The 72089-nt window shown below is 31.0% G+C and overlaps 3 protein-coding genes and 1 pseudogene across 3 annotated transcripts in view; all 4 read right to left on the reverse strand.

Annotated features, from left to right (window-relative positions):
* LOC111642397 (nucleoside diphosphate kinase homolog 5-like) overlaps nt 1-1304 on the reverse strand; it is a 22296-nt gene extending 20992 nt beyond the window's left edge. Inside the window, exon 1 of the mRNA XM_023388746.1 lies at nt 1116-1304. Coding sequence (XP_023244514.1) covers nt 1116-1241 — 126 coding nt within the window. The 5' untranslated portion in view covers nt 1242-1304. The remainder of the gene's footprint in view (nt 1-1115) is intronic.
* Nucleotides 1305-6167: 4863 nt separating this feature from the next.
* LOC111642395 lies at nt 6168-7351 on the reverse strand (annotated as a pseudogene).
* An 8941-nt stretch (nt 7352-16292) lies between these two features.
* LOC111642398 (cullin-5-like) lies at nt 16293-58934 on the reverse strand. The gene is made up of 9 exons (XM_023388747.1): nt 58916-58934; nt 46917-47026; nt 37134-37233; nt 30833-31012; nt 28170-28311; nt 23984-24204; nt 19942-19987; nt 16620-16804; nt 16293-16457 (listed from the first exon to the last, which is right to left on the reverse strand). The coding sequence occupies exons 1-9, from the start codon at nt 58931-58933 to the stop codon at nt 16293-16295; spliced, it is 1167 nt and encodes a 388-aa protein (XP_023244515.1). The 5' UTR covers nt 58934.
* A 12868-nt stretch (nt 58935-71802) lies between these two features.
* Nucleotides 71803-72089, reverse strand: part of LOC111642399 (sodium- and chloride-dependent glycine transporter 1-like) — a gene marked incomplete at its 5' end in the record, with an annotated part of 33424 nt that continues 33137 nt past the window's right edge. Inside the window, one exon of the mRNA XM_023388748.1 lies at nt 71803-72089. This exon is cut by the window's right edge and continues 522 nt beyond it.

The following is a 72089-nucleotide window of genomic DNA, read 5'->3' on the forward strand; positions in this document are numbered from 1 at the left end:
CTTTGTCCACAATTGTAAAATGGGTTTGTTTGAAAAGTTTTTCAACTGCATCCTATGAAAAAATTTTATACATTTAATTGCACACAAAAAAAAAATTACATTAGGAAATACACAAAATTTTGTATCATTGTGTTTATGACTTTGAGTTACTATGAACATGGATTTTACAACTTTCTTATGCAGTTATCTGTAAACAATGCTTACAATAAACAGCAAGTGCTATCAGCACGTGGGTGATATTTTAAGTATTCAACAAATTTTAGATTTGTGATTCTGTTCATGGGAATTATAAAACATTTTTTTTTACATAACAAAATGGATGAAGCATGTCACATTAAAAAAATATCTAAATAAATAGCCTAAGTATACATGTACACCTAATTCATTGCAGTGTAGTGGAACTGTTAAATAAATATGGATTATTGAAAGAAAAGCTATATTATTTTCATTTCTGCTTAAGAAGTTTTTAAAATTTCCCTCGAAAAACTTCTTAATCAAGTTGTACTATACAATATTAATTAATATTAATTTTATTAACATCAAAATTCTGTAACAAACACTAGATCACTGTAGAGTGAGTGACCTAATTAGACTCCATCATTTCTAAATTTTATCAAAAATTGTAAAGATAAATAAATAAACCAATTAAATTTAAATGTAATAAAATAAATTTAATAAATTGTTTAAAAATATCATTACAAAGTTTTATTTATTTCTTTTAATATAAACAATATTTACAATAAAAAAAATTTTTTTTTGTATATAAAATTTATAAAATGAGAAAAATTCATAATTATGTAGAATAATATTACATAACACAGAATTTTTCTAGGAAGAACAGAAAATTCATGTGATATACAATTATAAAATACATTATTCATCAAGATTATATATTCTGACATTTTTAGAATATATTTTGAAATTTTATTCATCAATCCATCATACTTGTCATAAGAGTATTTCAATTTTCCTCCATTGAATTACAACAGATTCAATAAATTTACAAGAAAAAATATCCTGTTTTTTTAAATATACAAAATCATTACCCAAAATCAATTATTTATTTACATTTCTGAATATTATTATTATTATTATTATTAAGTATTGAAGTTTACCTGAATAATTATAAAACCTTCATTTCTAATTATATCTTCAATTTCTTCGGCTCTATCGAATGCATTCGGTTTAATAATAGCTAATGTTTGTTCGATATAAATATTTTCTTTCGATTCCTCTGCCATGTTTGTTTACATTAATCAATTTCCTATTTCGAACGTGGCGACATCTGTAATCATTCAATTTTAAAATTTCATATTTTATCCAATTAATCTGGAAATTTATGATTTAAAATAGTCAAATAGTAAAATAGTGTTACCCTCGAAATATGAGTACTGGTGAATGGACATTCCTTATAAATATTAAATAGAGAACACTTCAACTTATACAAATTCTCGAATGTACGATTTTGCATTGCAAATGACGTTGTTATCAACAATTCACGTAAATTTTCAAAGCGAAATTCGTGCTTAGACCTCATTACTACTTGTAACTGTCATTGTCTGAAATACTTTAGTTTAGCACCACTCTCAATTTAGTGTAGGATTACCATATGGTATGCGAAAGGAAAACATATCCTCTAAAATAAGAACATAATTCTTTTGAATACCGTACGGAGGACTTGTTCTTCAAATATTCCCCTCTGATCAAACTTATCCGTAATATAACCTTTTCAGAACCTAACTTAATGCCAGTTTCAGAGGTGAACAAATGATATCGCTAAATCAAAATCTGATTAAAGACTTCGATTAGTTATGAGCTTTCAAAGAAAACGTAATTAATTAGAATACTATTGTTATCTTTTATTCACATTTTAACTGAAGAATTGATTGTGAAATTAATGCATTAAACGCTGAACAAGTGTAAAGAAATTAAATTTAAAGGCTTTTTGCAGGACTATAAAATAAAAATTGGCAAGCAAAATTGAATCTAAAACGTGATAATATTTAATTTAAATGTAAGCAAATTACATCGTATAAACAATAAACATTTCATGTGTTCCTTGGTTTCAATGTTCAATGTTCATTTTAATGTAAAGTCCATTCGAAATGGAGAGAATTATAAAGTAATTCAAAATTTTCCTATTTATATCTGGATGTAAATTTGCATAATCCAACCAAATAGGAATTATGTAAATTTGTACAGTTAGATGGAAAACAGGATAAAATCTCAAGTTATCGTAAAATTATCGGAATTGAACGATCGCCAACGCTTCAATTTCTACTTGATATTCATAGAATATAAATGTTTTCAACGTTCTGTAGGAGCTTAATACTACATTTTATGATTGAATAAGACAATAATATTGTTTAGGGCTTATAATATGTTTAAAATTTAAAAAAATATAATTGAATAAATAGAAACTTTCATAATCAAATGGTGATATCAAAAGATATCTATACACTTGAAGATCAAAAGTATTTTATATAGAAAAAAGTGAAATATGTTTTAAAAATATAAAATGTTCCGTTTTTATGCAATTTTACGATTGAAATTTTCGAAAATTAATTAAATTCGTGCTGCTTTTTTAGTTGAAGCTGCAAGAATAAGTTAGTAAAATAACGAATTAAAAATTTCTGTTGAATTTTTATAATAAAGAATTTATTACATTTCAAAATTTCATATTTATAACTAATGAAGGTTTCAGGCACAGCTTTCTTAGGCTTTTGCTTAAGATCTAGCACAGAAATTGTTTTTCGATATCTTGTACTTATTATCCAGTACTAGATAAGATTCTAGATCTATATGCTTTACAATGTTCCTTTCATATAAGTNCATATACTTCTCTGAGCAAAAAAAATTTTTGCTGAGCAGATTCCGAGCAAAAAAATTTTCTGAACATATATATATAAAATCTTATTTTTTTCTATAAAAATTAAAATAATTAATTATAAAGTAGAGATTAAAATTCATTTTAAAACATACTTTTATACAAATTATTATCTCTTGTCAATGATTTAATGTGTTTAATCGAAATATACGTAGCAATAATCATGTTGCAGACAGAGTGAGAAATAAGTAAACAACAATTCAAATCGGTGTGCATGTTCGCCTGCGTGGCACATAAATTCTCGTGCGCGGCAACAATTTGAGCAGTGTGCGGCCACGCAGCTTAGAGGGAACATTGGTTGGGACCTTGACAGAGCTGTAGGGAATATACAAACATTCATATAATAGCATATTAACTTCATTCAATCTGGATTACACAAATATGTTATCGTAATACTTTAAGGAATAATTTACAAATTGATCGTTTTTAATACTGCTACATGTTTATTGTATTATTTTGACTGAAGTCCTACTTCTGATTAATCATTTGAATCTCATTAGTTTTTAATATAATTAACTTTTCTTATTGAAAGTTAGATTAGACAATGGTAACTCAACACCTTGTCTGGAACCTGTTACCGTTGTGTTATGTGAATAATAAAGTTTATCACTAACATTTTCGAACTGTTGAATAGTTCTTTAATGGCCATTATCTACGCATGAAATATGCATGTCCTTTGTAACGACTTTCATCAGGCATACGTTTGATTTAATTTGAATATTCACATTCTAATTTTGTGCTCCATTAGTTATTTGGTATATTTTACCTGAAGAAGAGCTATTAAACAGTTCAAAAACGTTGGCGATAAACTTTATTATTCACAGAACGCACCGGTAACAGGTTCCAGGCAAGGTGTTGAGTTACATCCCTGGTGTTGAAGTGTTGTTGAAGTTGATGTTTAGACAATGGTACTTGGATATCTTCAGAAGTGATAAGTCGTGCCAATTTAAAAAAATAAAGCAAGAAGTTAATATCTTTAACTTTGCTTTTGTTAATTATTTTGAATTAAATTTAATAATTAGTAAGTAAAAATTAAGTAGAATTATTAAATTAGTTCAAAGTCAACTAGAGCACAAAAACTGTGTAGAAGTTTGCAAAGAAGTAAGATATACAGTTTGTTAATTAAAGTGAATTTGTCAACAAAATAGCCTGTATTCAGGACTGCTGATAATGTATGTCAACTCCATGAGCAGAAATGTGCTGCATTTTGGTAAGAAGTTGGCAGAAAAGAAGCCTGTGGAATAAATAAAGGCTCCCTATTAAAGTTGTGATATAGCAACCTTAGTTGTAGGTCTATAAGTTCAAAACAAAAAATTGGGACATTGCATTATGAATAAAATTTGATTGATATCCAACATTAGGTAGGCAGTAGTCATTCTGGAAAATAAGTGAATAATTCTAATTAAACTAATTTTATTGAATTATCAATTAAAAATTTTCATTATTAGTTGAACCAATCTTACTTATTTTGCTTACATATTTCAACTAAGTTTTTGTTAAAAAAACCCAGCTACTCCTATTGTGGATGTGACCAAATCCATGGATAAGATAAAAAAATAAGAATTCTCTTAGTCCTAAAGGAGTGAAACAGTAAAACTAAGAATAAAGTTTGATTTTTGTCCAGATGTAACCAAAGATCCATTGTCGATGATTGCATGAAACCTTCAATAATTCTGAAACTATTGTCATCACCACACAGGACCAACTAAACACAACATATGTGCCATAAATTAGTATAGGTGTATGTATATGAGGACAGTTAATGTATGAAAGTATGACATCTGCAGACACTTATAGCCTGCTATTGTTATTTTGCTGTTTTTAATACAAATCAGAATGTTTTCAGGTAGAAATGGATAAATTGGACATTCTAGAGAAAAAATTTTCTGATTGGAATGAAGTGTTCCAAATCAGACACAAATCCCCCCAAAAAAATTGGGAGGATAGCAATCCTACCTAGATCTACCATTACTATGATCTACTAGATCTAACATACTTATGGTAAACCTGATAACCTGATGGAATGATCAAAAATGAGATAGAATAATTAATAGATTTATTCTCTGGCAAGAACTTGGAAGTTAGATGGAAGTTAGATGCAAATTAAAAGTTCTAAAAAGAGTAATAACTCACTCTTGGTGCAATTCCATTTAATAAAGGTATCATCTACATATCTCAAGTAGAGAATAGAAAAGTTAAGTCAATGTAGCCATAAAAATCCTTTGTTCTAAAGCAGGGATGTCCAACCTTTTTGTTTCTCTTCAACACTGGGCAGATGTATGTCAAAACATAAAACAGGTTAGCTAACTATTGTGTAAATATATCCAAAATTGTTGTAATTTACCATAATAACAAATGTAATAATCGAATTTACCAATTTATAGAAATGTAAAACCTGAAGAGGGGTGCAAGTTACAAAAAAACATTGCACCCGAAATGCATAGTAAATAAAGAATATGAAGATAAGCTTTTGTCTCTGTTTTTGCCTGGACCGCATTTAGGTCCAGGCAAAAAAATGATGGTTATTTCTGTGGAATTAACACATGAAGTTTCATCAATTTTTTTGAGGAAATATTCTCTTTGAAAAATTGACATTTTAAAAAAATATTGTTTTTTCCCACGGGAAAAAAAACGAAATTACTTCCGAACAACCCAATATTTCGCTCTGCTTTAATTACATAAAATTATTAAAAGATCATTGAGCAGAAAATATACATATTTTAAAACTGTTGCTTTATAAAAATATTGCCATAATTTTGAATGGATAACCCTTGCATTATGTGTTTGTAAGAGAGTATGGATTATATACTGATTTTAAATTCCAATCACAAGTTAGTTGATTCACACTATATGACTGGTTGGTCACAGACAACTAGTCCACTGGATTGACAATTATCTATTCATACATTCATGAAAAATGACATTATTTGACTATATTTTCCTTGTTTTTTACAATCCTGACTATTTCAGTGGATTAAGATTTAGCTTTTTAATAAATACTTGCAATTAAGATACAGATTAATCTTCAGTCTAATACAAAATACAAGCCAAAAAGATTTGAATTTTTATGCAATAAATATTTATGATTAAAACGATTAAAAAAGAAATCATTTATTTTATTTTATTGCTGAACAAAGGAAATTAGTCATAAAATAAAAATGATAAATTATATTTATATTGGTTTGCAAAACTTAAGCAACTGTTGTGACTATGCATAATAACACAAAAGGGTGAGACTGTGAACAATACATTTATTGTCTGTTCAGGATTGGTTATATGGTTAATGGCAGGACAATGGTCCAACTACTCTTTTGTCACGTGACTGACTCTCCTCACTGTTGAGGGGCGCCCTTGTCGTTGCATCCTCCCCACCTTGGTCCTCTGCTTCTAGTGGGAGAACCAATTAAATGGGGCAGCTGATGCACTTCTGATCAGGGAGCTTCAGACAGCATGTTCAAATGCAACCATTGTGGCCAGCAATCAACTTTTCAATTACGGCTGTCCTCCACATCTGTCTAGGCAGCGAGTCCTCCTTAAGGAGAACAAGAGCTCCTTTGCAAGGTGGAGGCAGTTTCATCCTGACTCTTCAAACATGATGAAAGCTTTGTAAGTCAAGCAGATATGTTTTCTGCCATTGTCTCCAGAAGCTCTCGGTGATCAATTGTTGGTGATGCCACTGTTTCGCAAGGTGGGGAATGGTTGTTAGGCTCTGGAAGGTCAGTAATTCATTTTCCTACCAAGAAGAGAGAGAGTGTGAGAGCCTCTGGCTCTTTCGTGTCATAATTGTGTATCAGAGGCCTGCTATTGAGGGAGGCTTCTACTCCGATGAGTATGGTAGACATCTGTTCTGCATTTAATAGGCTTTTCCCCAGTTTCTTGCGGAGGCATCTCTTCACACTCCTCACCATCCTCCCTACTAAGCCACCTTCTCCACATTGAAAACTGAAATGCCATGGTGAGCAGGGTACTGGGCAATCTTGAGAAGGAGTTTATTCTTTAGTTCCAAATACATGCTTACATTTTGAGCACTAGATGATTTTATTTCTGCTGTCTCCTTCCTATTAATGAGACGAGTTACTTCCAGTTCTTTCTTTATGTTCTCTAAACTATTTTGATATTCCAACGTCTCTTTCAGAGCTTCTTTTAATTTAACACATACAGTGGAACCTCTGTATATGACCTTAATTCGTTCCTGGTGTTTGGACTTATACCAAATAGGACATATACCAAACCAATCTTTCTGATAAGAAGTAATGTAAAAATGATTAATCCATTCTCATGTAAAAAAAAAATGGCTGGCTTTAAACACCTCGCTTTCCTGGCTAGTTTCCTGGCGTTGGGTTTGTCTCTCATATCGAGATGTGATGATTGTGGCTACATTGTCGACGTGCTAGTTTTCCGTAAATAATTGCTTCTGATACACTGTCTCCAGCACATTGTTTTTCAGTTATCCAAAGTAAAAGCAATTTCTCAACATGATCTAATGTCTCTTTGATCTCTGTTTAGAAACTGATTTAACCCCTTTTGCAATGTTAGCAGATTTAATATGTCTTTATTTTTCACGATTGTCGATATCGTCGTTCTCGGAATACGGTATGCAACAGTTAAATCTCGAACATGTATGCCACCTTTATATTTTTCAACAATTTCTTTTTCCAGTTCCATTTTCATTCTAGTCAATTTTTTAGTTTTCTGTTGCTTTTCATTTGCCTTTTTGCAATTCATGATTAATAAAAATAATAAAATTTTACTTACAAATTAAAATCAAAAGAAATTTAACAAAGTTATAAACCATGGCATCGCAAACATCTAGTACACCAATAGTGCTACTTGTTCATAGATGGCGCGTAAATTGAATTAAGTCATATACCGAACAAAAGTCATATACCAAGTAAAATTTGTTTTGTCCAAACAGGACATATCCTAAAGCAGATGTATACCGAGGTACCACTGTACTTCATTTATTCTAACATCTGCATTCAATAACCTTTTAAGTTTGGCAATACATTTCGGTTCTCGAAGATGTTTCAATTCTTTCAGCTTTTGATTTTCAGTCTCCTTTTCATTGATGCTATTCTTAGCAGATTCTAACCGTGTTTGAGTCTTTTTCAAGTTTTCTGATAATGACACAATTTCGGGCTTCTGCAGATCATTTTGCTCATTAATAGATTTAATTATTGAATCCAATTTTATGATTTCACTTTCTTTTTCAGAAAATACTTCTCCAGCCTTCAATACGACAGTTGCTTGTTCTGCTATTTCTTTATGCTTTTCAGCAAGTTGAATTTCTAAATTTTTCACATTTTCTTTTAGCTTTAATATTGCATTGTCTTGATTGTATCTTGTGGCCTGAAGTGTACTAATGGTTGAGGAAGCAAAAACTAGAGCAGATGTTGTGAGTTGGGTTGTATGTTGTATTGGTCTGTTAGCTGCAACCATCATATGGGTCTGCGTTGGGTTTGTCTCTCATATCGAGATATGATGATTGTGGCTACATTGTCGACATGTTAGTTTTCCTCATTGGGACAGTTGCGGGCAGTGTGATTTTGGCCTAGACACAGAAAACAATCTTGTGCAGTTTCCCTGCATGGTCTCTTGGATTTGTTCTAAGTGATCAGTCATAACTGAAGTGGTGGGAGCTATTGCAGAAGGCACACGAAGGATGGGAGGAACTTCTCCTTTTGGTGTTTTTTCTTGTAGACTTATTTCTTGTCCCCACTGCTAAAGTGGCTGCCATAGCTCAGGGTTCTTCTCTTGTGAGAAACTGATCCTGTGGTCCACAGATAGTAGTTGTGGTAATAATACCATCTATTTCATTTCCCACAAACTTCAGCAATTGTTCCATGTTGGACTCACTAGTACTCTTATGATGAGCATGGACAAGCCATCGTTCACACAAGGAATCTGGGAAGGCCTGAAGGATTTTTGGTGTTAGGATGCATAGTGCCTGAGGGCTCTCCCAGGGCTTTCAGTGCATGTACCCTATTATTGCAGTCAACAAAGAGGTCGTTCAATTCAGCAGCTATAGGATGGATAAGAGGTTGCAGACTCTATGCAGTCGATGCGTACCTGAATTATACAGTTCTTATCTCCATATTTCTTCAATAGTCATGCCTTAGTCTCAGCATATGTCCCTGCATGGTGATGCTATCTACTAGGTGCTTAGCCTCTTTTTGGAGACATTCCCAAAGAAAGACATGCTTCTCAATGTCTGGTATGTTAGAATCCTCATCAATAGCTGCTGTAAACTCTTCCCAGAAGCGTTGCCATTTAGCAATTTCACTTTTTCAAACGATTTGAACCAAAGCGGGCAATCTAGTGCAAGTGGTCGTCTGTAGTTTGTAAAGAAAGGGAAATCTAGACTTATTGGGCTTGTTGTAGTCAGCTCGGATGTGGCGTTCCTATGGTTGAGAACTCGTTGAACTCTAATCACAACAAGTCTGGCAGAGTCTTTCCTCTCTTCACAGGCAGTGGTGTTGGTTTCATATTCTGTGTCTTTGAGTTTATTGTGAATGGCCTCTCTAATATCTTTAATTCCTTAAGCCATTCATTCAACATGTCGTGGGACAGTTTGATTTTGTCGGATGACATTGAGTTAGAAATGGCGTAGACCTTGCAATCGTCTTTGTCATGGATGTTCTTACAATAATGTGGCGGCAGCGGAGCTTGCTCAATTTCTTGTTGGAATTTGAATTCGTTCTGGTCGAAGATGTCTCAGTCGTATTTCAGTCAATGGTGATGGTCGAGTAACAAAATCAGTTCTGCCAACGGAGAAGACAGGGCAATATGGCGGATGAACGCACATGGCGATATAACGGTGAAGGCACATAGCGATGAGCAGAACAACAACAGAGTGGATAACGATAGTACCAAGTAAATTTTGTACCTGTCGATGTCAGTTATGTCCAAATTTTGTGTTTGAAGGTATCAATTGTCTCACTTGTGAAAGTGATGGTATGAGTGGTAATGTCCAAATTAAGGCAGGAAAGTTCTTGATCCTTGTTGAGTCTCACTAATCCTGGTTATGGCACCAATATGTTGTGACTATGCGCAATAACACAGACAAAGGGGTGAGACTGTGAACGATAAATTTATTGTCTGTTTAGGATCAGTTACATGGTTAATGGCAGGACAACGGTCCAACTACTCTCTTGTCGTGTGACTGACTCTCCTCGCTGTTGAGGGGCACCCTTGTCATTGCATCCCTCACAGCAACCATGTAACTTTTAAGCAGACTGCCATGAAATTGTAGAAAAGGGCTTGTTGCGATCAGTACAATGAACACCCAATTTAATGGAAAGGTGATTTTTGTATGCAGGAAGAAGACATCACAGATGATGTGAGGGCACACAAAATGCATGCAATCAGCACATGCAGTGCAAGACTACAATAAAAAGATTGCTTTGATTCCATACTGTGTGCATTTTATTCATTTTTGCACTAGTATGCTTTCTTCCTCTTTTAAGTACAAAATAATGTCTGTATTCTGAATTTCATGTCTCCTAGGTGATTTCTTAGAGTTACGGCAAAAAAATTGGTGCTTAAGTTTTGCACATCAGTGTATTTACTTTCACAATTTATTTGCATAATTGGGACACTTTATTCATAAACACAGTTGAATTAAAGATGATGGCTAGTTAGTAGCCACTTCCCTGTTAAGGCTAAGTACCATACCATACATACAAAGCATCTTCAAACATGCTTTTACAAAGATAATATGCCCCACTGTATTAAGTTAGACTTTGCTAGCAAAAAGTTAATATGCTTAGCTTTGCTTTTGTTAATTATTTTGTATTAAATTTAATAATTAGTAAATAAAAATTAAGTAGAATTATTAAATTAGTTAACTAATAATTATAATAATTTTTTAATGTTAATATAAGATAGAAGTCTAAAACTGCTTATCTTTTAGAAAAAAATTATTTTATATTAATTAGTCATACTAGCCAAACTATAGTTTGAATAATCTGGAAGTTAATACAGTAGAGCAGTGGTTCCCAATTAGTGGTACGCGTACCCCGGGGGTACGCGAAATTGCGTAAAGGGGTACGCGCGGCAATCTAAAACCGGTCGATTTAAAATTGAAATGCATGAGATGAAGCAATAAAAAAAATAATGGATGGACCATGAAAAATTCAGCAATTTACAAAATGATGTTGAATGCACAAATTCGTTTATTTATAACTAAAAATAATCTCAAAATTTCATTAAAAAAATGCATTTGTGACAATACCTAAATGAAATTCTTACGCAAGAAACAAAAATTGTACAATTAACACAAATTGTGTTAATTGTACAATTATCATTATTATCATGTCAGTGAAGTGGCAATAAAATATTTACCGCTATTTTGCACAACGTACCTCTGCGAGAGCGGATTTTCGGCCATGACAAACATGAAAACTAAACATCGTAACCGACTTCAACTCGAAGATGACTCGAGACTAAAGCTGATCAAAAAGCAACCAGATTTTGCAAAGTTGTGCAAAGAAAATCGTGCACATTTGTAACATCAAAATTAAATAACCTTATGTTATTTTCGTTATTATTAAAATTGTATTTTAAAGGTAATAAATGTAAAAAAAAAACTTATTCTATTTATCACTAGCTGTCTACCTACAGCTTCGCACCGCATTATATGGAATTTTCTTGTGGGAGTAAGATATTTTCTCGCAGTAAAATGTAGCCCATGTTCATCTCCAACATGTAAGCTATCTCTGTGCCAAATTTTATTAAAACCTGTTCAGTGGTTCAGACGTGAAAAATTAACAGACAGACAGAATTACCTTCGAATTTATAATATTAGTGTGGATTAATATGAATTTCTGCTATAAGGGGTACGCGAGTTTGAGCTCTTTCTTGAAGTGGTACGCAGGAAAAACTAATTGGGAACCACTGCAGTAGAGCATCAATTATCCAAATACTGATCAACCGAAACATCGGTTAACTGAAAGCGTTCCAGTTGGCAAATTCAAATTTCCGCTAGTACTGTGGCACTGCAGCACTTTCCTCCTCCAGCCAACTGACCTACATGACCAAACTTGTCACTTGTGATAGATCGTGCTGTATGTACTGTAGTTGTTGTACTGTTTGCAATGGTGATTAAGCATAAACGTGTTCTTCTCAATGTTTCTGGTAAACTTAAAATAATAGACCAGTTGAAGAGTGGTGCTAGTGGATCAAGCTTAGTTCAGGAATATGGAGTTGGAAATTATTTAAATTTCTGTTAAAAAATCATTGTAAATTTGTGAACAGAAATGAAACAGGCTAAGCAATATTTTAGTGCTTAAGATAACAGCTTCTAAACTGAATACCGGTAATTGTCTTGCTTTCAATAGCCACTCTAGTGGTGCAGGATATATGATACAATAGAGAGGTTTCAAGTCAACATTACAAATGATGTCATGAGCATGCACAATTGTCCAGTGCTATCTTTGTGATTTGTTTGTTTTGTGTTTATGCATGCTTTTATTGGAGCTTGTGTTGTTTATTCATTATGAATATCACTATGGCAAATTTTTGTGTAATGCTAGTTCACTCATGAACAAAGGAATATCATACATCATTATATAATATTATATAAAAGACAGAAAAAAACTAAGACCTCCTGCCCTGTCTAATATCCAAGAACTGAAAACTGGTGATTGGACAGGATGAAAAGGAAGACATCTTAGTTTCTTCTGTATTTCATATAATGTGAATATACCATCTGCCTTTTTTTAATTAAAAGTTTTATATCACCAAACAAGTGCTTCTTAAAATTTGTTCACAACAAAAGTAACGTGAATTTGATCTATCCATTTGATTTCTATTAAATGAAAAATACTAAACAAAATTGTTCAAAATTGCATATTCCGTAATGATGATTAATAATTTCATTCCAGCTACTTTAATTTAAATTAAACATTACACAGAATGCAGATTATGTAGAAATTTTTTTTATCATATATTCATCTATAAATACAATTTATACAAGATTCAAATACTCATGAATTGATAAATTATTTTAAGCATTATTAAAATCAATTCATTGGCTGGTGTTAAATTACGGCATGGAATCATCTGTCATTCATCTTTAAACAACATTAAACAACAGACATTGGAAATGATTTCTGTATTATATTTGGATATCAATTTACGAATCATCCTTCTGTTACCTCCGAGATTTAAAGTCACATCTGGGTATTAATGTCCAGTTGAGAGTTGTCACAAATCGGTAAAGTGATCCTCTTCGAAAATCTTAGTGTTAATCAAAGATTATAGTTTAGCAGATGAAGAATAAAAATGCATTTTGAACCAATTGTCCTTCCACTCTGATTTACATAAATAAAAGTGTGTATTTTTTAAGATATAAATCAATAATTTTCATTGTTGGTTTACAAATAGATAAGTTAGGATTTTGGTGAGCAACATTAGCATTTCTTTAAGATGCTACTTTTTACAGTGATTTTTTTTACATTAGTAACAAATAATCATTACATAGTAACCTTCAAGTTGTTTCTATCAAATTCTTATATATTACTTGTATATAAGTACCATAATGATAAGCTTTTTAAATATTAAATTGTCATAATAATATATAGCAGGTGATAGCAGAGTGGTTACTTCAGTACTGTCATAATAATATATTATTGAAAAATTTTTTACCCCAAAGGAAAACCTTCCTCATTGTATGATGTGTCGTCACCAATCTGGATGCCAACATCATACATGAGAAATGAGAATAGCTACAACCCAACTGCATATCAGGAGCATTATGAAAGAACACATAGTCAGGAGAAATCAAGCCACTTGTAAGAATATACAATATAGAATATAACTATCTTACATAGTTATGGGCCTCTAAGTATTTATAAGCTTTCATTTGTGAAAATGTGTAGAATTTGTCGTCAAAACCAAATACAATAGAGCATCGATTATCTGACCCCCGATTAACCGTCACCTTGGTTAACCGACCGCGTTCTAGTCTGCAAATTCAAATGTCCGCTAGTGATGTGGCGCTACAATATTTGGCTATGTCTTGGCTACTTTAATATTATTTTTACATGTTTTAGCTGGCAACACTGGATTGACCATGAAAGGGAGCCAGTATTTAAATGAGGCTTAATTTTCTAATTTTTAACGATACAATAGCAATGATTATTATTTTTTTTTTAAATTTGATAGGCTTAACATGGAGGAAAATTCAACGCGAAGTAGGTCAATAGCAATATACTAATTACATGGGATATAATAATATACTACACTAATAATGGATTTTTTCATACTTTTCGGTTATCCAACTTTTCAATTATCCGATCAACCCTAGTCCCCAATTGAGTCGGATAATCGATGCTCTACTGTAGTTAATGATGTTACCAAATTCTACTTTAGGCCATAACTCTTGATCTACAATGAAAATGCTGGCTTCTTATGGATCAGCTTTGGAAAAACGTTGGATTCATATGGATCGACACACTGACATAATGAAACTTTCTCTTCATATAAAACAGCATCTTGTCCTGTCACTGTGGGAATAGCTTGCCAGAAAAGCATCTTTTTTAACTTTGTTTGTGATATAAAAATACTGCAGTTCTATTAAGTTTAAATAGAAAAAAAGCACTGCCAACCTGTCAAATAACAAGCACGTGCAAACTAAGTGAGAGGAAGCTAGATCGTAAACATGGAAAATGGGTGAGCCAACGTGCATTTTATCGCATGACATATGATCTTGAAACATCTCTATAGGTTATAAAGTTTTGTTTTTGCAATTTTCTGCAGGCTATACACTCAAAATTATGGTAATTTTTATTTATAAGAGGAACAGAATGTATCACTGCATGACTCCACAAACGTAATCCAGTCTTTTTTCATTAAAGATATATGCCTTCATCACAATTAGCTGGTATTTGAATAACAGTGGTGAATGTTTGATATTAGAGACATCCTTTGCTTCATGTCACTGTATGCCAATTTGGATGTAAAACTTTGTTATATGAACAATGTCTTCTTACTTTATTTTCAACAAAGTAGACAAAATATTATTTAAGACAAAAATCAACGTTTGAAATATAGAGAAATAATAATCATAATTTTTTTTCTCTAAAAGATTTCAATATACCATTTTGTGATTATCTAGGAAACTGATGATCTGGTGTTTTTTTAAAAATTGAATTATTCTCATACTAAGAAAACACTATCTATGGAATCAGTTTATGAATAATGATTATTCTTAATTGTATTTTTTTATGTTAAGATTTCTCTTGATTTATTATTGCAGATAAGAATTTTCATAATTTTTTTTATCATTGATTTGGGAATCTGTTAGAATTTAAGAACTGGACCAAAAAATAACTTTTTTCCCTTCCTTTTTTGATTTTAGTTCAAGTATTCCTATATTTTATAATACTTTTTGGCTTATTTTGAGTAGAATTTTATTTTAATTTTGGATGTTTATAGAATACTGTTAAACCTACCGAACTCTCTGGAAAAGTATTGGCTTTAAATTTAAAAACTAATCAGTCAACACAACCTTTTAAAATACATTGTGATGATTCAAGTGAAAGTGATGAAACACAAATAAAGACTGAAAATGCTGAAATTGCTACACAGAATCATGAAGATCAAGCAAAGCATACAGCTACATCAGTTGCTTTAGCTGCATTATCTCCAGATGAAGCAAAAGAAATATATGCAGGTCTGAATTTTAAATATAAAATTTGTTATTTTTAAATAAATATAATTACTTTTCATGAATTTTTTAAAAAAAGTTTGTTCATTTTCAAGAATTTTTTCATTTGGTNATCTTAATTCATAAAATACTTTAAAAAGAATAATAAAATGCTTTTCATAGATTTAAAAAAAATAGCAAGTGAAAAACATTACAAATCAATAATGAAATTAAGAAAGATAATCCAAAATATTTTTTGTATTTTATGTCAAGTTCTAAATTTTTATTCAAATTTTAAATTTTTTCCATCATCATCTTTATACATTCATTTTAATAATGAATGTATAAAACTGTCCAATATTTGTTTTATCAGTGTCCTCAATTACTAATGTAACGAATTTTGGTATACAGTAAAAACTGCTTAATCAACCACCCATATTCAACAGGCACCTGTCAAAATGTTAACTGAGTTATCCGATAAGAATAAAATACCAATATACTATAGCTCTATCATTGAAAAAATTCACTTATTTTTGCTCACCTTGAGTTTTACTTAGTAGAAATGTCTAAAAAGTGTGCAAAATATGTATGGAAATACAGTATTACAGCACCACCTGTTTTGGACAACCACCTGTCTAAAAGACCACTTTTTGAAAGGAACTGCATGTGGTCACCATAGACAGGTTTTACTGTATATGAAAAATTAGATATTCTTTAAAGCCAAAGTTATCAATTGTTTAAGTGCTTATGAAAGTCTTATAGTTCTGCATCAGACAACACTGATGACCTATTCATTTTTTTAGACAAAAACTTAATGTTTGTGAGATTGATAATGTCAAATTCTTCCAAGAAAAATCTTGGAACTTTTAGAGAATTTGATTTCTCAGTTTGAAAAGTCAATTGCCTTATCAAGTAATTGACCTTTAAAAAATGAATACCCTCTCAATTTTTAAATTTTCAAAATAGAGTAAAATATTTTGAAAACTTAATTATATTAATTTCTCAATTTTATTCTTCTTTACACTCTTAGTATATCATTAATAAATAAAAATATTTTAAAAGGAACTGAATTTATTAACTTACCTGAGTAATAATATCAGCAGAAGCAATCATATCTGCTAAGCCTTGGTCAACAATATGTAGTTCTAAATCACGAAGCATAGGAGTTATTCCATCAGGAACACGATCCATCAGTTTGAACATCAGTTGTAACCCTAAATATTTGTTACTGTTATTAATAGTTACATTAATAACAATAAGTGTATAAACTAAATTTAAATTTTTTTTATTTAATAACGAAATTCAATTTTGTCTCAGATATACTGAAATGTTTACATAAGTTTTATTAATCTGATTTTTTTTATTTAATAATGAAATTCAATTTTGTCTCAGATATACTGAAATGTTTACATAAGTTTTATTAATCTGGAAGTTGTTTTCTAATAATCAGATTAAATTAATTAGTTACATGTTTAATGTATTTACTTGCTTTCAGATTTTTCTTTGAGCTTTATCTAAAGAAATAAGGTGCATCCCATAAATATATAGAAATCTGTCAGTGCCTTTATAAAATCATTCACACTGAAACCGTTGCAAAAATAATTTTTTAGCTTGCTTGAACTTTCACAAATACACACAAAAAATGATAACCATTTATAGAGACAGAAGAAAAATAAACAACAATTTTAAAGAATCACAATCAGTTTGACTGTCCCAAAAGTACTGTACATAACAAAATTAACTGAAAAAATTAATTACATTGTTAATAAATTATATTCAATGATAACCTAACATCCAATGAAGTCTCCCTTTGCCAAAATAATTTTATAAATATGGTCTGACATTGATTGTATGAGATTTTCAAGGACAGATGTGCCTATTTCTTTCCAGTGGTAAATTATGACTTTTTTTTTTTAGTTTCTTTATGCCCAGCTTCATGCTTCATGTCCTATTATTAATATATTGTTGCCCATTTGTGTATTCATCTCTAACCAGATTCTCCAAAGATTTTCCATCAGATTAAAATCAGGATAGAGCTGGCCAATCAATAATAGGCACCCTATTATCTAAAAAACATATATACATAGAGTTTATTGTGTAAATGGGAACATTGTCCTGTTGAAAGAACAATCAATTCCCAGCAATACATTCTGCAAAAAAAAAAAAGGCAAGAAATTGCTTGCCAACATGTCTTGATAATCATTTGCTTTTCTAGGCCTTTGTAAAAAAGCAAGTGGAGTCTTCCTTGCCAACTAAATCTACTCTACACCATAACTGAGCCACTATTTTGTTGTCATTTGGAATATAGTCTTTCTTTCCTTCTTAAATCATGTCATTAATGGCTCCAACCTTGGACCATCAAAGTTGAATATTGTCACTCCAGATGATTTGTTTACATGTGTCCATACTGTGCATTTTTTCCTCACCAATAGTAAATGTTTCTCCTTGGGTACATTCATTAAGTTGAATGAGTTAAACGCATTAGTAACAAAAGTTGAAAAGTAGTAGTCTCGCTCAGGTCGCATGCTCTGCAGTGATGATGTTTCGAACGAAACTCTAACGAAGTTCACAAAGGAAAGATTTGGTTTACTTCGTTAAGAAAATGGCGTTCAACAATATTGATGTTTCTGATGTACTACATATGTGCACTAATTGTGGGTTGAAAGGCAATATGTTACAAATAATGACCCATATGCAGAAATGAGAATGGTAAGCAGAGTTCTTATTTTTTTTATCTTAAATAAAAAAATTATCATACAAAACTTCATAAAATCTTATATTGTATTTTATCCTAATTACTTTTTTACAAAAACTACACATTTACATAAGATATAAGTATATAATAAAAGAATATACCATTATAAATAATTATGTCAAGAATAAGAATATTAATGATTATATCTGATGCTAAATTAATATTTCTAAACAGTTGATACACTTGATACATTTTGTGCAGTTTTTCCTTAATTATTGAAGTTAATATATAACAATTAATAAGCTTTTTGTCTTCTTAGAAATAAGTAAAGTAGCACAATTATTCACTTTTTGTTGGGACTTATCACACACGGAGTTGGAATATAAATCCCAACAAAAAGTGAATAATTGTGCTACTTAAAGTTAATATGTTAAATAATAAATGAATAGTAGCTGAAGAAATTCAATACGTTTATATTTAAAAAAGAAACATATGCTACAGAACAGTAGATAATAACATACAAGGCTAGGGCATCTAAGCATGAAAAATAAGTTATATCTTTAATTATTTATGACTTTTAGGACCTAGATGTCCTAGCTTTAATAATAAACTAATTCATATTAATATCAGTTTTAATTAGAATATTTTATTACTTAGCTTGTTCAAATTAATCTTCATATAAGTGTTCTTTTATTGTACAAATCTAAGCATTTTGCTTTTAAAATAGACCTTTTTAATTTAAAAACTATAGTAATCTTAACGTTTAGCTTNGTTATGAAACAATAAAAAGTATTAATGATGTTCATTCTATAAAGAATTTTTTATTTATTTGATCCTGAAATAATTCATAATTAAAAATAAAATTATACTAACTTTTTAGATTAATATTTTTGTATAGTGCTGAATGTTTAAGTACCAGACTTAACTGAGCAGCTATTAATTAGATACTCAAGTATCTCATGAATACCAATTTAAAAAATTACATATGTATTCAAAAAAAATCATGAGTAAAATGATTTTTAAAAATAATTAAATTATAGTAAACATTTAATATTTAGCTGTTGTCCCTGGTGATAGCTGACTGTGTCATCCATTTTCTTTTTTCCAAAAATGGTAATACTACTAAATTATCTAATTGATTCAGCAGGACCAACTGACCAAAACTCCAACCTTGATTGATTAGTCCTTAGAAAAGAATCACAAAGTTGGAGAATAATAAAAAAGAGGAGATAGTCTCATCCAGAAAGAGTTGATGTTAGAGTTGCATTCAGAAAGTCAATGAAAAAAGTCAAAAACTGTGAAAAAAGACCTTTGAAAAACCTTTAAAAAAGTTGCCAAATTACAAAAAATAACTCCAGTCTCTTCCAACATGCCATAACTGCAGAGATGAATGGTGTAACAAATGAGGCCAAGGCTATATAGTTTAGAAACAAATTCTAGGATAAATTTAATGTTTGAGGTAAATTCGAGGTGATGCTATTTCTCATAAACATTAAAAAGAATTCTTTTGTAAATTGTCCTTTTTTTTCTTAACTTAATATTTGTTTTCATATATATATTACCGTGAAAGACAGAGAAATTAGAGAATGTTGACACATACAAAATACGTCGGTGAAAGACTGAATATTTGGTTATATTATTATACATTCAAACAATCGCTGGTGTATGTCAAGAAGCATAGATAAGCTTTGATGGAGGTCGAAACAACACCCAAGAAGCCAATGTCAACAGAAAGGCAACAGTCGGTCACCAAATCCTTTGTTCTGCCACGATTCAAATCAAATGGTATCTATTTGTTATACTCTGGAACACTGCTGTTTGTCAGTCTTATGCAAGGTTTGCTGGTGCATGCAATGTTTTCTTAAATTTTATTTTTTTATCCGATACCCTAATTTATATTGAATGAATACTGCAGTGAACCAAGAACCTTTTTTTTTGAAAACTTATATGCATTAATTGCAAGTAAATGAGAAGACAATTGTTTTTATTTTTTCTCAAGAAAAGTACTCTAAAATACTGTCTGAAGTAATTTCTGCTAAAACTAAGTGCAGCACACCTTTGGATTACAGATGATTACAGATGATTAAAATGTTTTGATGTTTTAAAAATTAATGAAGAAGAGAAATTAATTGTACCATTAAAACAAGGAGAAACAAATATACAGTATTATGTTACCAATGATAAATTGTTCAGTATACTATCTGAAACTCACAGCAGAACAGGCCATGGAGGAAGAACACACATGCTTAAAGAATTGCAATTTAAATACATAAATATTACATATGAAGTTGTAATGTTGTATTTAAATTTATGTAAACAATATCAAATGAAACATAGTGCACCTAAAAAAGGTATTGTTGTGAAACCAATGATCAGTACGGAGTTAAACTCAAGATGTCAAGTCACACAAGGATGGCGAATATAAGTTCATAATGGTGTATCAAGATCATTTAACGAAATTTGTCCAGCTACTACCTTTGAATATTAAAACAGCTGAAGAAGTAGCATATCACCTTCTTCGAATATTTTTAACATTTGGTGCCCCAACTATATTGCATTCAGATAATGGTAGGGAATTCTGTAATTAAGTCATATCCAAACTATGTGCTAAGTGGAAAGATGTTAAGATAGTTCATGGAAAGCCTTGTCATAATCAAACACAAGGCTCAGTTGAAAGGGCCAATCAGGATATACAGAATATGTTAACTGCATGGATGAATGATAACAATACAAATAAATGGTCAGATGGTTTGCCTTTTGTACAATTTGCCAAGAACACTACATATCATGAAGGAATACGCCAAAGTTCTTATGAAGCCATGTTTGGCATTAAACCAAAAAGAGGCATAGCATTGTCATCTTTGCCTAGCAAACAAATTACAAATATTGAAACCGAAGAACATCTCAAAGAAATTGTTAATACTTTTAAAAGAAATTTGAGTAATGGCCATAACGAATACCATATTCCAAAGGAAAATATTGAAGAGGAGCTGCAACCCACCACATCTTCATGTCAAGCCCTGACTGAACAACACAAATTTATTTCTATAAAAAGAGTGGCCGCCAAAGAGAATCTTCTACTGCAAGCAATGAAAATGTTACAAACCTCAAAAAGAAAATTTCCTCCTGCTCAAATTTGTGATACCATACAAATACAAGTCCCTGATGTCGACCATGGCCGTTATAGATTCCCAAAATGTGTTGGTTGTTGTTGTTAGAATAGAAGACTCTGACTTTTATAAATTAGCAAACAAAAAAGCTACCCTCAAGCAGCTTTATACCTGCAATCAGTTCGTAATATGTAAAGAAAAGTTACTTTCCATAGATGAGATTTCTTCTCAAGAAATATCGCTGAGAGACGCAGCTGCAGATAATTCAAAAAGTGGAGGGCAAAGTTATACATTCTGTCATTGCGAAAAAGAAGTGTTCCACAAATAAATGCAGTTGTAAAAGCAAGGGACTCTTGTGAAATTCAAAGTGTCATAACAGTTTAAAATGTAATAAATAAGATTGTATAAAGTTAATCACATAATATTATGTGTAAGTTTACTATTGCATATTATTTTTCTTTTCTGATTAAGAACGTACTGTTCATTTTAGGTTCAACAGTTTATTTACATGTGCTGTTACTTAAGCTTTCTCCTATTTTGACATATTAAAAAGTTGCATTTTTGTCTTAATGTAATAAAAATATTTTTATTCAACATTCACCATCAGTGCATGCTGAATGTCGACATTCACCGGTGTAAGTGAGAAATAATGATATTTAGCAAATATTTCATACATACACGAAACGACTGTGTGAATGCTGACATTCACCGAAGAATCTCAACATTTTCCAGATATTGGTCTTTCACAGTAACATATATGTAAGTATTTGTTATTCTCCATCACTAACCCATGCAACACTCATCTTTCACAAAATAGTATTGATAAAATCTGTATGTTGAGGTTTTCCCAGACCACTGCTCAGGCCTGATGTAATATATTATATAAAAGGGCAATTCAACTTCAGTCTAGAATTTCAGCAATGGCAATGGATATGTTACATAGTGCCAATTTAGGTTTCTTTCTCTAGGTACTCCCTTTCATATGCTAACACTTCTCCCATCATTTTGGCAATGATGCTATGCTTGCAGAATAGAAGTCTTTTTCTAGTGTTAGACCCACTGCATGACAAACTGAAAGGTTCACTCAGAATTCTGAGTGAAATATTTGTCTCTAAAGCTTCCTTCAAAGACCCAAATAGGTGATAATCACACAGTGGCAGATCCAAAAAATTTCAATCCTACTTGCAGCTACACCTAGACCAAAACTACCACCACATAAAATCACAAATCACATTTACATAATAGTAAACAATTAAAAATTGTAAACTTGGCAGTCATCATAATTTATGTAAAAAATGTGTAGTAAATTATGGCATATGCCAAATTTATAATTTTTAATTGTTTACTATATATATTATATAAAATTTTAAATAATACAATCTTAATGTAAAAAAACAATAAACACATAAAAATTNGACGCCCGTTACTAAACTATTTTTAGGGTCAGACAGGACCGCTATCGTTCCGTCATTACGGACTTTTTAGTCGCCATTTTATTTATTTCGTCACAGTAGAAGTTTTATTTATTTTATTTGCAAAAAATAAATATAAAAATAACTGAATGTGTGGCACTTGTTTGTTATGTGCCTATCACTATACAAATAACTTTCAGTTGACTGATATTTTATTTAACATGTAAAAATTAAAATGTATGTAGTACATTCACTGTGTAAAAGCTTCATGTGAGGTTTAAAAAAGTACATACAAAGTTAATCTAACTATAGCAAAAAATAAATATAAAAATCAGTGAATGTGTGGCACTTGTTTGTTATGTGCCTATCACTATACAAATAACTTTCAGTTGACTGATATTTTATTTAACTTACCTTGTTCAATAATTCAGTTTTCTACTTATATAAATCAAAAAGTTGTTTGAAATGATAATTATTTAGGCATTTAAAGAATGAATCTCTTCATCTAAATTTGAATGTATTTTTATGTTTCATGAATTCTTATTTATGTACACACTCCCAAAATTAAATCCCATGTAAATCATATCCACTCATTAAATCCACATTTCACTAATTTTATATGGTATAATGATTAATACTCCAATACTATAATTTATATACAGTAATACCCTGAACTTACGCAATAGGTGGGACCGAGCGATAACCACGTAAGTCAAATTCGCGTAAGTTGGGATATAATTTCGCAATTTGTGTAAAATCCAAGTCAGGTGTATGTAAGCTAATAAATGTTTTTGTTAATCTTATCTCGTCTCTTGATTCGGTCACGGTTACAAGAAATCACCATATAGAGTCTCTCAAGTCTCTGTAGATATAACAAACACAGAAATAAATAACACAAAATAAATTGCAGCTATGTGTCGATTCCGCATGATATGTCCGAACATGTAAGCTGAACTATGTGGGGGATGTGGAGGGAGTGAGTAATCAAGAGTTGCATGGCACTCAAACAAAAGACGAATCGACAAGATTTGAAAATCGTGTAACTCCAGGTTCGCATAAGTCGGGGTAGTGTAAGTCAAGGTATTACTGTATTAAACTCTACAATCTTAAAAAGTTTAAAAAATATTAAGAATTCAATTTCAAGAAATAGCTTTAATGTAATTTTCTTTTTAAATAAATAAATAAATAAAAAGATAAATGCTATTTACAAAAGTTATCTATATTACATACTGCTTGAACAGATCCAAAATAGGATTCTAAATATTTTGATGCTCGTTGTTCCTCTTCTTTTAATTTTTGATCTGCATATCTCATATAATTTTGTACACCATTAGCCTCTAAAATTTGTGGTGCTTTTGCTCGATAAAATGATTCTGTAGCCTCAATATAAGCTTTCTCAAAATTCTCTCGATAAATCTGAAGTTTATCTTCAGTATTTGAACAGAGATTTACTGTAATATTCAAAAACAAATTTACTTTGAATTATTTCAATCTTTTTAATCAACATTATTCTACAGTTATATATTTATTACTATTTTAGAATTTAAAAATAAAATAATATTAAATTCAGTACCTATGAAAGATTTTTTAAGACTCAGTTTTACTAATTTTGGAATTTAAAAAAAACTGAAAAATAATTTTTGTTAATATGCTAAAAACATCTTATCTAACAATGAAATAAAATAGATGACAATATGTATATTAAAAATAAAATAAATTTTTAAAAATATAATAATATATTTCAATTAATTTTATTACATAAAAATATATACTGTAATCTAGTATATAATAATAATAATAATTTATGTTAATTTATGTTAATAATAATAATTTATGTATTTTAGTTTCTCTTTTAATGTACTAACTGAAAAAAGCATTTTGTTTTATCTTTCTGTAACTACAAAAATATAAAGCATAACTGACATCTTAAATATATAATCCATAGAATAATAATTTGGAGAAGAGTTAATTCTTTTGTGTGCAATAATGTATACAGTAGAGCATCATTTATCCAAAAGAATTCCAGTTGGCAAATTTAAATTTTCCCTAGTGCTGTGGCGCTGCAATTTTTGGCTATATCTTGGGCTACTCCAATATTTTTTTTGTTGATGTGTGTGTTTTAGCTGGCAGCACTGGTACTTTTGTGTGGTGTTTTTCTGAGGACTGTGAAACGAATGTTTTTGATACTAGATTAACTTCTAAAGTATCATTTTTTTGTTTTTATATTTTTCAATATATTTACTTTGTTTGTAAAACATAAAGAAATAATTTTTAACGATACAATAGCCACGATTATTATTTTAAAAAGTTTACATTAGGCTTAACATCGATAAAAATTCAACGTGAAGCGACACGAAACGGAGAAAAATTTCAACAAGGGATAGATTAATATATTTTTTTGTACATAATCGGTTATCCGAACAACCCCAGTCCCCAACTGATTCGACGCTCTACTGTATTTATAATCAAGTATCACTCAAAAACTAACTGAAGTAATATGAAAATATTGTAAGCTGCCTCAACTTGCATTTAATATTATTTTGATATATATATATATATATCAAAATAATATATATATATCTTTAGTAGCTGTTACCTGCAGCTTTGCACATGCAGATTTTGCAATTTGATAGAAATAACCCTCCCTTGGTACTTCACTAAGATTCTCAATCATTAGTTGTTACTAATTTGGTAAAATTACTGATTTTTGTTTGTTTCAAACTATGGACTGCTAATGCACCTAAATTCAAGTTTCAAATATTATGAGATTCTGAGATACAATAAATCTGAGTTCAATTTTTTTCGAAACATAAATGACATTATCTGAAAATTCCTAAAGTATAAATATTTACTGAAAAATAGAGTTTCAGTTACCCCAGTACCTCTTTGTAAACCATGTTTGTGGTACTGCCTTTTGGGGCTAAGACTTTTTAAGCCTTAATCCTCTCCCTCTTCCCCTGCAGGAAAATTTCCAAAAATTCCTTCTTAGTGTGCACTCTCATTGCATACCCTACTAAAATGTAGTTAAAAACAAAAAATTGCATCTAAAATAGTACAGTAGAAGCCATTCTTCAGGTTAAGCCTTAATCCTCTCCCTCTCCCCTGCAGAAAAATTTCAAAAATTCCCTTCTTAAAGTGTGCATTTTCATAATGTACACTAAGAAGGGTAACCGGGTAAAGGTAAACCGCTGAACCTAAAGAGTACATAATGTACTCTTTAGGTTCAGCGGTTTGCTCTGGATGATGATGAATCAATCAGTCACTCAGTCAGTCAGGACATGTAATTTTATATATTTACTGTAGATATCTATATTAAATGCAAGTTGCACTGTTTTAATCAAATACAGGAAAAACTTCCTAAAGTAACTTCAACATGCATGATTATCAATTAGTACAACTGAATGAAATGATACTATTTCTCACTTTAATTAAGCAGGTAACTAAGCAATTCTTTTCAATGTAGCTGAAATTGTTTTCCTTGTAGTCTGAGGAAAGAAAAACTTAAACCATGGAAGCTGCAACAGTAACACTGTGAGAGACTCATGATTACAGGAGTGTAGACAAAAGAGAATGTCACAACTAAGGGATTAACTTCAGTCCATGATGGGATCAAGAGCCAGTTTAAGAAAACTTGAACTGACTTTGATCACATGATGGATGGCAAAAACATTTTGTTTGACAGAGCCTAATAAGAAAAGAAGTGTAGAATTAGAAAAATTTTGATAAGCTAATCAGCACCTATTGCAAATTGTATGAGAAAATGAAATTAACAATACTGATCAAATAACTTTAATTAATTTGCAAAATAGTATATTTATATTTATGCAATTATTTTTTTATTAATTTTAATGTAAAAACAACTCCAAGTTCTTTAAAAATAACAAAAAATAAATTGCTTTGCACGTCCATCTTTATTTACAAATTACTCTCTAGCACTTTCAGCAACCAAGTTCATCATCCTTGACTTTTAATGACTAACTATAATTAGGTCTCAACAGAAAGAAAATTAAATACAGTACTGTACGTAGTTTTTAAAATCACTGATATAGTTTCAATATGGCCCTGGGGGTCGCCAAAAGTTTTAAACTTGTAAAGGGGTCGCATATTCAAGAAGGTTGAAAAACACTGCTCTAATTAGTATCCTGTCAGTTCTCATACTGCATGTTTTTGTTGATGTGATTATATGCCTTTTCAGTTGGATGTTGCTTGCGCCAAATGTCACAAATGATGATATTGTGGTATTCATCAGCTTTCTGAGGGGTCTGCTGATCTTTCAGAAGTACAGTACTGACTAACTATAATGATAAACTATAATTAAATAAATATATATATACACACACAATCCTGGCAAAAAGTATTTGAACATTGTTTGAAATTTACAGATTTGAGCATTCTAATTTGAATGGAAAAAACCATTAGTTTTAAGAAAAGTGTTTTCATCATTTTCTAAGTGAACAGTGATATTTTACCTGTTTTTGCTTAACCAATGGTCCTAATCAAACAATTTAAAAATGATGTGAGAAAACAAATTATAAAGCTGCTATAAGTTGAAAGACACGGGAGACGTAAAAAAATCCTGTCAGTAGTGGTCACTTTAAAAACACCAGCAAAACTCAAGATTGCCTATTGAAAAAAATATGTTTACAAAATCAAAAAATGTCTTCCAAACAATTAAATGCAAAATGGAAGAAAAATGAAACAAGTGTTTGTGACAGAACAGTAAGAAATAGGAATGATATGGAATTTTCATTTTGTAAAGATAAGGTCAAAATACCAACCAAGAAACAAAAAACAATTATTTAAACTGGGCAAGACAGCACAAAAATTGGACCATAAAAGACTGGAAAAAATATTTAACAGTATTAATAAGACTTTAGTTTGAAATAACATTAACTTAAGTTCAATAAAATGTAACATTATATGTAATAAATTTAATTTTGTTTTATTCGTGATTCCTTCTCTGTACTACCCCATTTCACTTATTTTTAATTATATGTACAATGAACTGCTAATATAAATAAATGAAAGAAACAAAAGTGAAATATTTGAGATCATTTCTAAATTGTATATTTTCAAGTACTCAGAGGGTGTGAAGTGTATGATGGTGTGAGTTATGCAGATGTTTTATTTCCACTCTAGCAACTTTTATAGAATACGTGCCAATGCAAATTATACATCACTGAAAATTATCTGCCCAAAGTTATGGTAATATACTTTAAGCTACATTAATAAAGATATAACTTTCTGAATTAACCACAAGTTATATGTTTAATTAATTAAAATTAATGTAGCTTTCTGAATTATCTAACAAAATGAATAAATAAAAATTTATTAAAATTCTCTATATGTTGGATTTTAAAGTTTAAAAATAATCTTAACAATCATAACAATAAATATTTTTATTAAAAAATTTTACCATATGATTCTCTTACTCCAATTACCAATTGAGAGTCAAATGCTTCACCATTACGTTCCGCATGGACGAGTTTCATGGCACTATTTTGAAGTCGATGTTTAATATTACAAAATATACTCTGATTCCAACTATCCAACATAAGCTGAAACATTTAAATTAATTATATATTACATTTAATTAATATAATATTAATGAAAGAATTATATAGTAATGTTAAATCAATGGAAATGTATTAAGTGGTTTAATTGTCATTGACAACATTAGTTGGCAAAAAAAGTTTTTTATTTCCTGTAAAACTTAGAATTCTTATGATCTTGATATTGATGACTCCAAATATAACAACCAAATTGCTTTATCACTTACCAATGATAAGAGAGAAAGATTTAACTCAATATAGTAGACCCCCCTATAAAAACGGGTTCATATAGTTCAGATTCCTATATGATAGCGAAAAAAATTGCGACCATATTTGTATAAACACGCTAAAAGAGACTTGTATAATTCAGTAAAACGTCATCGCTGACTCGCGTCACAACAGGATTGGTCGAATCTAGACCAATAACAGATATTGCACAAACCGTTGAGTTTAAAAGAGCAGTGGACTTACTAAAAACCATTTATTATTTAATGTCCATAAAAATCATATTTATATTAATGATGTCTCCAAAGATCAGCAAAGTTTTCGCAGAAAACTAATTTATCAGGAAGCACGCGAGCACTATTAGATGCACCGCTCCATGACGAAAACAAGCTTAAGCAATGTCGTTGTCGAATGGTGCACACTCAGTAAGTAATCCTACAATTTTTTGTTTATAGCATAGTTTATATGGATTATTTCCAAAAAATTATACTTATTTTGGAAATGTTGAGTCAAATTAGTCTAGAATAGATTAATTTTACGGAAGAAAACCTTTCAAACAGCTGTAGTCCGTAAACTGCATCCGTGCTGAGCTGTGATTGGCTCATGTATTTAAGGACATGTAGAAAATGAATTTCATAAAAACCAGAATGTATCTACCATGTTATAGGGGGGGTCGACTGTAATTACATTTGTAATAAAAAAGATAGTGGATTCTGGTTAACTATGGCACATCAAGGCTAGAACATTTTGTCCTAATTAAGCAGTTGCTTAATTATGAAAAGTTTACAAAGTTAAAAAAAAATAGCAAAATACAATTTATTGGGAAAAAAAAACTTAAATTCTGGAACAAAAGTGGTACAGATTAGAGAAATTTATGCTAAAAGCAGCTTCAATTGAATATATTGAAGAAACATTAACTGCTTCATTCACTTCAATAATGTAGTTTATACCAGTTTTCCACAATAGTGTCGTTATGTGATTCATTATTTTTTTAAATACACAAGACAGACTTCTTTGAAGAGCTGATTAAGTGCTAGAATATTTACTAATACGGAAAAGAATATCATCATCTACATAACGTTGAGTATACAACCAAGAACTACTGAAATCTCAAATGATCATCCACAAGATACCACAGATGTTGTGAGAGAGCATCATTCTGCAGGTGACCACGTACAACAGATATTCTCAAGAAAATTCCAAAGAGAAAAATTACCATACTTTATCAGTGAAGCACAGTGTCAATCCAACAAACAAACAAAACTGAATCATGGTCATAATTTCAGCCTATTTAATATTCTGAAAAGAGGTCTTAAAAAACTATCTTCAATGTTCAGAAAAGCAGAAAGTGCAATTTCCTTAACATTCAAGACTTTTTCAATATGAAAAACAAAACTGTATAAAGCAAATCATTACTTACTTACTTTATGCAATTTTGTTTTTCAAATTGCCAGTTTGCTTATCAACCTAGCAAATGTAAATTGCCAGGTTGATAAGCAAACTGGAAGAAATGGAAAAGGAAATGCTTCAAACAAGCATTCCTCAGATACCTATCAAGTATGATTACAATTACTGAAAACAAATTAAAACAAATGCTTAAAACTGTTTAAATTCCAGCAAAGAAAACAAAGAAAATGATCTAATTTTTTCTTTCAATGAAGATAGCATAATGTGTCACATGGCTCTATTAACATTATAAATCTAAGTCTACACTCAGCAGAAGGCTTTTCTTTTTTTTTATTATAGTAATAGATGACACATTATACATTGCACAGCTTTTGCTGAAATACCTGACAAGGTAAGAGATAATTTCACGTAGTGCCACCGAACTTAATCAAGTCACTAAATTTAAATAATTACAGATAAAGAGATAATAATAAATAATTCAGGAAAATTTGTAATAAAGTTTAATTTTTAATTTTCTTGTGTACTCTACTTTGTTAATAAATCTTAATGCTTAGTTTTTTTGTTATTCAGTATCAAAATTATCTATAATCTAAAATTTGAGATTAAAAATAGGATTAACTTAAGATAATTTTTTTAATTACAGAATTAATTGCAATTAAATTTTTAATCATTTAACAGTTAAAAATATTTCATGACTTTTTTCCCTCTTTTATGCACTTTATTTCTGTTGTGCAAAAAATGTTTAATTTATAATAGAAAGTTTAAATCAGGTATAACGATATAACAAGGCACAATATAATGAAGGCTACTGTATAAACGTTTATTTATCAGTTTAAAAAGTAAAATTTTTACTCTTCTTTTAATAATAATAATAATAATAATAATAATTTCAAACCTTTCTAACTATACTTTCTTCATTTTGTCCTTTCTTTTGGACAGAAGCAGATTTACCAGCTAATGTAGCTTCTAATTGACCAAATGGCATAGGTAAGTAATTACACTGAGTAAAAAATTTTCTCCATTCAGCAATATAAGCTTTAAGAAGAGCTTGATCTTCTTGATGAGCCAAAACCCTCTAAATATCATATTAAAATAAACTTTATTTTAAATTAAAATTTTTCATTACTACAAAACTGATTAAAACAAATTATCTTTATAATGATTTAATATTATAAATAATTTAAATAAAATTTATTTGCTATATAACACTTCAATAACAAACTATAAAAATTTATGCTAGTTTGAATTACTTCAAATATACATTTTCACAGTAAATTTAAATAAAATTAACTAAATATAATGGTACCTTATACTTCAAACAAATCTAACTTCAAATATTCCAGAGTTTAAACATTAAATTCAAGAAAAAGTCAACCCATAGTTCAAATGATGCTACTGTGTTTGAATTGCATGTGCAGTGAAAGCATCTTTTGCTTTATGCTCATGTGCTTTCAGTGCTTTATTTTTGGTGTGTTTGGTTATATATGTAACCCTACCTATTCATAGCATTCGAGAAGAGTGTGAAAGGAACAAAGCCTAAGTTGAAGGTTGCAATATCAACAATTGAGATGAAAAAGAAACTTATTGCAAAGCATGAAAGCAATAAGTTCCTTTTTCACTTGTAGATAAGATGCAAAGTTGACAATATGCACTATTCTTAGGAATAGCAAAACAATAAAAGCAGCAAATATGGCTAAAGGTATGACAATGTTGACCTCTGAAAGAGCATATATTAGTGAGGAGAAGGAAAAATTCTTCCTAGTGTTGCTAAATGAGTAAGCTGGTAATATCATCTCTGGGAGGATTATTTGTGAGAAATCAAAGCAACCTGCATAGTGACCTTAAGAACTGGAACATCACCACTTCTTAGTAAATTAAAGTAAATGCAATTTTTATTTTATACAGTACTTATGTATTTATTTATTCTTTTCATGTTTTAATTTGTTACTTAAGGTAAAAATAATACAATTAAATACCCTAAGTTAATCGAAATGGATATTCTTTGGGATCTGGAAAAGGATAAATTTACCTTTCCATTATTTCTAATGGAAAAATTGATTCATACTTCAAACAGCCTACTGGAAGAATTAAATTTGTTTGAAATACAAAACACCACTTGTGATCACTTTATTTGTAATCTTGTTACTTCCTATTTACTTTGCCAAACATTTTAACTTTATAAAGTTTAGATGTTATCTTAATCATAACAAGAAACATTTAAATGATTTCTCCATGATTTAAATGCAAAAATCAATGTGCTTTACTACCAAAAATAGCAAGTGATGAAACAAAAGTATAACTTGAAAATAATAATATAAGAAATTTGGCAATGCTGTAAGTCATACTTCTACATCATGAGTTGACCATATTTGCTGCACTGTCAGCTAGATTATTATTTTTCAGGTCCACGTATGCAGACTCAGATTCAGTGAGTCTAATTTTTACTTGACTCTATATTCAATCTAAAACTTGATGAATTTGAATCCAAATTTTAAATATGTTAATTAATAACCATAAAAGAATTGAATTTTGTCAATTTTTTCTATTTGTACTTGTTCATCATTAGTAATAATGCTCAGTTTATTGTCATACAGTATCTACATTTCTACCATTACATACAATATTGAGTTTGGTTCAGTTAATTACTAACTTTATGTTAAAATATAAAAAAGTGTTATATTCCCAATTTAAAACATTTATTATCCAAGATTAAAATTCAATGAATAAAAATTATTATTCACTTTCTTGTATATATATATATATAAATGGACGTGTGTGTCCCTATATTTCACTTTTCAGCCAAAACTACACATCGCACACGAATGGTGTTTGTATGTGGAGGTAGCCCCAAGTCTCCATTCGTGCACTATGGTGGTTGCGTCTCGATAGCTATAAGGCTGCGGGAAATATGGGCTTGAAAGTGATTGAAAGTGGAAGATTTTCTATTTCAATTTTAAAAATTTTCAAATTTGAATTCGTATTCAAATTTAAATTCGAATTGGTTCGATTATAGAACGATTGTAAACATTCCAGAAAATTGATCAAATTGAAAACAGTTCATTTGACTGGATGTAAAAATTCTCTAATTAGTCTGGAAACGGGGGACCTAATTCTTGCATTCTGTGAAAACGGGTAAGATTGGCTATAATGTAATTATCTTAATCTTCACTATCGTTATGTTTTGCCCATAAATAAAAACTCAGCGAAGCAGGTCCTTGCAGCTAGTTTAAAATAAAAATTAACAAATAAGCTTATACTAATTATCTATGCTGAAACAGAAGTAAAACAGAAACTAAATGAATAATTTGTTATCTCTACTAGGTGCTTATACAGACACGTGGCAATTTTGTCATCAACTTTTATTCGGGATTTTTTATCCGCTGAGGCGTATTTCGAGCTCAAGCCCCTCTTCCGTCAGCATTACCTCCTGGGATATATTGTAGCATGACAATTGAAAATACATCATATTTTTTAATTTTTTAATTTGATTTAAACTTTTTGTGAATAAAGGATATTCTCCATACACTAAACATCTCAAAGATACACTTTCTTTCAAATTAGAATAGGTAATTTAGAGGCTTCTCAAATCCCTGTTCTCACTCCTAACATTTCCCAAAGCACAATTTACATATTGGTCTATTGCACAATAAACATTTTCTATACTTCAGAAATTAATTCATTATAACAATATAATGTACCATTTACTTCCTGGCTATCTTTTACAGGTTGTAAAAGATAGCCAGGAAGTAAATGGTACATTATATTGTTATAATGAATTAATTTCTGAAGTATAGAAAATGTTTATTGTGCAATAGACCAATATGTAAATTGTGCTTTGGGAAATGTTAGGAGTGAGAACAGGGATTTGAGAAGCCTCTAAATCGAATAGGTAATTTGAAAGTTAATGAGAGAATTGCCAAGTGTCTGTATAAGCACCTAGTAGTGATAACAAATTATTCAAATAAACGAAGATACAGTTTCAGAATATATTACAGAAACTAAATGATTTAGCTTATTTAAGAAGCAGGCTTCTTAAATAAGCTAAATCATTCATATTTTTCAATAAATTGTTTGTGGAAAAATATTTATGGTATTTAGTTTCTGTAAGCTAATATGTGTGAGAGTGATTGTGTTGTGAACATCACATGTGGGATAGTAGTTTGCCCAGACTTATTCTTCTAGCCCTCATATCATATACTATCAATTATATATCTTTCTTTTTTAATTTTTGAATTATCAAATGCTATAAAAAAAAGGGGTCAATAATAATCTTTACTACATTAAAGCCAAATGACTGCTGTATTAAATACGGCTATATTACTACTACTATTAATAATTAAATACAGAATAATTTGGCCTAGAGTTAGGTATTAGGCATCATTTCTTATTAAATTAATCTGGCAGTCATTTGGCTTTAATATGACTATTGAGCCAAAGTTTATTTATAAATATTTACTACAATAAATAACACAAATGAATGGCTTATTTGTTTCTGTTATGTTACTGTAATAATTATTATTAATAACATAACTTTTCCATATGTTTATAGTGATCAATAAAATATTTAAAGAAATAAAAAGCATTCCAGAAATGAAAAATAAGAGCAATCAAAAAAGTAATGTTATTTTTTTCTGAATATTGTTTGTAGAAAACAGGAAATTTAAATTTTGCCTATTATTGCTGTCACCATGATGCTGTCAAAATGAATATATCATTAAAAAAAAAAAATACTGTTGTAATTGATAGAAAATTTTTATATAACATCTGAGTTTTTACTTTCTAGTTGTTATATACAGGGTGTCCATAAAGTCCATGTGCAATTTTAAAAATTTGTAACTTTATTAGTACAGTGTGTGATTGGTTAACAAACAGTTTGGTTAACGAACAAATCGGATAATGAACACTTTCACGAAAGATTTTTATGTTTGGACAATGAACACATGATTGGATAACGAACATCTCACACAACAAACACAAGAAGCAACATAAAATAATGAATACTGATTGGTCTTCCTTGTCTTCAGACAACAATTCGAATCTTTTTGGAGTGCGGGAGACATCAACATCAACGCACAACCCTATATATACTGATTGGATAGTATTCCTCCAAACTTTGAAACTCTCCCTTGTAATTCCAGCCTTTTATTTTTCCAACAGAAACAATTTTTTATAGTATTCATGAGATTGTTGGGCAGGCACTCATTAAGTTTTGCATCGTTTTTTTATTTTCAAAAGGTGAGAGTATAATAGCAAAGGTAGAGAGTGGGCAGATGTCTGATATCTGTTGTTGCTGGGCAGTATGGCTTGAACAGGTCTACAGTAGGCTGCAGTTCAATCTTATTTAAGAAAGATACTGTATTATCAACAAGGCTCAAGCAGCTTAAGGAGTAACAAAAATTACATCTGAGAAATAAAGAATATCGAAGAGTTCATAATGAAACCTGAAACGGACCTGACAACAGAAGAATGCCAAGAACTCTTAAACTTAAACCAAGAAACTCGGCAAGATATGTTTTCTTCTGAAAAAGAGAATTAATGTCGATATTTGCCATTAAACATTTTTTTGAAGAAGTGGGATGATGTCAGAACAACGGTCTTAGAATGGCATCCAAACCAGGTTGAGGTTAATAGGCTTAGGGATCTCTACAATTACAATGCTATTAATTACTTCTGAAAAATCTTGAAGAAGAGAGAAAAGTAATCGACATTAGCCATATTCTTTAACACCCATAAACAGAAAAAACGGAAAAAACATGACTAATAAAAATGAAAGACAGTGTATATATGTATTTTTACTATTACATATAAATAAACGTAGTAATAAAATATTTATTTTTTTATTTTTTCGGGTCTCCAGAACAAATTAATCAAATTCACATAAAAACCTATGGTAAATCGATAATCAGTTAATGAACAATTCAGATAGCAAACAAGATCTTGGAACAGATTATGTTCATTAACTGATCACCCACTGTATTTATGATAGAAAAAACATCTGTAAAAAATATTAGAAAGCTTAATGTACCTAGTTTAAAGTGAAAATTATTTAGTAACAAATGTTGTTAGAGATTGGAAGAGGTAGACCATTTTCTTGGCATACAATCCAGCAAATGTAATACTTAAAAGAATACAAATGGAATGACTGTTCAAATTTACTCATACATGACATCATTGTACAGAATAATTCAAATTAGTACAGCTAAGTAGAAAACCTGCTTCTGTATATTGTGACTGAAACTTTCTTAACTCTATTAGAACATTCTTTCCAGATATAACCTGATGAAGATCTGTTGAATCACACTAAAAATGTTTGCTTTAATTAAATATTTTCTGTTTGTGCTGAAATTAAAACGTATGAAGTTATTTTCAGTCTAGAATAGCTGTCACATATCCCAACAGAAAAGGGTGGATGGCCAAGTGGTTAGAGGTGGCAGCCTACCACTCTGAGGGATCCAGGATCAAATCAGGACAGGTTGAAAAATCCCAAGAATTTTTCAGGAAAAGGGCCACCCATATATGTTAAACCCAGTCTCTCACCACCCAGCTGTCCCATTGTGGGCAAATTGTCCAAACCCATAATGGACTTAAAAGAAAAAGTGTTTGCAGGGCAGAAAAATACAACACTTTGTGTACTGTAGATTTTAGTATTTTTAACTGTTATGAAGCTTGTCTTATTAATTTACTAGGTAATTGCATAAAAGCATCAAACTGTATCCATTGATATCAAAAACAAATAAACATTTTGTCAGTCCTTTTCCCTTTCTTACCAAATCCAATTTCAAAAAACTTTTCCATCCATTATTTACTAAGCTGTATGACTGAAGGATTCCAACTATATTTGGCTCTAAACATTTTATGCAAAGACATAAGATATTTTGTTTCTGTCATCAAACAACACTCTTGTACAGATGACCTCTGGAATGAATAAATGTAGTAGTGCTACTAGCAGCAACAATGGCAAACTTAACTCACTGAGTTTAAAACTATAATTGTATAAAATTATTATAAGAAAACTGATGAAAGATTCAACTTTATAAAATTAAGTATATTATAATAAGGGTAATCATTTATAAACAATCTGTATTATATATAATTTTTATACTAAAAATAAAAACATTATTAAAAACATGTATTACTAATTATAATTATTTTAATTGATACCATTTAAAATGTTATAAAAGAAATAATAGACTTACAGTTTGTGCTTGTCTAATAAATTCTAAAATATCTTCTTGTAAATTAGTATAAACTTTTGGTGGACCTTTATCATCCCAAAGACAAACAGAATGCACTAACCTGCAAATTAATAAAAAGCTTGTTACTATTATAAGAAAGGTATTCACATTCTGCACAAATTAACAATGAAAATTGTTTTACAAATCAAAATCAAATACTTGCTTTTTATAAAGACAATATTTTGTTTTAATAGAGATTAATCATAATATCAAAGTTTAAGAATTTTCTTTGCATTAATTTTATAATAATTTAAAAGTGTTCTACAGCTAAATAAAAAAGCAAAATTTTCATCTCTCAATCAACTTTCAATTTCCATTGATTTTATATGAAGTATTTTTCATATCTAACTTATTTACGGGATATCTAATGATGTGATGCTTCACATCATTAAATGTCATGACATGAATCATTAATAATGTTGCTATTTAAATTAGATTCAATGAGCATGTGCAAAAGATACTATTTCTGGTTTTTGGTATGCTCCATAGATGAATCTAAATAAAATTAATTAATAAAAACTGAGTTAATTGATATTCTTGCAATATAAATGACATCCAAGAATTTGTGTTTAAATATGCTTAAGTTAAATTAAATAACAAAAATAATATATTTAATATTTATTAATACTAGGTAGCAAGTCAATTAAAACTAAAAATAATATAATAATAATTACAACTCTGGCTTTTAGCCCAAAACTGAAACTAAAAGTAAAATTAAAAATAAAAATCAATTAATTAAAATTAAAATCAAATCATTTGAAACAGTATTTCAGAAAGTGTGGATAAAGTACTTGTCATCTGTCTTAATTGATTGGTTATATTTCATCCAGGCAGAATTGTCTCTATTTACAGCACTACTTTGTAAAGTGTTAATTTCAGTTTCAGTTGGCAGTGACAGAACATTTTGCTTTTAATATATATGTATAGAATAGATACATATAATATTATATTGCATTTGAAGGCATTTTTTATGCATGAAATACAGCTAAAGAGACTAAGAAAAAAAAAAAAAGGCTTCGTTTTGGGAGTCAGAAATGGAATTTACCAATACCCAAAACAAAGCCCCATTTTATAATGTTTCTTATGGAAAAATTTGTTTCTGTTTTAGAACAAATCAGTTTTCAAACAACTTTTAGGAACAAATTAAGTTTGAAAATCAAGGTTTGACTGTATATACTTAAAATGAATAATCATTTTTACTGATATAAAATGCAAAACAACTATTAATCTTAACACTGCATTGAGTAACAACAATCCACAAAACCTTTTTATGACAGTGTTGTGTCCTATAACAATCTTCACAAATGTGTTCAACCTCCACCGAGGTCTGCTTCAGGTGGTGACTAAACAGTTTCTCCTCTTGATCATTGGAACGATGACACCCGAGATGTAAATAATGTGCGTATCGTGTTTCACCCCTCCGCTTGTCCCAGTTCAAATTCTTCAAATAAGTACCTCCACGCCTGCGCGATCGTTTCTCCGTCTCCGTAAAATGAAATATTTATTACAAAAAAGATTTGTTTTTCAAAAAATGATTAAACATTTAGCAAATTTTGTAAAGTTTTGGGTTAGAGTTTTCACACTGAAGTAAATTATTAAAATAATGTGGGCTAAAAAAAAAAAATTGCATAATTTTGATTTGCATTTAGAATATAATTCAGTGATTTAATTTATATTAAAAATATCTGTATATTAAACAAATAATAACATTGTGTAAATAGTTTTTGATATTCATTTTTAAATATATTATTGTAAATTATTGTTTTGAGGACATTAATTACATAAATAATTACAGAATAATTAGATTTCAATATTTATCAAATTATTTAGGAAATTTGTTTTCAAATTAAAATTAGATATTTTATTATAAAATTATGATCTATATTTTAAAATTTTTGTTATAATAAATCCTATTTTACAATATTTAAAAAAAATTTTATTACTACTTTAATATGTGGTTTGTGAATTAAAGCATTTCAAAACTATAAAACAAATCAAATCAAATAATTGTTCCTAATGTTCCATAGATAATGCAAAACTTAAAACATTGAATTTAGTTTTAATTTTTTTTTTATACATAATATAAAATAGTATAGTGTATTTCAAATTTGCACATAAAATTCTGAAGGATTATATATAAAAATCAATCAAAAACATGATGATGAAATAATCAAAAATACAAAAACACTCAAAATGATATTGCCAGATTCTCAGTGAACTTCAATATGGCTAATTAATTAAAAAGGTATCAAGCAATCTAGATTAGAGGAAGACAGTTAAGCTGCCATCTCAGTTTATTTCTAATTATTAAATTTAACATAATTTAATTCTAGAATATTCTGGAAGAAAATATTGGCCTGGAGAATGAAATCCACAACTTTTGCTTACCATACAGATGCATACCAGTAATGCTATATGGACTTATATCCAATCTTTGCTTCCAAAGTAATTAATTTAGATATATATCACAGAGGGTCCTGTGTGCATAGTTGTCCCTAGTTGGTATGGTGAGTGACCAGTATGGATAGATATATTTATATCACAGAGGCTGAGTCAGAAGAGTGCCATGGAGAACTATTGGCACAGTGGATTATATACATTTAAAACAATATCTCAGCTTGACTGTGTAAAGTTTTGCCTTGTTTATGCAACAATAGCATTACTTTTTGGAATTATGTTAATGAAATCAAAAATAAAAATGATATTTTTATCATTTTGCTTTATTTGTTTCATTTTTTAAAAAAACTGCAATTTAGAAATATGTTTTATATTAATTAAAGTAAAATTCACATAAAAATTTATATTATTTAATAACTTTTGGGTTACAAGACAATAATAAAATTAATCTCTGCATTATGATTTCTAAACAATAATTGAATGAAAGAATTTCAATGCCTTATTAGATGGCTTAATTATTATAATCCATCAATTTTTAGTTTAATTAGGAAGCATGTCTTTTGTCAAATGAGGCAGAATTCTCCACAGTAACTAATAATCAACTCAGGAATCCATGTCATTGGATATTATCCACATAATTATTTTCTATTTAATTTTTTCCAAGTTTACTTTAATATTTATCATTACTTTATTAATATAATTTGATAAATAAAACAAAAATGAGGAAATAGAATAAAATCGTTGTTCAGTAGTCATTTTGTCTCAATATTCCATTTTTCTGTTTCATTTCTTTTATAATTATGTCTACAATAAATTAATAAAAGAAGTAAGAGAGAATGAATGTTTAAATGCTAGCAATGGTGGCTTTTAGACATTTTCTTGTATAAATGTGATAAATGAGAAATGAAATTTGTCACAGTATACAGAAATTACAAATCAATTTGACTAAAAACAAGGCTGTTTATTCTGACATTTATATTTTTTTACAAATTGTTACAGTGATTATATATCTTTTTTCATATTAACAGCAATACTTCCAAAAACAAATAAATTTTTGTTTTATGCCATATTATTATTTTATTTTTAATAGTGATAAAAAAGGGCATTAATAAAAACTATTAACATTAATTACTTTAGTTTCAAAAGAAACATTCATCCTTTGTTCTTAACATTTCTAACAAAATTTGGCCGACAACAGAACTTACTGCACATTTAGTATATTTCTCAATTTATATCAACAATTTGAGATCTATAATTTGACTTGATCACGTCCACTGTTTAAAATGTCAATACACAAAACCATGTTGAGCCAAATGTAGATAATACTTTTGAAACCCCTAATTTTATTGTTCTTATCAGCTAAAATTTATTTCCACATTTAGATAGCTGTAGTATTCTGTTAAACTTATTTGGAAAAGTATAAAATTCTGTATTTTTCCAAAGAAACATCATCAATTTTCTCATCTAAATTTCTCCAATGATAGAATAATTTTAATAATCTTCATGGATGAATCTGAAATGCCAAAGCTGAATGAATCATAAAAAATTTAAAAGTCCTCTTTAAATCTATCAAAATCAAGAAAATGAATACCAAATTTTTCTGATAAATTTTTGTCTCTTCATGCAAGTTTTTTGGTTCTTGTTAAAAATATTAATCTCCATTATTTATTCAGAAAATCTTGATTTGTCAAAATGAATAAAATTTTATTTTTAATTTGTGAAAAAAGATTATTTTGGATTTGAATAGGTTAATGTATTTCTCGTAATCATATATGATTTTATATTCTTTTCCTCAATTTTTAATTATTTTCAGCTAATTAAAATCGCTAGATCTGCCAAAAAAAAAAATTTAACACTTTGCCGTAATGGATTCTTAATGCAAAATAACAATGGCATACATCATTATTATTTGGTTTGTAATCTCTAAAAATTTCATTTTGATTTAAAATTTTCTACAGGAAAATTTTATAATTTTAATTTGTCATACTTTTATATCTAATTTGCTACATGTGACAATCATGATGGAAACAGCCACCCATATTCTAGAAAGCATATTGGTAGATGTTATACTTTCAATAGCTGCTTCTAAAATGTGAGGTAGTTAGTGTGCAAATTATATGAAGGTTTTATTTCTAGTCTAGCAATTTTCTATATGCAAGTGTGGATTATTCTCCATAGTGGACCATCTGCATGAAATTTACTTAACAATACCTAATTTAACATTTAAATAATAAAAAACATATAAACAAATATGCTAAGTAAAACTGAAAAAATAAAAAACAATTATCATGCTCATAAATGTGCTGAAGTAAATATAAGTGGTGTAAAGTGTTGATAAATAACTGATTGAAAGCAAAATAAATATAAAATTATCTTAAAACATTTTCAGAGAATCTTTTAATGCATTTCCTTTTGGAAATTATCGCCACCATATATATTTCCACAGAATGTTTTATTTTTAACAACAATGGTGTATATGTAATGAAATAACCAATGATTGCCTGAAAGATTGGGCTAGAGTTTGGCTAATTAAATGATTAATACCAGTATAAAGTAATTTGTCATGTTAGATGCTATCTCTTAAACTAAATCTCTTAACTAAATTATGACTGTATTTATTAATAATTATAATTTTAATAATTATTAATAAATACAATCATAATCAGAGAGATTTAGTTTAATAAATTTAGTTTAAGAGATGGCACCTAACATGACAAATTACTTTATACTGGTATTAATCATTTAATTAGCCAAACTCTAGCCCGATCTTTCAGGCAATCGTTGGTTATTTCATTACATACTTATAGGGCTTTAAGATGTTTATTATTTAATGGTGTATATGAATGCTTTTTCTTAAAAATATCTCTTATAAAATGATTCATCTCAATTTTTTTTACTAAAGTTGAAGAATGTATTTTTAAGTTGTTTATAAATGTTTTGTCAATTAAACAATTTTATTTCCTGTTCTTGTTTAAAAAGCAAAAATGAAAACAAATAGTCCTATGATTGTATTTATGCATTTTTTGTTTTATAAAGAGTTCTGATTCTGACTAAATTTCACTTATTAAACTAAATTAGAACGAGCAATTATTTATTGTGACAGTCACAATGTCAGGCTGCAATTTTTAATCACATTTTTAATTTAATTTAAAATATATGCTCTCCACCTCAAATTAGTAGTGGAGTTGTGCCCATGTACAGTACATAATACTTTTCCTTAACAATAGAGTCGTGCATCATCTATTAAATGCTTTCAGGGGAAAAGTTTTGAATTGAAATAGCATGACTTTAGGTTTGCATCAAAAGTTTGTACATAGTTACTCCTGCCACTAAGGTTTCCATACCTGGTCTCTAATTTCATCTATTTATCTCCATTTTTGAGATTAAGGATAGACAGAAGACGAATGACAGTGGAAATTCATAGATCTACAATTTTTCAAATTGAGGTCCAACAAATCATCATAAAAGCCAAAATTACTTAATTCATAGAGAGAAAACTTCAATACAACAATAATGAATAAAAACATTTCATTCATTTTTTCAGTATTTCTTGCCTTGACTGAATTTATTTTCCTTTAAGGACAAGGAAAAAAATTCGCACAATTAAGCTAACGTTAAAAATATTTTTACTTTAATTTTTATATACTGTATAAATGTCTTTTGGACTCAAATTACTCTTTATAAAAAAATCATCATCTAATTGGATTTAATGATAATGGTTCAATTAATATAAACTAATTAGAAGTAAAACTATGCTTAAAATATAATTCTGTAAAACTTAAAATTGATTCCAGTATTTAAATGATTTCTTTTCACATAATTTTTTTCTGAAATCCTTAAAACAAAACTCAAGATAAATTAAAAAAGTCATTTTATCTTGTGCTAGATTCATTTGTTGTTCAAAAGAAGGACATCTTGAAAACATTTTCTACGAATGGGCAGAATTGTAATTTTTTGTATTAACTCATTCTGCTACGTTGCTAGTTCTAGTGATGTTGTCAATAGATCCTCCTCTATTCTTTACTTATTCTATAATTCAATCTTATAATTATATTTTTAAACTATAGCTTCATACTTCTCTAATATCAAACCATTTCTCTTTTGTTATACTATATCAATGTTTAGAAGTTACAGTAGAGCGTCGTTTATCCGAATCAATTGGGGACTGGGGTTGTTCGGATAACTTATTTTTCGGATAACCGATTATGTACAAAAAAATATATTAACCTATCACGTGTTGAAATTTTTCTCTGTTGCGTGTCGCTTCGTGTCGAATTTTCGTCTATGTTAAGCCTAACATAAACTTTTTAAAATAATAATCGTGGCTATTGTATCGTTAAAAATTATTTCTTTATGTTTTACAAACAAAATAAATACATTGAAAAATATAAAAACAAATAAAAATTATACTTTAGGCCAACTGGAATTCTTTCAGATAACCGACGTTTCGGATAAACGACGCTCTACTGTATATATACTATTTTTAGAAGTTTATATTTGTACATATATACAAATATAAATATCTATAAACCCAATTTTTTGATCATAGTGGGAGTTACAGGCTGTGGGTGCTCAGTCATCCGCAATCAGCATCCTGAGTAACTAGTATGGTTATATCTAAATTAATAGTTTTGGAAGTGAAGATTGGACAGAAGTCCAGGTAGTGTAACTGGCAATGTGATTGTAAGGTAAATGGGAGTTGCAGGTCTGAGTCCCACTTCAGGACACTTCTTTTCTTCCAGAACCTTCTAAATTAATTATTAAATATTAATTTAATTATAATTATTAAATTTATCAAGAGATGGTGCCAAATGCCTACCTCTAGGCCAAATTACTTAAAATTTAATTAGTAGTTAATAGCATCAATATAGCCCAATATAACAAAAATTTTATGTAAAACTTATATGATTGTTTTTTGTTTTTATTTCTCAACATCTGATATATTATGTTCTTTCTATTTCACCTTTTATTATCAAAAAGTAGCTAATATTCTGTTATTTTCTTCGAATTATACAATATAAGAACAGAATAACAGAAACTAATAGCTGTTAGATTTTATCTTTCTATGATGGTGATTTCTTTTTCAATCTCTGATGGTCCATAAAACAAAGACAAATGTAAATAACAAAATGAATTTATTGCCAAAAGTTAGGTACAAACATGGTTACTTTTTGACATAATCACTGAAAATTGAAGCATTTGTCTTATCTGTGGACGAGCTTTGAAATTCCCTCTTCATAGAATGTTGCCGCCAGAGATTGAGATGTGCCTTAACGTTGTTTTGAAGATCATCATTAGTCTCAAACCTCTGCCCTGCTAGCCAAGTTTTCAGTTCAGGGAAAAGGTGGAAGTCTTCACACATTAAAGGTTTGAAGACTGCTACCTTTCAGATTTCCACCAAGCATGGGACTTTTTAAACACCTTGCATATGTCCCAATTTAGCGCCAAGCGACTTCCACCTCTTTCCTGAACAGGAAAAGTGGCTAGGAGAGCAGAGGTTCGAGACTAATGACAATCTTCAAAAAACATTAGGGCCCATCTCAAGTCATTGGTGGCAACATTCTATGAAGAGGGGATTTCAAAGCTCGTCCACAGATAGACAAATGCCTCAATCTTCATGGTGATTATGTCGAAAAGTAACCATGTTTGTACCTAACTTTTGGTAATAAATTCATTTTGTTACTTACATTTGTCTTTGTTTTATGGATCATTGGAGGTTGAAAAAAAAACAGTCTTCATAGTTTCATTACACCAAGCACTGAATGATACTTGCAAGAACAAATATTCTAATAATGAATGCAATAAGATTGAAATTCCCACATGTTCTGATTAGATGGCTTGTAGGTTCCAGTTTCCATTTTCTTTGTTTCTTTCATATTATGTATTCATTCATTAGAAATAATGCCATTCATTATAACAAGATTGTGGATTGTGCAGTTTAGCAAACTGCACAATCTTGTTATAATGAATGGCACTATTCTTAATGAATCTTCACCTCTACATTAGAAACCCTTCTAGTCTATTTGATTACAATTTTATTTTATTCTGACTTGCTTTCTGCTTACTTATTGTCTTCAGTAACATTTGTTTTTTTATCATTAAATAAAAAAAGCCTGATAACTTACATATACAAACTTATTTGCTTGTTATATTTGCTTTTCTCACTTTGTATTAGTTCATTTTATAATCAGTGAATAGCATAATCAACAATTTCATTTTATTTTTGTTCATAATCATTACTTAATTGATAGGAATAGGTATTTTGTATCATTCAAATGTTATTTCGAGAACATGCGTAAGATGACTGAGTTATGCAGAAACAAGATATAAATTTTGACTAAGAAATAATAGAAAAGATCATCCCTATTTGAGATTTCAATTTATGAGAATAAGATATACAGTTATACTGTATAAGTAACAAATCTATGGATATGCAGATGACACAGTCATCCTGCTTTCGCATCCAAATCAAGAAGTCCTCCAAGGTCATACGAACAACTTCCTGAAGTTAGTGCACAACTGGAGTAAGGATAACTACCTAAAAATTAATTATAACAAATGTTCGTCCATGGTTTTCCCAAAGAAGAACCCACTCACAAAAAAGCCAACTATTCACATTAATGGGAATAGGATCCAGCATACAACCAACATCAAATACTTAGGGGTCATCCTGGACCCCAAACTGTCCTGGAAAGACCATATAAAATACATCTATGATAAAGCTAACAGCGTCAGCCAAAAGCTGCGTTCAATTGCCAGGAACTGCTGGGGTATTGACTCGCACAATAGCAAAATTATTTACAAGGGTGCAATTGAACCTATTCTCACTTATGGCTGTGAGATCTGGGGTTATGTCGCTAACAAGGTCCACATCCGCAGAAAACTCCTCTCGGCCCAAAGGANATATATAATTAATATATAATTATATGTACAGTACCTAATTTATATATAATTATATGAACAGACGATACTAAACTCAATTTATCCGCCTAAACGTCCGTAGCGTGGCGCTACGGACGGCGGGAAAGTAGTTCGGCTGCCCGATGACGTTTTACGTATTATAGGAGTTATTTTTACCATTGTTTACGGATACTGCCACAATTTTTATAAGAATCATAACTATAGAAAACGGTTTTATAGGGGGATCTACTGTATTATTAATTCTAAATAAAATCACAGAAAAAGCTATGAATTACTTTGAATGATTTTTATGAAGTTCTTGGTACAGTGAAAGAAACTGTGCATTAATTTTACAAACTTAAATGTTTAAACATTTTTATTTTAAAAAACATTTATAGTTATCATCGTCACAATTATTATTAAAGTAACTAAAAGCTACTTATTTACCAGAATAAATCTTGCCATTCACTTCTGCTGACAGGTTCCTGACGTAAAAGTTTCAAAATAGTTGGCCTCATTTGAGGCCAGTTATCCTCAAACTGTAATTGATTTTTATCCTAAAACAATAATATAATTAATTAAATATTTCAATTTAAAAGTGTTAAGTAAATATCAATATATAATATATATTAAATTTGTAATTTAAAATGCAGCCATATCCTGGTACCTGAATTTTCTATATATGAATTAATTTCTGTTACAATCAATGATGTTCTTTATTACACATTGCAATATCCAAATCAATAATCCCAGAATTACAAATTTATTCAAAGTGCATTTATGAAAAATTTAAAAGTCAAGCTAGTAAAAATGTAGGAAGTGACTATTCTCAGCATGGCATCTGTTTTCTATTAGTTTCAATGATGATGTGTGAGTATTCTATGACCAGGGCTGTGGAGTTGGAGTCGAGGAGTTTTGGTATTTTACCCGGAGTCGGAGTTGGATGGTAAGGAAAAGTCGGAGTCGGAGTTGGTAGATTTTTACGCTACTCCACAGCCCTGGCAGGACTGTGGACTCGGAGTCGGAGTCGTGGAGTTTTGGTGTTTTAGCCGGAGTTGCAGTCAGATTGGTAAGGAAAAGTCGGAGTCGGTAGATTTTTACGCAACTCCACAGCCCTGTCTATGACAGTTGTGAAGCTTAGTGAATATTATAAAAAATTTCATTTCAATCTTATAAGTTTATTCTTAACAATTTATTATGACAGTAGGTTCAATGTCTCATTAATAATAATTATTTATTATTATATTATTATGTTGAAAATGTCTTGCTCAGCTGATATCAGTGCCAAGTGCTATGCCAGAGTAAAGTCAAGACATAGCTTACCTGAACAATTAACATTAAGCTTCTGTGTTATTGATATGTATCTACATCTAGAAACTTCCTAACAATGAGACATGTGTTCAATATCATAGTTTTCTGTAGTGTTGTGTATACTGTATATTATTATTAAGATTTAATATTTCTAGACTTTTGTGTAGTGTATGTGATATGACACCAGTAGAAGAAAGGATAATAGGCACAATAAGCACCCTCCCTCACTCACCCCTTTCTCCCTATCCTATTCCTTCCTTGGCTATACCCTCGAGTTTGGCCAATTACTTTAAATCTTATGTCTTATGTATAAGTAACAAAAATTTTTTTAAAAAATTGAGTTATTTTGTAAGTTTACAGAATATAAAATTTTAATTTCATTCCTTAACCATTAAGTTATATCATAATTGAATTAAATCTTTCAATTATGATATAACTTTTCTGAAGATAACAGTGTTTTAATTCTAAAAATATTAAAACTGTTTTATGCCCAGGTAATTTAGAATTGTCACTATATTAGCTTACAATTTTTATAGCGGAATTTTCTTCTTAAGAAAATGGTCCCTAATTAAGTGAGTTTTATCTAATCAAACAGCAGTTCTCATTTTTTTTAGTTAATTGAAGACACAGACTGTCCAAAAAAATTTTTTGTAGACACCATTTACTCACTTCACGTGTTCCAGAATAAACTCTAACTCTAACATGAACTCTAAGTTGAAATTTTATAATTTTAATTACATATTTTTCTGTGTTTTTTAAAGAAATGTTTGTAAACTTAATGGCCAAGTAGCCTAAAAATAGAAGGTCAAATCATCAAAAAGTTTGTTCTGGAACACGTGAAGTGAATAAATGGCGTCTACAAAAAATTTTTTTGGACAGTTTGTGTCTTCAATTAACTAAAAATATAAAATCATCCAACGAAATTTGAAGATAAAAAGCAGTTCTCATGTTGTCTATTCCTCTATTATTCAATACTTTATATAATCTATCCAATTGTAATTAAATTTCTTCCTCTTATCTTTATATGTTTAACAATTCATTTTGTTAATTTTTTATTACTGATTCTATACATGTCTACAGTCATTACATGCCCAAACCATCTTAGATTAGGTTATATTTCATATAAAAATCTTAAAACACAGCAATTCAAATAAGAACTGATTCATTAAGCCATTAAGTAATGTATAAATATATCAATATATTATAATTGTTTCATACTAAGGTCAATAAATATCATATTTTACAATAAATGCAAATACTTTGATATACAGTAGATCCCGCTATAAGATGGTAGATACGTTCCGTTCTTTATGAATCAATTTTGTAGGAATCATAGTTTACGGACTATGGCTGTTTGAAAGGTTTTCTTTCATAAAATTAATCGATTCTAGACTAATTCGACTCAACATTTCCAAAATACGTATANGTCGGTTATTTTAATTATTTAAGAAATTTTAAAACGTTTACTGATTTAATTTTAATATTATTATTAATAATAATATATTATAAATTAAGGTATATTTATTCGCGTAATTTGATGACGTAAATATATATAGGTCTATATTTTTTCGATTTTCAATTAATGCGGTAATTTAAAGTTATCTTAAATAAATAGATTTCTAATTCTCATTGAATTATTTTATTCAATTTGTCATTGTAATTATCAAATTATTTAATCGGTCATGTGACCGGGCGTAATTAATCGGCTGCCTTTTAATTACGATTTTGTCAACTTGGAGGCGCTTCCAAAAGCGTAATTAATCATAAGATTTTCGTATTTGTAATCGAAGTAAAATTAATTTCATTTGCGTGATTAAGAATTAAAATAAGACGAAAATCATTTCAATTTTTCTGTCGACGTTTGTAATTATTATTAAATTATCTCTGATAGAAATAAATTTTTATTCCAATAGAACCTAATTCTGAGTTCCGTGTTTATTAGTCCGGAACCGCGGGATATATGAGTATTTTCATCAAAGCAGATTAGCTGTTTAATTCTTTATTATTTAAGTATATGCAAAAACAGTGATGTTAATTTTATTAACCCCAATGTAGACTGGCCTTCGGCCAAATTTACTAATAAAGTTTGAATTTGTAATTGAATAAATCCGGATCCACGCTGTCTAATTTTTAGAGATTCGCAACGGAACCGAAAAGAAAGAGAAAGAAGTATGGTCATAAGCAGAATCGAATTAAATTTGGCGTTTTGTGTTTATTTGTAGATTTCTCCACATCTGTTATGGCTATTGTAGTTGTAAAGAATGATAATTCCTGTGGGAACTACGTAGTGGATTTCCTCCGCTCATTCATAAAGAAAATTTTCAATCGCTACGTGACGTCATCGCATTTCATTCATTGCGGAATTTATGAATGAATGGTGACGTATTCCCGTCGGAACTCTTTTACAACCGAGACGGTTATTCACGTGATCGACCGTTATAAGGACGGGCGAGGCATCGGCATCCGGATCACGGTTCGAATTCTTTATTAAAACGTCACGCATCACCCGGTGGGATGAAGGTGGGAGCGACGAGCCCAACGGCATCTTATTCAGTAACGTTCTAGTCACGTGGTATCACTGAATTTGTGCATATATTACGTGACTGACAAAGAGGAAATGGAGCATCGTTGAACCTACTCATTCTGAGACAATATCTGACTACAAAGTAAAAGTTTCGTGCGAAGAATCGGATGTCCGAGAGCAGGAACTAGCAAAAATACCGAATTCGCCCACAAAAGTGCAGGAAGTTGACCCAACGCCCAATCTTCGTCCTGCTTTCGGGTTAATTCCTGCTCGTGTGGGCCGTACAGGCGCTTCCAGCAGAAACCTTTTTTGGTTTCTGACCTCATAACCTCTCCATCATGCCAACACGCGTTATGCCCCATATTGCAATAGATGACAGGTGCTACTCTACCTTTCAAATAACATTAATAACATTAACGTAAACCCTATACTTCGTGCACTTTATAAATGGCAAAATATTATAATATATATCCGTTTAGAAGGGCCGATGCTTGTGTAATGAGTCTTCCTAGACGACTTATTTTGAGTCACAGTGACAAATTTAGGCCAGGGACATTTTAAAAATGTCATCGTTATCAAGCCCTTAGATGTGATTGACCTTTGCAAGGTTAGGGAAAAAGGTGTGGTCCTTCCGCGCCCGACCACATGTTCGACAAATCTTTATTTGATCCAGCTACGGATACTTATCTTTGATCCACCGCCTTCTAAGGGTCTTTGGTACAGATACAGTAGCATTTAACAGAACTCGAAGCCCTTTGCCCCTCTTCGGGTTGCTCCATCCGAGTAGAAGCAGACATGTGTAATGCATATACCAGCCGAATTGGGCGGCCACCCCGTCTCGTGTTTCCTAATCTGTCGAGACTGATCGGTGTCAACTTTTAGGGCCTTATATTGGTGACAATGTATAATTAAACACTGCCCACAGATGTACTTTTACAATCTGCAAGGCAAAAATTATGGATTGTCACGGGTGGGTTTGGTCTAGAGTCTAGACGAAGGTACACAATGCTATTCCTAAAATCGGCCTCAAATTTTTGAATCTTAAATTGTAAACCAATTCTTCGACAAGAATCCCATTCCTCGGCACCCCTTAAATTAGCCAGATCACAGAATCTCGTGAATAAGTAGGCCTACATATTTTGCAGAGGAGTACTTTACAGACCGCGTGTCGAGTTTACAGCTTCCACGTTTTTAAAGAAGACGAATTGGCGCTTAACACCGAAAGCAGCAGCCATAATTTACTGCTTGTAGACTTATCATTTAGTCAACGATACGAAGTCACGTGCCTCAAATCTAGAATTTACAGGGTAACATTACCCTTTTAACAGCTCCTTAACACGTGACATTATTACGTGAGTGCCCCTATTATCGTGATACAAATGTCTATTATGACGTCTCACATCTTTTACGACTTAATTATATTTCTCTACCACGTGACTCGTATTTCCGGAAAGGTTCTTTCTCTCTCCCCCCGTATACATCGCTATCATCTGGTGTTAAATTCTTGTCGAGGGACGTGTCTTGGTCCGTGGATACCGATTCAATTCAAAAAAATGCACGTGACTTGTCAATAAACACGTTCCAGCTGTCCGGAGATGTCATTCACTGTCTCTCACGTGATTGTTATGGAATTATTTCGTTTCTTATATGGTCACGAAGTTATTTTTCTCGGCCGACTGCCATGTAATCTGAGTTTTACGTCACGCCATTCTCGCGAAATTTATCGATAAGCCGTATCATACAATCGAGCCTCTGTAAATTTTTGAGGAAATCTCGAGCAGAAGCACGTGACCGGCGAGGAAAATAATCACCCGACAAAAACTAAACTGTGTAGAAATATCTTATTTTCTTCCATTATGTCCTGCATTATGTACTGTACACGTGAGATCTGTAGATGACAGGGGTCAATTTCACTAATGCATTTATTTCTGTTTAATGTTGATCAGCTGGATGAAACAAATCGTATTACCATGACCTATGACCCCTGGCACGTCAGACATATACCACACCAAGACATGTGGAACTGCGCGCTACGCGGATTGAAGAGTAAAAGGCGCACATTTTTAAGCCTGCCACGTGACTCGCAGCGAGGTTAAGGTGCTAATCACGTGATTCGTGGTGTCACCTCCCGATTTTTGTCACCTTAAAATACGTTCGCTTTTTAATTTGTTTGTGTAGACGCTATCAACAGGATGCTACTCATGAAATATTCATGAATAGAGCGAAGCTTTCGATGAATGTATTAGAGATAGCATCGTGTTAAAATAATTTATATTGAATATTTATCGTTCCGAGAGATTAAATTTGTAATTTAAAATGCAGCCATATCCTGGTACCTGAATTTTCTATATATGAATTAATTTCTGTTACAATCAATGATGTTCTTTATTACACATTGCAATATCCAAATCAATAATCCCAGAATTACAAATTTATTCAAAGTGCATTTATGAAAAATTTAAAAGTCAAGCTAGTAAAAATGTAGGAAGTGACTATTCTCAGCATGGCATCTGTTTTCTATTAGTTTCAATGATGATGTGTGAGTATTCTATGACCAGGGCTGTGGAGTTGGAGTCGAGGAGTTTTGGTATTTTACCCGGAGTCGGAGTTGGATGGTAAGGAAAAGTCGGAGTCGGAGTTGGTAGATTTTTACGCTACTCCACAGCCCTGGCAGGACTGTGGACTCGGAGTCGGAGTCGTGGAGTTTTGGTGTTTTAGCCGGAGTTGCAGTCAGATTGGTAAGGAAAAGTCGGAGTCGGTAGATTTTTACGCAACTCCACAGCCCTGTCTATGACAGTTGTGAAGCTTAGTGAATATTATAAAAAATTTCATTTCAATCTTATAAGTTTATTCTTAACAATTTATTATGACAGTAGGTTCAATGTCTCATTAATAATAATTATTTATTATTATATTATTATGTTGAAAATGTCTTGCTCAGCTGATATCAGTGCCAAGTGCTATGCCAGAGTAAAGTCAAGACATAGCTTACCTGAACAATTAACATTAAGCTTCTGTGTTATTGATATGTATCTACATCTAGAAACTTCCTAACAATGAGACATGTGTTCAATATCATAGTTTTCTGTAGTGTTGTGTATACTGTATATTATTATTAAGATTTAATATTTCTAGACTTTTGTGTAGTGTATGTGATATGACACCAGTAGAAGAAAGGATAATAGGCACAATAAGCACCCTATCCATCCTCCACAGTTGTCTTATTTCTTGGGCAAGTGGAGTGTACTTGATTTTTTGTCTGTGCATTTTTCATGTTATGAGTATTTGGAATTACAGTAGAGCATCAATTATCCGAATACCAATCAACCGAAACATCAGTTAACTGAAAGTGTTCCAATTGGCAAATTCAAATTTCTGGTAGTTCTGTGGCACTGCAGCACTGTCCCCTTCCTTGCAAACTTAAACTGTAGACCTACTTTAATGTACTACTTTATGTAAGGTATGGTAAGGTATGTATTTGTAAAACATGTAATACAATATATATACAGTACAGTTTTGTGTTTAATATATTTTTTTGTAAATGATCAGTTATCAGAAAAATCAGTTATCTGAACAACCACATTCCTAAATTGTTTCAGATAATTGATGCTCAACTGTATTATTATTATTACCACCATTTTGATCATTGTATGTTGTATATTGAAAACTACAATTCATATACGGTTCATAACAAAGATACTACTCAAGCTTATTTGTTGAATTATTACTTACAAAACATATCCTTTAATTGCATCATTAAGCAATGTTTAATACCATGCTAAAATCACAATATTAAAAGTTAATATTGCAAAAAATCTATTTATGTACTGATGGGTAAATAGATTTTTTTGTAGTGGTTTGTTTAGTGTCATTTCAGGAAATTGAATGGTATTATTTAGATGGAACAAAAATTAACATACATTTTTTCCATAAGAAATAGCAGAAAATACTTTCCAATATCCAAACTCCTAATATTCAAATTGAGGAAATCATTAGATGTGAATAATAATGTAAGGTTTGACAACGTTAAAGGGAATAAAGTCTATCTCGTGTCAGAATGAGCCTAAGGGAAACCGTGTATGTGGGCGGTGGCAAAGGAGGAAAATGAAGAACAAGTGTTTTACAAGAGAAAACCTGTTTATTTGTTCAAATTCATGCTTACATCGATATTGGACAATTCCAAAATCTCGGTGTTCCTATGAAACGGTGAGAGTTCGGGTGATCGGTCATAGCCCGGATGGACGAGAAGGATCGCTGGACGATGCAGATATTCAGTGTTAAGCTGTGGCATCCTAGGTGATTGGCAGTGGCACAACACAACAGACAAAGCACAACTGTAGGCTTGATCCAGAGGAGACTTTTCTTCGACCTTGAAGTTCCAATTTTTATAGTTTTCCCCCCACTATTCACATTTCGGATTGGTCCCTCGTCCCATTCTCGCTTCCCGATTGGTCTCTCCTTTGTCTCCAGGTGCAAGACGAAACCTTTTTGGGTTGCAGGAAAAGTCCAATTTGAGGTGTCCATCTGAAACCTCTTTGTCGACTCTGCTCGGTGACTGTTTATAAAACAATAACACCTGCACTCATAACTCAGGCCATTGTTTACCATTTTTTGACATCTAAGAATTTAATGATCATTTTCATCTTTCATCTATCAAAAATTTCCCTTTTTTTTGCTCGAAAAGGTTTATCTCGGCCAACATTTTATAGACTCGCGAGTCGATGATCTACCTATTTATGAGCACTAGTATTAGAGTTTGTCTTCCGCTAAGACCTTGACAGATAGTTTGACACATACTCGAACCGTTCGAAGTCTTGTTGTTTACATCTTGTGTCACGCAAGAATTTCATGGTTTACTCGAGTTTGAACCTCGTCTGGGAACCCACAATAAGATATAGCTGTATGTATATATATTTTAAAATTCATGTAAATTCACATACTGTATCTATATATATAACCCATTGAACGCGTGTCCGTCCATCCGTCCACATAACATATGCCAAAAACAGGCACTAGAGGTGCTCCTATCGTGTGTCATATTTCAAACATTTAAATTAACAATATAAATTATTATTATTCATTTGGCCAATAAATTACTATTTGGTCAATATAACAATATAAATACTTCAGTATATTTGTAATAGGAATTTATTATTTCAGGGGCTTGTATATCGCGAAGGGTCGCGGAGCGAATAAAAAAAAAAACGGATAGGTTTGAACCCAAGGTCTAAGACGTTGGGTTTGAATGACTATGATAAGAGAATAAGGTTTGAAATATATAATAAAGTTAAAGGATGATAAAATATTTTTATGTAAGCACGAAATAAACTCCCGTTTACCTTTAACATCGCCGCCATTTTACCGGTGATAACCTCTCGTTCTCAATGTTTTTATTCATTCGTTGCAGTGGGAAAAATAATCATTTCTCATAATTTCTTGATAAAACCTTTCAAAAATATAATATAATGTAAAAAGATATAGCATTAAAACTTCTTTTGTATTTAATCTATATCTATGAAGTAAAAACATTTTAAATTAAAGCTTAGGTTTAAATTTACTGATGAAATTATGATCTATTTATAAATTACAAAAATGCAAGCAAAAAATAATTCAAACTAAAATCCAAATAATTTCATCATTTCCAAGTACAATATTATGAAAAGTAAACTTTTATCTTATAATTTACACTATAGAAATTTACATTTAAGAATCAATATATTCATAATATAAAATTTTAATATTAAATTTTTAAGTGGATATTTATTTTATAAATAATGTTTATAATATATACTATATACACACAGAGTGCAGACAAAAAACATCAGAATCAAAGTGTAGCCTGGTACAATGTATTACCTAAATACAAGTGTACAAGCATATAGGTAATCAGTATTGTGCTATTTAATGATGTAATCACCATGTATCCCAAACTCCCTACTCTTGTGGCCAAATCTAGCTTAGCTCCTATAAAAGATAGCAGTACAGTTTAAATTACAAAATTGTAGAACATCTCAAAATTACTACAAAATGTTTTTGTCCAGTTAAAATACTAAAAGAGAAAACAGCTGAACATTGTCATAAAATGGATGAGGCTTCTTTGAATGGTTTCACATAATCAAAGCAACCAACTGTCAAAAAATGCCTTAGGGAATACAACATCAACAGCGCGTAGCTGTATGTCTCAACACAAAACAGAAATGTAACACCTGATGAGGGGTGCAAGATACACAAAATATTGCACCCGAAATGCATAGTGAATATAAAGAATAAAGAAGATAACACTCAGAAGTTTTGTCTCTGATAAAATGCGGTCCAGACAAAAAAATGTCGGTTAACTTCTTCGGATCTAACCTATGATGTTTCATCAATTTTTTGGAGAAATAATTTTTTTAAAAAATTGACATTCAAAAGAATACATAAAAAAACTGCACCATTGATATAATACATATCTATTACTTATATTGTATAAAAGCAATTAAATACAAACAAAATCTTTTATCCAGTAACAGAAATTCAACAAAAATTCCAAACATTTTCGTTGAAGTTCTGTTACTGCATAAAAGGTTTTGTTTGTATTTAATTTAATTACTCCAGTAATTTGTTAAGAACATAGTTACAATGTATAAAAGCAGCAGACTCTGGGATTATTATTATTTTAATGGGAAAATTTTAATTTTTGAAACATTTAATGCTACAGAAGAATAAACTGTGCTTGAAGTTGGCTACTTTAAATGCATGAGGCCATGCAGAGAAGCTTCTCACAGTTTTCCCACCAATTTTTTATTACTGTCCAGCTGCTTTCCCTTTGAGATTTTAACTAGACAAAAATATGCTTAGTAATAATTTTGAGATGCTCTACAACTTTGTAATTTAAACTGTGCAATTATTTTTATAGAAGAAAGATAGAATTTGGCCTCATGAGAAAGGAAGATTGGATGGCATGGCAACTAACCCATTGAATACCCCATTACTGATTATCTATGCTCTTAAACACTTATTTAGCTAATACAAAATTAGAAGCAAGATATTGCCTAGTACAATTTTTTGTCTATATATATAATACATACACATATATATTAGTAAAATAAAAACTATTGGCTCAGACAAAAATCTTTCAAGAATAAATTATCTTATCTTATAAATTTTGCTTTTAATTAAATTTGTACTTTAAACCATTGCTTTAAAACTGTTATTGTTTTGAATAAATTCAATATATTATAATGTAGATATGTTCTATATTGTAACAAAATAAGATAAATAATTATAATAATGGATTACTAATTCACTTCTATCTGATTAATTATTTACTTTAGTGGCCAGATGGCCAAGTGGTCAAGGTGGCAGCCTACCACTCTGGGGGACTCGGAATCAAATCCAGAAGAGTCAAAAAAATCCCCAGAAATTTTTCGACCCATCCAGATATGTCAGGCCCCGTCCCTCACCATCCAGCCACCCCATTGCAGGCCTATCTGAACCCAAAATGGGTTTGCTAAAAGAGGCTCTCTTTCTACCCATAGGACAGAAAGAATTAAAATAATAATAATAATTTGCTTGCATTTTCAATATTTTTTATCAAAAAATTAGGCATACTGTATATTATAAATTAAATTTTTATGATATAATAAAAACTAGTTTAAAATGTAATGAAATTTGAATACAAATAAGAAGATTAAAAAAATTATTTTGTGCTGTAATGATTTCTTTAATTATTTTTATGTACTGTACATTCTAATGTACTAAGAATAAACAATTATACATATATATAATAAAATTATCAGTGTTAAACAAATATATTAATAATTTATTGTTATTATTAAAAATTAATATTTAAGTTTATTAAGTATAATTACTTTTTTTATAGATTAAATATAGTTTAATCTATTATTGCAACATACTTTACATTCACTTTATCCAAAAATTGATAATCTTCAAAACAAATTCAACTGTCAAAAACTATTAGTATAGAACAATGAACTTAAATATCATAGAAATGATCAGCATACTGGTAAAGTATAAAAGAGATCTTCAATTATTGTTTTAAAATAAGATTTCACAATATTAATAAATAAAATGAAATCAAAAAAGAGAGTAAATGTTCTAAACTCTTGAATAGGTGAATAATCATAAAACATCCTGACAATCTTTTGTCTGTAAAAAAAAAATTTAGATAACAACACACATCTAAGTTTAAAGGCCTGTAGCTGTAAACACAATTTATTTTTAAAATGTAAAACAAAATAAAAATATAAATAAGAAGTTTATTTTTGATTTTTATGACCAATTCTGATATTAGGACACATTCATTCACAACAGTTGACCAAGCTCAATTTTCTTAAGTTTGTGTTATTTGTACAAGTGTGCGTATTAAGTAAAAGTTATAAAAAGAAACATTACAATAAAGAAAAGACGAAGTTTTTTGATTCTTTGTATAGTAAATATATATATTACGAATAAACAAACATTTTTGACGATATTGAATAAACACTTTTTCCAGATGTATTTTTGAACTTCTTCCTTAATTATTAAAGTCACGCAGCGCAAAAAATATATATAATAAAGTTAAAGGATGATAAAATATTTTTATGTAAGCACGAAATAAACTCCCGTTTACCTTTAACATCGCCGCCATTTTACCGGTGATTGTAAAAAGATATAGCATTAAAACTTCTTTTGTATTTAATCTATATCTATGAAGTAAAAACATTTTAAATTAAAGCTTAGGTTTAAATTTACTGATGAAATTATGATCTATTTATAAATTACAAAAATGCAAGCAAAAAATAATTCAAACTAAAATCCAAATAATTTCATCATTTCCAAGTACAATATTATGAAAAGTAAACTTTTATCTTATAATTTACACTATAGAAATTTACATTTAAGAATCAATATATTCATAATATAAAATTTTAATATTAAATTTTTAAGTGGATATTTATTTTATAAATAATGTTTATAATATATACTATATACACACAGAGTGCAGACAAAAAACATCAGAATCAAAGTGTAGCCTGGTACAATGTATTACCTAAATACAAGTGTACAAGCATATAGGTAATCAGTATTGTGCTATTTAATGATGTAATCACCATGTATCCCAAACTCCCTACTCTTGTGGCCAAATCTAGCTTAGCTCCTATAAAAGATAGCAGTACAGTTTAAATTACAAAATTGTAGAACATCTCAAAATTACTACAAAATGTTTTTGTCCAGTTAAAATACTAAAAGAGAAAACAGCTGAACATTGTCATAAAATGGATGAGGCTTCTTTGAATGGTTTCACATAATCAAAGCAACCAACTGTCAAAAAATGCCTTAGGGAATACAACATCAACAGCGCGTAGCTGTATGTCTCAACACAAAACAGAAATGTAACACCTGATGAGGGGTGCAAGATACACAAAATATTGCACCCGAAATGCATAGTGAATATAAAGAATAAAGAAGATAACACTCAGAAGTTTTGTCTCTGATAAAATGCGGTCCAGACAAAAAAATGTCGGTTAACTTCTTCGGATCTAACCTATGATGTTTCATCAATTTTTTGGAGAAATAATTTTTTTAAAAAATTGACATTCAAAAGAATACATAAAAAAACTGCACCATTGATATAATACATATCTATTACTTATATTGTATAAAAGCAATTAAATACAAACAAAATCTTTTATCCAGTAACAGANATAAATCGAGCAAAAATAAATTACCCTATATAAAATATTTCGTTTGAATTTTCAAGAAAAAGTGAATATTGCGGATTTTTATACAATAAATTTTTTATTTCTTTCTCTTTTCGAAAGAAGAGATGATTGTTGTATTAAATTATGGCAACATTGGATGATGCTTTCCGGGGGTCATTTTAAGGGTAATTGGCCTCTATTCAGGCGTTACAGACGTGCAGAAAACCCGGAAAACTCCACGTGGCCACTCCATCTTGTCGGGGCGTGAACCCACGACCAAATTGCCAATATTCAGGGAATGGAACCGCTTGGCCATTAGTGCTGCATGATGACATCCATGACACGATTATCGTAAATGGTTTCATACTTCGATTGCTCGTGTTTACGATTGTTTAAAAATATCGATGATTGATGGTTTTAAGAATTTAAGAACTTTCTTAAATCGTGAATTTAAGAAAGTCGACTTTAAAAGTAATGCATGTTTTGCTAGAGCTGTAAATTTCATCAACGCACAACTTAACTCACAACCAATCATTAACTATAAACGTGAAGTGATTGAGAACAATGATGCAGCTGTGACTTGTGGGCTCACAGAAACGTAAAAATCAGAAGTAGTGACAGGGGATCAGAAAATTCTTTAACCATAAAATCTTCATTAAATTAAAACATTACGTAAGCATGGCTATTTCAGTGCACACCTCTGACCACTTGGCATTTTGGAAAGACATGTGAGATACTGATCGAAATCTTAGCATTATAATCATTATGAAATATCATAATGATTATAATGCTGACAGCACACCCGCAACTTCAATGCCGTCGGAGAGATTGTTTTCTAAGGCAGGGTTTATTATTAATAAAAAAACGAGCAAGTCTGAGCCCAAAGCACATACAAAAACTATATACTAATATTAAGTTCTATGAATTTTGGAGATCTTTATGAATTAACAGTTTAATTTGTTCCTTTTGTAAGAGCTGCTTATACTCATGTACAGTACTGTACAGTACCGTACCTATTGCAATAACAAATGTCAATAAAACTTTTAAGTTAACTCTTAACTTAAAAGTTTTATTCAAATCTATTGTCGATTCAGCCAGGTCCACTTACATTGCGACCTGAGTGAACCGATCGTGTCCTCCAGAAAGACAAATCTCCTTGGTAGATGCATTACCGTATCTAAATGTATCCAAACCAAACCAAACCAAACCGAGACATTCCTCCTATGAAAAATTCCCGGGGAGTTGCTCGCTCTCCACGATTCGATCTCGGATCTCCCGGAGCTGAAACATTAAATGGCAGTGGCGTGCCGTCATTAGAAGCGTTGGAAGCGCCGCTTCCCTCGTATTCTCTAAAAAATAAATAAATATTAATTTTAATTATATGAAAATAATCGCACAATATTTTGTTATAACCGCATTATGTATCTTATTATAATTTTCTATACTACACGTGAAAAAAAACAAAAAAAAAATTGCTATTGTATATTAGAATATTAGTGACGGAGTGTAATCTCCTGTATTTTCAGATTACAAAAAGCAAGATTTGCGCATGCGCTTTACAGAACACCAACCTCACCCGGTGTAGCCGGTGGAAGCCTACCACCTTGGGTGAAAGCTGCACACATATAAGATTACAACTCTGTCAAGGACCGGTTCTGGGCTGTTAGCCGCCTGCCCACTAGATATTTCGATTACGTGAATAATGAGTAGATTTATAACTTAACCCAACCGATAAGAATTTACTGGTATGTTTTTACGATAGTTCTGTATAGTTGACAGGAGTTAAAAAAATGCATTAAAATATTTGATAGATTTATTCCGCTTTCCGATTTTATATTACTCACGGATTTCGATGTTAAACCAGTGATATTACGATTTCGTACATCCCATCTTTAAGGGAGTGTAGAAAAAAACGTGTACAATTCTTGTATAATGTTAAAAAATTAACTGTTACTTTGGTAGCATCATTTACAACTAAATTTAATGAATGAGAGAGATGCACCAGGTACAGAAAAGGCTCTAGAATTTATTTTCCTTAAATTTACGATTTATGTATCTGTTTGTCATAAAAATTTGTCTTTCCACTTTTTCCCGAGACTACAAATATTCGAGTACAAAGTAACTGGTTTCGACTTATTTCTACTTAAGTAGTAGTTAAATAATTAAGCGATTAGGGAATTGGGGACATAAACAAAACCCTGATGAAAGAGCCGGAATATTACTTAAACAAAAGCTTAACCGAATCAATCTCTAGCCGAGTACAGTGGGGACTGATTTCTTCGAAATACTGTATTAGATGTAATAAAGACAGACATTTTTCCAGTTCGACGAGAGTGACCGAAAAGTTGTAAATTTTGGAAATTTCCGCGGACAACACCTGGTCCTAAAACGAATTAGTTAGAAAACAAAAGACGGAAATCTATTAAGTTTAACATTTAGACTTTTACAGCTATGATGAGAAACGTTTAAAATTTACAACAACCCTGTCGCGTCTTTTGAGGTATATTAGTGATGCGACAAAAGAAACATTTGACATTGCCAAATCCCGAGGGTATCGGCACCCTCGGGATTTGGCAGCCCGCGTGCATGTACAGTACACACCGCACACCTAGCAGGACCGTCTCTGATTCCACTCGTAGGGAGCTATTTGACTAAGTGGTTAAGATTTAAAGAGTAAAGAATATTTTATGTTATTTTCATGTACGTTTCATTACAAAGTTATATTTAATTATAATTTTCTTTAAAAGTATATTCATACAATTGAAGAATGTTTTGTACCAGGTATGTATATCCACCACACATTTTATTTCACCAAGTAAGTTTTTATAATTTTATTTTTAATTTTAGCCCTTATATCGTGGCTAGCGATTCGGAATGTAATTGCGATATTGAAAATTTATTTTAAAAAAGTTTTGGCTCGAGATCATATAATGAAAAAGAAAACATTATTAAAAGAGAAAGGCCAATGCCTAAGTTAAATATAAACGCTTCAATAAAAAAATTTGTTCGATATTTTCACGATAAAATGGCTCTGTAAATGCATAAAAATGCATTTACAGAGTGAAATTAGTGTGTGGAATAAGAATGTCTTTGACAATTTAGCTGGCAAAAGACACGAAAAATCGTCGATTCTTTCGTATTTGAAGCAATTTGGAAATCGAAGCGGAATAGAATTTAACATTAGTAAATAATATAAAATAAATATTGAAAATTGTAACGAGATAATTATGGGTAATAGATATATTATATCTAAATAAATAGATGTTATATGTTTTTATCAAAGCAAGAATTGGCATTTAGAGGGCATATGGAATATATTGGATCTAATAACAGAGGTAATTATAATGAACTTGTTTATTAAGTACGTCAGATAAATAATCTATTAAAAATACATTTAAAGAAAGAATTAACTGATTGCCCCTGGATGTCGGCTTCTTATAGAAACACAGCTTCCCTATCATCAAATGTCACGGCACGCCCCTGTTAAATGCCCAGATAGGCAAGTCCATCTGGCTGTTATCTGGCATTTAAGGTCATCTGACTGTCATTAGACAGCCATCTGCCATTTAAGGTCCCTCTGGTCAAAGACAAAGATAGTTAAGGCGTAGCCTACTACTCTTGTGAGACTCCGGAAGTGGGTCGAAATTAGTGCACAGAAAATGTTTTTAATTTCGTATAAAAAAAATTTTAATAATTATAATTATTATTTTATATTGTAAAAAGAAATCATCAAACGCAAAATGAATATTTTATGTCCATATAAAGTCATATCTGTAGAAATTTCTGAGAAAAAACAAATTTCTCAGAAAGAAACAATAGATGAATTTGAGTACTTAGATCGAACATCTTCGATAGGAATCAAATTGTCAGTCGGAGTTCACTCATCCCACGATCTGGGCTCCGATCTCGTTACAATTCGTAACTGGGAGGGTCACCTCCCAGTTACGAATTGTAACGATATCGTACCTACTCCCGTTAGAGAGCGGGAGTAGGTCGGCATCGACCTATCGGAATGTTCGATCTGGGACCCAGAAAAAACTTATAAAAACCGCGAAAAAAAAGAATGTGACGTTCTTGGTTCGTAGTTCTTGGCCTTTGGTTCGCAGTGCTTCTCTCCAGGATTCTGGTCATCAGGACATTCTCCCACGAGGACTTGTCTTCACCCTCCCGTGCCATCAAGATCGCTAAAGTCTACCTTGTAGATAGAAGAGCTCGGTTCAAATAGTGCTGTGCAGCTCGGAGTCGACGTCTTCACGCCTCCATCGCCGGAAGGAAAACTATCGTCAGAACAGTTGAACTTTTAGTGTTACGAACTTGTTGCTCGACTTTGGATAGGTGTTACGCCGTTTTAAGGATTTGTTGTAAGAAAAATTTTTATATTTATTAAACGGTATACGATGGAGAATCTTTCTCAGTAAGTTTTTTCACTCCCACACGACAGTGCTGACCGCTCGACTGTCGCGACACTTTCTCCCCAATCGGCAAACCTCACACTCTTAGCGACTTGAGATCGAATCCGAGCAAGCAGATGCCCAGAATTTTTCATGGGTTGTCTGTCTAACATCTTAGACAGACAATCTATAGTGTGAGCGGCCGGATGCAGTTCCTCACCATCCGGCCGCTTACACTATAGGTTTGGTTGAACCCACAATAAGTATGACTTGTGAGGTTGCCGAATTGGAGATATCCTAATGTCAGGATTGTCGTATGTGGGATGAAGGAAAGTGAGGCAAATAGCTTCAGTGACAAACAAACCCGTTTATTTACTAAGTCTTACGATCTAGCCATCTAGGGTGTCTTCTGGAGGCGCTGGACTGTTGAGTCGTTCGCCCCGGGCGGTCAGTCGATGACGAAGGGTGATAGCCCGCAGTTCATACAGAATGGTGACCACACGTGGAGGCAGGGAAAAGTCTGGACAGTTGACTACAGTTAAAAGCTGGAAAAGTCTGGACAGTAGTTGTCAGTATCAGAGGCTGGGAGAAGTTTGGAAGAAGTCTGCCGTTGTCCTTGAGATCCAGGTTTTTAAAAGATTCTCTTCCCCGGATCTCTAGCCTTTGATTGGTCGGTTTCCTGTATCTAAACAGATAACAGACCATTTCAGGCTACCAAAGGTTTAATTCGACACTGTATTTTAATCCGATGAAGGGAAATTAATCGCACCTTGAAACTCCTGCTCGTATTTAATTGTTTCGAATTCTTATAAGTCTGACACATAATCTCAGCGCTGCATCTCCTTTTAAGGTTATTTAAAAACTTATTTTTTTCTCTCGATTAATAATTTTATTATTTTCCGACTTTATTTAGGTTTTTCTTCCAATTTTACGAGCGTTAGAATCAAAGCCCGATCCCTTGATTTGACACTTTTATATTTTTAATTAATTAACACGTAAGCTCGAGTACCTGACACTGTACTTGTGTATTCAATCTGTCAGTTTGTGGTCTTACGTTTTTGCTCATTAAAATCAGAACAATTAATTAATTAGTGTTCTAATTAGTGATCATTTTCGACTAAAGGTACAGTAGTTACTTAAGCTTCAAAGTGAGTGGGAAAAAAATCATGCCCTCATACAAACCCAACATTCATAATAAACAGGAAAAACACAACTTTTTCTTTAATTTTTCGACGTTTCACCATGTCCTTGAGTCCAAAAATGTAAAAATCTTCAAGGGTAATTTTTTTGACCGATTGCCATACTTTCCCTCTGTGTATATATTGTTTATACTTTCCATCTATATATATATATATATATATATAATCGAGATGGGTTGATAATAATAATAATAATAATAATTAGATCGGGGATGCCTCTTTGGGGAGACGGAAAGATTCATGATTGCCATACAGGATCAGGTCATAAATACTAAAAACTACAGAAAACACATACTCAAAGATACAACACTCACAAATGACACATGCAGAAAATGTCACATCATGCCAGAAACTATACAACACATCACTTCTGGTTGCAAGCTCTTGGCACAGACAGATTACTTACATAGACACAATCAAGTAGCAAATATAATACACCAAGAGCTTGCAAAGAAACNTAATTATTTATGGGGAAGTTCTCTTCTTGAGTTAATTTTCAATAAACAAATAAATACTAACCCTTGTATTTTATTTACATCAACCGAACTAAATCTTTGTTCTGTAAATCAGAACACCTAATCAGTTTTTAAATTAAACCTTTTATCTTAGACATTATTTTCATCATTCAAATATATAAATAATTTTAATTTTTTTCATAAAAAAATTAATAATTGCTTACCAGAAATTTATTCTCAATAAGTTTAAATAAGAAAATTACTTAATTATTACAATTATTAGAATTGTTATAAAATATTCTAGTAGTACAGAATATTCATCATTGAAAGCTCAAATCTTCAGAAAGTTGTTGTAATATATTTTGTTTTCGTCTATCAGACTGGAGGAAAAAAGATCAAAAATTGTAGTACAGTCGTTACTCAGTATTTGAACGGGATTGTTTCCAAAATCTCCACAGGCTGCTCGTCTGTGGAAAACTCCCGGAAAACTCATGTAGGCTGGCCACATGGAGTTTTTCTGGTTTTATTTACTTTCGTAACATCTTTTTTTTAAATTCTTTCCGCCCTGTGAATACTAAGAACGCGTCATTTAGCAGGCCAATTATCGGGCCGGATGGTCGAGCGTTAAAAGTGGCAGCTTATCGCTTCGGGAGACCCAGGATCGAATCCGGACCAGGGTCAAAAAATCCCCAGTAATTTTTTGGGGGTGGTCCCTCCGGGGATATGTTGGGCCCCGTCTCTCACCACCCGGCCGCCCCATTGTGGGCCTGGCCGAACCCATAATGGGCTTGTTATAAGAGACCCTATTAGTGCCCACAGGGCAGAAACAGTTTTAAAAAAAAGCAAGCCCACAATGGGACGGCCGGGTGGTGAGGGACGGTGTCCGACATATTCAGTCGGATCATCACCTCAAAGCATTCCTGGGGATTTTTCGACCCGTTCGGATTCGATCCCTGATCCCCCAGAGCAGTAGGTGGCCACCTTAACCGCTTGGTCATCCGGCCGTCCGTTTGTAACACCTAAATGATATTACACGGTATAGAATTTCCATATAACAGTGTTTTCAATCTTTTTCTAATAGTGACACTTCCAACTTAGTAATTTTTTCCTTTAGTTGTCTTTATCAATGTAGAGTTATTGCACTTTAGTCAGTATGGGACCTACATTTTTGGTATCCTGAAACTTCAACTGTTATGAGGTTCTTCTGCACTGTTTTGGGGCTTTTGCCTACGGACTGAGTTAAATAACTATTAAGCTGTGCACTAATGAAAGATTTGAGAATCCGGCTATCAAAATGTAGTCTATGAATAAATTCTTGCAAGCCTCAGTGAGCACAAAATGTTAGAGTTGTGGCATTGAACCAATTGATATTTGATCAATTACGGGAACTCTTTGAGGCCTTATGAAATAACATTAGAGTATATTCTAAAATTAATATTAAAAACTTCAACCTATTGTCTTATGATTCTATTATAAGCCAATGGTTGTACGTGTCAACAACAAACACTTTTTTTTTCAATCTTACAGATTGCTTCTATATAATGAAAAAAATATGTATAATAAAACACTATATTTAAAATACAAGAAGATTCTAGATTTGATTTTTTGGAACTTACTGAGTATTAAAGGAAAATTCTTTAATGTTTTCGATCTGCAGTCGGTTGAATCTGTAGATGCAAAAATTGCAAATAAAGAGGGCTTTTTTTTAAAATTCTTTCCGCCCTGTGGGCATTAAGAGGGTCTCTTTTTTTTGCAAGCCCATTATGGGTTCGGCCAGGCCCACAATGGAACTGCAGGGTGGAGAGGGACGGGGCCCGACATATCCAAACGGACCAACCCCAGAGGTTTTTCGACCCGTTCGAATTCAAACCCGGGTCCTCCAGAGCGGTAGGCTGCCACCTTGACCGCTAGGCCATCCGGCCGCTCAAATAAAGATGGCTGTATTGTATTGAGGAACTGTATTTCATTTGATTTGCTTTAAAAATCCATCAACGTAACTGCGTAACTTTTCCGATTGCTAACATTTTTTTATTAAAAAAACATTTATACAGTAATTATTTTGTTGTGAAATAACAAAAAACAAGTTAATTTTGAGAGCAGGATGAGTTTTATAAAAGCTAAATGTTAACTAGCTTACCCGTCGCTCATTGCTGCGATCTCAAAAGAAAGGAAATTCAAGCAAACTCGTTAACATATAAATTGAATTTTATCATATCATTTTTATTGAAACTTATTATTATTCATTTTCATCGGGAAAACATTTCAAAGTGTCGTTTCAATTCTATTTATTTATTGGAGTGTTTGTGGATACACGATATTTTTTGTTTTTCCGTCTGGTGCGTACACGAATAAATCAGAAGGTTTTCCGACGCGTGAGCTGGCCACATACGGTTGTCTATGCGAGAAGCACGGATTCTCCAAATCTAACCCACACAGTTGCAGCGATTGTCAGAAGTGCGATATTCCCCATTTTTATATATATTTTTTAATCTTTAACAATTTTTATTATTTAATTGCTCCCTCCTCTCTTCCTTGGCATGTTGTGAAATTTCTGATAGTTCGATAATAAACCGTTTTATTGTAATTTGTCTTTTTAAAATATTTTGAGTCGATATTAAAATTTGGAAAATCCCTAGATCGGTAAAATAGGCGAATTTCCTCCAACTTCGGTTGTTGTTTGGGATACGGTTAAGGTTTTAACAAAGTTCGAGCGAATACATAATTAGCAAAAAATAGTTGAAATAAAGTAATTAAACAAAAATTATGACAAATATCGTAAATAACAAATGCATATATAGAGATATTTTTTGGAGGGGGAAATGGTCTTCACAATTTGAAATCGATCGAACACACAGTAAAATGCTCGTATACACGCGCGCCATCTATCGTAGGATAAATGTATTATGCCAGAAACCTTCGCGGGAGTATATTAAACAACTTCCCAAAGTTTCACGGCAGTCGGATAAACGGTGTGGTAATGCATGAAGGACATAGGACACACAGACACACAGACAGACATACATTCATTTTTATATATATAGATGATAATGTTTTTAACGACGATGAATACGGATGACGAAAAGAGTAAAAATTACATGATTTATCAGAAAACAAAAATATATAAATTAAATGAGAAAAATATAATTTTAAAAACTTGGAATTTTGTAGCTAAACAATAGCTTAAAAAATAAAACACATTAAACCAAGGTCCGCGAGTATATAAAAAGACGTATTTTTAATAACTTAACATCAGCGGAAAAATCTTCAAAAAAATAGAATTACCAAAAGCAGTTTGTACATTGAAATACTACTCGTATTTAAAATGTTTCGTTTACTTAGTAATAAATGAAACATTAATTAACGATCTGAAAAAAATAAATGCGAGGGATTTGCCTAAATTTATCTCATTGCGATGACATACTCATAGCTGAAGAACACAATCATAATTTACTCAATTATTAATCCAGGATTCGAATCGTTTTTGTTGTTTGTACCAACACTAATTGTTATTCCTAAATTAAAGAACTAAAAAAAACGTAATTTCTGTAAAAAAACCAGAAAAGTAAAATATAAGCAACACGGTTATTTATTTATAAGCACTAAAATGAGCACTAAAATGTCCCTATTTCGTGCTCATTACGAGTTCAGACAGGCCCACAACGGAAAAAAACCGGATGGTGAGGGACAAACAGCTCACGAGTTGCTCGTCCGAATTCGATCCAGTTCCCAGTTTTAATACCTCTAACAAGTGTTCGGCCCCGTTACCATAGAAATGATGGTCTGGCGATCGTCCAAGCATTTAGCGTTCGACGTACTGTACTTAATAGCGAGGTTGAATAGTCAGTGGAATCATGCTCGACATTCCAAACACTATTGTCAAACTTCTAGGCTTACAGGAAAGCGGCACTGAACATCCGACGTACACGTTTTCGTGTTTAAAACTTCGGCCTCAACCTCGCTAACGCATTCAATCTGTGACTACTGTGGAAAAGTCAATATTCCTAAAAATCTGAGTACTTTGAACGGGATTATACATCACGCTTTAAAATCTGAAATTAGAATTATGACGAGGACCATTAGTAGAATTGCGATAAATGTTAGATCAAGCTCTTTAAAGCCGCGTAAAGACCAATTTCGAGAGAAGTGCGCGAACAGCTCACGAAACCTGGCGAAGACGGGTGTTCGACAACAATTCTAGAACGGTTCTCGAACTTGTAGCAAGTTCGTTCTCAAGGCAGTATATCAAAAAGTTCGCTCTTAAACACGTGACTATCAGTGGAACCAATGGACACAAAACAGTTCGCTAAAAATTCCTGTGTAGTGTAAGTTACACTACATACGAATACACTACATGGTTAATTTACGAAAATGGAATGGTTAGAGGTGGGAAGGTGAATTTAATAGAAACGAGTGTACACCATCTCTGAAAATAAGAAACAGCATAAGTGATTAAAACATCATCATTTCTTGGACATTTTAAAGATGCGAACACCGATACTGAGAACAGTTATAAGTTATATACAGTTATATACAGAGATACTGAGAATATACAAGCAGTATATTCATGTTTTGAGATATTTATGGTATCGATTAATGAAGTTTGGAGATCATAATCATTCATAAAAACAAAAATTAGGAGTGATGCCGTTCATTAATTATGTCTAGTTTTTAAACCACTTTTTACGCGCGCTCTGTTTTTTTACAGTGATGTACTTTTGGCAAATTTCTTCCCTTTGATTAAGTGCACAATAGTTTACGGACCCCATGACATTAAAAGAAATAACTTGTGTAGTATGCTGTTTGCACGTCATTGTGAAGTGTAAAGAGAACGAAAATAGAAAATAATAAAGATCAATTAACAATGAACTTCGCCCCAGACACCTTGGCTGGCTGTTTTATTGGCAAAAAAAATTCCGGGGCTTACATTGAACGTTCCAATTTCTCTTTTAAAACACGATCTCCCTGCGTTTTGGCTAATTTCCCCCATTAATGTCTACAGGCTTAGCCGAGACACTACATTTTATTGTAACGTTTTTGCGGATATTACCGTAATATTATTTTCTTACTGCAAATTTTCCCGGGGACTGATTTAATTTTCTCCGGATCTCGTTTGCCTGTTTAGACATATTTTGCACTTCTGCTATGTTGTACTGTACAATTACAAGCATAGCCAGAAATAAGGGTATAGAAAAATATTCGGTGTATTTTACTACGAGTATCAGCTTTTCTCACTTGATATCAGTGTCTTTATTTATTAGTATCAGCTCTTTTTCATGCAGGAATTTGAACAGCTGTCGAAGTGGATTTTCTATATCAACTATTACTTAATTTTTTGCTTTCATTTTTAATTTCTTTCCACTTTGTAGCCTTTTAAAAATTAATTAACGGATTACATTAATTAAGAATATCTGAAAATTGATAGTTGCACTGTTGTAGATAAATACAGTAAAAATCACAATTATTTTGTTAACTACGTGATTTCGTTATCATATTAATTAATAAATTTATTTTTTGCAAATACAACGATCTTATTTCTGTGGAATTAAATTATAATAATTTCAATTGGTAATTGTTATTCTTAATTTTAAGCTTGTTATAAAATTTTAGTGATCAAGACTTCATTATTTAAAAAATAAAAATATTGTTTGTTACATATTAAGCTCTTAGAGTTAAAAAATCAGTGACTAAACTAATAAACTAAATAAAACTTTCGAATCTAAAAATCTAAAGTTTTATTAATTGCAATAGAAACACATCAAATTTTATCAAAACTTATAAAATATACCGTCTAATTTGGTGAGACTAGGATGAATGTTTTAATTGTTTTTATTAAATATAAAAAAACAAATAATCTATCAGCATTAAATTACAAACAGAAAAAATTAAATTTGGTGACTAATAAAATATGAATTTATAAGATGCTTCTTCAAAAGCAACATATGTGCTTTATATTAAAAAAAAATACAAATTAAAATGAACAAATATAAACACACAAAAACAAAACAATTTGAAAACTCTCTAAAGACAAGAAAAAAAGAAAAATTCCAATGACCAGAT

The sequence above is a fragment of the Centruroides sculpturatus genome, unplaced genomic scaffold (genome assembly GCF_000671375.1).
Source record: "Centruroides sculpturatus isolate CEXI.00-Female unplaced genomic scaffold, Cexi_2.0 scaffold1648, whole genome shotgun sequence".
In the NCBI taxonomy this organism is placed as follows: domain Eukaryota; kingdom Metazoa; phylum Arthropoda; class Arachnida; order Scorpiones; family Buthidae; genus Centruroides; species Centruroides sculpturatus.

Excerpts from the sequence above, each read along its gene's own strand:
- LOC111642398 (XM_023388747.1), bottom strand. Across the intron at positions 16,805-19,941 it reads TGTTGACATTGGCTTCTTGG|TTTATACACTTATTGTTATT; the intron begins GTGTTGTTTCGA and ends ATTTAAATTTAG. Across the intron at positions 16,458-16,619 it reads CTGCTGATATTATTACTCAG|GTCAATTACTTGATAAGGCA; the intron begins GTAAGTTAATAA and ends CATTTTTTAAAG.